Source organism: Pseudocercospora fijiensis (genome assembly GCF_000340215.1).
Source record: "Pseudocercospora fijiensis CIRAD86 unplaced genomic scaffold MYCFIscaffold_4, whole genome shotgun sequence".
Lineage (NCBI taxonomy): Eukaryota > Fungi > Ascomycota > Dothideomycetes > Mycosphaerellales > Mycosphaerellaceae > Pseudocercospora > Pseudocercospora fijiensis.
The window spans coordinates 6,057,557-6,122,011 of NW_006921535.1; the positions used below are offsets into that span (position 1 = coordinate 6,057,557).

A 64,455-nucleotide genomic window follows, 5' to 3' on the forward strand; every position below is an offset into this window, starting at 1 on the left:
GCGGCAGTAGATCGTCGAGGTCTATATCCTCTAGTATATCGTCGGATATAATAGCGGGCAGCGATGTTTGTTTAGTTAGTAATTAGTATACTTCTCGCAGCCTTGTCGGCGGATAATTAATATATAGAGGTAGTTAATATATAAATAGCAACTTTGTAAATAAGTGTTGCAAGATAGAAGAGAGTAGGTTAGACCTAGACGCGACTAGTCGCATAGTATATATAAAAGCATAGACCGAGAATCTACGGGAATACGCGCTAGCGTATGTAACTATCCGTACTGCTTCTTTATAGGTCGACGCGTTTCTACTACGCGTCTACGAACCTTAACCTTCGAATATTAACCTATAACCTTTAATAATAACGTCGACCGCTCTAAAGCTTATACGTAGAAGCTAATACCTCTTCTACGACAAACAAGAGCTATAGTATAGTATAGCTCTACTTAACGACTATCTCGAGCTATAGACCGCTATCGAAAATATATCCGATCTCTACCGGTACGTCGCCTATATTAAGCTACTCGATCCTACTAAAGACGCTAACCTTAAGGCGCTTATAGACAAGGACATTTAAGAGCTAGTTATCGAAGTTAAGGCCTTATTAGTCTCGTACTACGGTATACTAGTTAATTATCGAAGGACCCGAGAAGGACCTAGTTAATACTTTTAAGGAAGTCTTAGATTAATACTAATCGAGGTATGTATTTACCGTATATTACTTAGAGTTATACTAATAATATACAGATTATATAGGCGGACTAAAAGCTCCGCTAAGCGACCTCCGCTTATCGATTAGAATATAATACTATAACGTTATATCGATATAAATAGTATATAAAATGTCTTAGAATTACAGGCGTAACAAGCGCTAAGTGTTTATAGGTAAAATAAAGACGGTCGAATTTAGCTAACTTCTGCTACTTACTCGTAAAAGCATTAATATAATATTATATAGTATTATGCCTAGTAAAGAATCTACTTAGAATTGTACGCTCTATAACCTCTAAGTGTTTTCTTCTTAAAATATTAGTGTCGTAATATAGGTATGTGCTACTATCTACTAACCTATAGCTAAAGCCGGCTAGCTATAGTAAACCCGCCTTAGGAGATTAATAATATCTTAACGCCGCAACGTCGCATTTACTTCATTTTTATAGCGTTAAACTCGCAATTGTACGCGCTATAATATACAGTTCTAACAATTCTGTATTTCGCGTTATACGCTAAGTTGGTTATTTTAGCTATCTAAATCTAACAGTTTGTGTTTAGACCCTTGCTGCGCAAGGCGTTTATAAATAAACGGATAATGTCACTTAGCCTGCTCGCAAGGGTCTAATGGGAGATAGGGGAATTGGTGTATAGCTTCCCCGCCCATCACTCCGACATCTATTCTTACTAGCTGGTAACGGTGTAAACTTCAACGCCATAGGCAGGTATAGAGTCCAGAAGCAGAGGCCGTTTGATGCCACGTTGGGAGGATTGGGGTGACTGACCTTGTGCTCACTCGCCCATCACTCCTCCATCTCTTCCCGCCAGCCAGAGCCAGTACAAACCCTAGAACCATAGAATCACTCCCAGCGGAGAAGCAGTCGTAATATAATGCCCTGCGACAGGTAGGATCCGAATATTCTCACGCGCATACCACTCCTACAACTTTTCTTACCAGCCAAAGCCAGTACAAACCCTAGAACCATAGAATCACTCCCAGCGGAGAAGCAGTCGTAATATAATGCCCTGCGACAGGTAGGATCCGAATATTCTCACGCGCATACCACTCCTACAACTTTTCTTACCAGCCAGACCCCAAGACCATAGAAGCACTCACAGCCGAGAAGGACAAGCTTGTTTCTTTCGCGATTCGGGTATCGCTCCTGCCATTTCCGCACGCCAAGGCAGTCACATGTGCTGAACATGCAGCTGTCGCTCCAAAGTTTCGCCTCGTGGATCTGGTGCTGGTTCAAACGTCAAGACCTTCGAAGCGCTCACAGACGAGAAGGAAAAGCGTTTTCACGTACGCTCCTGTCGCGATGTGTGCATCGCCTCCTGCCGATTCCGAACGCCAAGCCAGTCACATGTGCTGAACATCCAGCTGTCGCTCCAAAACTTCGACCCGTGTATGTGGTGCGGGTTCAAACCTCAAGAGCATAGAAACGACTGCAGCGGAGAGGGGAGGTGGAGTTTCATGCCAATAATTACTGAATTCTGTCGCTATCTGGGTATCTCTGCCAAACGCCAAGCCAATCACATGTCCATGTCGGACATTTTGCCCGGGAAGGCGTCGCTCTGCGGCACCTGCCATGCGACTTCCATGTCATGCATTATCTCCCTCGTCATTCGCTGCACCCTAGCGTGCTCCATGATCTCGGCAGGCGCGCGGACCTTGCGCGCGGCAGGAATGGGGCTGCCAGCCTTCTTCTCGTCGCCGTTCTATGGCGCCTGATTGGCGGCTGCAACAGCCCCAAGACCTGTGCCGCCGTATGGCGAGTCGATGGATAGCTCTTGCCCATTATCGTCGTCGTCCTGGATCTCTATTGGCTCTTGCTTGCGCTCGGTGCCGTTCGAAGCAGAAGGACCAGCGTCGTTTCCGTCATTCTGCGAGCGACCAAGCGTCTGGCTGAGGTTTGACGACTCTTGCGGGACGTCTGCGTCGTCGAGATCGTTCTCCTGGCCCATGCCGTCGACCTCTGGCCATACACGCTCCCACAGGTAGATGACCTGCTGATACTGCTGCTCGCAGCGCAGCAGCTGGTCGCGGCCGCTGCCCGTTGTCTCTGCGTTGGCGAGCTCGTCCACGATGGCGCGGCAGGCCTCAACGAACTTGCTAAACTCGCGGGAGGTCCAGTTCGGGATGAGGGCTTCTTGGAGGGCAGCGAGGTGTTGCTCGGAAAGGCTGTTGGCAGGGCGAATGGAGCCAGGGTCGCCGTACGGGTTGCCATTGGTTTGCGTCAGGTAGGAAGGGACGGAATAGCTGGAGGTCGGCATTTTCGATGCGAAGTTCGATGCGTATTGCCAAGAGGCGTAGTAGCACTAGACAGGTATTAGCATGAGGCGCGCAAGGAAGAAAGCAGAGGAGCCTCTCTTACGTGCTCGGTCGCCCAAAGAGCCACCATGCCCTCGAGCAGCGTGGACCTAGTATCCGCTGCAGAAGCGAGAAGGTCGACATAGGCCTTGGTCATCGGAGACGGTGGCTCGCCGTCGGACTGGATTGAATGCTTGCGCTTGGTAGCCTCGATGAAGTCAAGCTCCTTCCTAATGTTGCTAACAGTCGAGACGAGAAGATCGAGCGCGCGGTAGTGCGTGTTGGTCTTGCTGTTGCTAGTCTCGGGCAGGGAGACCTTTCCAATCAGCTTGCCGATGAAGGAAATCATGGCACGACTGATGTGAGAATTCTGACCGAGCCAGTGTGCTAGTGCAGTAGCGGACAGCGTGCCACATCCAGCATGCGAGAGGAATTGCTGCTGGGTCGCCTTGGCAAGCTTGTCGGGCCACTTGTTGAGCAGATGACTAACGAGGCTAGGCTGCGGTCGTGGTGGAGGCTGCATCTTATTGCCGCCGCCGATGCTCAGGCGGCTGGCAGGAGTGTTGCCGACTTGGAGGATCGGGTTCGGGGCACTACCGCGCCAAATGTCGCCGCGCATGTTGTTGTTGAAGCTTGGAGGAGGGCCTGCTGGCGTCATCTCCAACTCGCCGTTCTGGACTGCTTGCTGTCCCTCGGGGGATGTCAAAAAGTCCTGGCAGGTGGCGAGATGCTCAACTTGACGGGTCGTATTCTTGGCCCGAACAAAGCCGCATGACAGACAGCGAACACGCATGCACTGCAGAAGAGTCAGGCGATGTAATGTAGAGGAAGCGAGGGGTGGTGTTGGTAGAGAGTAGGTGTGAGGTGGGTGGAGGTTGACGAATGCAAAGCAGTTGAGAACAGTGCTGCGGGCTAGGCAGGCAGCAAGAACGATCAATGACTGCACTTACCTTCTGTGCTGTTGAATCGTCCCAGAACTCGTCGAAGTACTACAGAACTGAGCATGAGCCAGGATCCATGAATGTCTTTGTCAATGGTTACCTTGCTGAGATCTACAAGCAAAATTGTCAGTACGCATTACACCACAAGAGCATGCATATCGATCGACTCACCCAGGTTCTTGCCGCGGGCCATCGTAGGCGTTGCTTGATAGCCGTAGGGAGAGCCGTTGCCCATGTACGGGTTGCTGCCATGGTTGTCAGCGTTGTGGATCAGTAACGTTATGTCGGTATTGACAGCTGGTGTGGCATATCGACAATGTGGAGGATATGATGATATCGGGGCGGAACTTACTCGGCATCTACGTCCCAAGCCGACAGGGTTGTGCTGTCACGCTTCTGGTATTTGTTAGGGGGCGCCAAGTCCTGGCCATTTCCTGACGCCCGCCACTGCGCGTACTGCGGACAGTTCATCAGGTGCGCTTTCTTGCGGTTGAGCGTCTTGATGCTGCCGGTCCAGTTGCGACAGTGGATGCATTGCACCGTCTCGCCCTGATGCTCCGACTCGACGGGCTCAAACTGCGAGTGCGTGTAGTTGTCTGGTGGACGCGGCATCTCGATGGTGCTGGCGTCAAACGCGCGGTCGCGAGCGTGGTCAGGGGCACGACAAGTATGGAGGAAGCAGGCTGAGCACGGGAGCGACCACAGCCTGATTGGAAACTCCGTCAGGCGCGTCCACCGGGGCGAATGCGATAATGCAGAGGCGATGCGTGAGAGTCGCGATTATGGTGATATGGAAGAGTTACAGCTGGCGGGCAGCTGAAAAACTCGGTAGGATTTGGTCCTGCCAAGGCGTCAACGCCCGCTTTTCCGCATAGAATACATGCGGGCCCCGGTACGAATCATTCACGTCTCGTTCCGTATTATGCGCAGCTTCAGCAGTCACCGTCTTCTGGGCCTAAATCACTGCCTTACCCGTGGTATTTGGCATCGAAGTGCAGATCAATATACGACATGGAGGGTTCAGGATATTTCCCCGATGATATCGTTGCAATCGTCTCCCTGGCATACGTTGCAGACCGGATTCGAACAGCAAACGCCTCCTTTACACATCTGCGGGCGAGCGCAGAACATTAGCAACAACGATGAACATGCACGCAACGTTAGTTCCAGAACTCGATACGACACCTGTTGACTTTTATCAACCTTGAGTGAAGTTCACAGACCTGGACAGATTCAAAAACACAAATGACAAAGGCATCGTCATGAGTTGCGTTGGATTTCAAAAGACCGCTCGCTGCGAAGGATGCCTGGTGCTACCGTACAATTCCAGACCTCCCTTACTGCTGATATCGGCGCATAGAACCACAGGTGCATCGCTGGAAAACCGATCGATCATAGACTGTCAGCAATCGAATCACAATGCAAAGCAGGCAGCTGAATGGGACCCTCGTAGCTTGGTAAGACGGCCGTGGAATAGATTGGAATTGTCAGACTCTGATTGATGATTGATCTCAGCATAGTCCTTTCGCAACTGCGAAACCGAAAAGCGTCGAAGCTGCGACGAGCTCGAGTCATGACTACCCGCAATCGTCACTTCATTCGATCCTTCGACCATGCTCCTGCACTGTCGCAAAGTACAGTCACATTTTGCGCAGCAGGCGTTCGACCTATCTGAGACCAGGAGCAGCGCTCAAGATTTAACAGCCTGGCAATGCGGTAGATTCGAAAGCCATGTTTTTGAGTCTTCGCTCAGGACAATCTCCTTCCCAAAAAGATAGTGCATTGGTCAGCCATTGATCGTGTATGGTCCTCGAAAAATACACATATTCAGAGCCTGTTACAGCGACACCTCCAGTATGGCCGAGCACACCAACCCCTCAAGACACGCTCACCTCCCGAAAACGCGAAGCTCCACCGAACGAAGCGGCGGATACACGATCGCAGCCCACGCGAAGCCGACATAGTTACCCATCTGCAGATGTCAGCTCAGATGGGCAGTAAGAAGGAAGGAGTCGGAGGCAATACTCACATCACCACCATGCACCGAGATTAGCCTAGCCAGAGGCCCGACATACCACACCTGAGCCATGCACAAGATGGAGCCACCCCATCCCACCAGAAATGCTACAAGCGCGGCGATGCCCAGAGGAAGCCCCGTCCGATCATTCCACGCCTCCCAATTCCAGCCAAGTCGCTTCCATTTTCTGAAGATGATATGTTCCTCGAGAACGATCGCGATCCAGACACTGACCCAGTAACCCATGACAGCAAGGAAATCTGTGAAGATCTCAGCCAGACGACCTCTTCCTGCAATACCGCACACTATCGCGATCAAAAGTGCGACCGTATTCCACACGATCCGAGGTACCTTCTCCCAATACCTCCCGAGTGCCTGAAAATCGATGCCAGAAGCATAGGTCGGAGGGACCATGTTGCCGATCAGAGAAAGAGCTAGCATGACACTGCAGAAAGAGCCGAAAGAGCCAAGTGGTTTGAAAGCTTCGACAAGCAGTGCACCTTGACCTCTCTGATACGCTGCAGCCCAGTCTGGGTTGGTGGCCACGCCTGACCCGAGGCCAACTCCGACGACCAGAGCATAGGTCGACGAAAACACCAGACCGGCCAGCGTAGAAACAAAGACCTTCCACCTCACCGTCTCAACCGGATAATAGACAAAGAAGTCCGCAGCGCCTTGAGCGTAAGTAATAATCGCCGCCAGACACAAGCTAAAAAAGCTCAACCTATTCCCTCCCACAACATTCCCCTCCACTCCCTCCGGCTTTCCATAAATATCAAATTTCGGCCCAGCCACACCCGCCAAAATCGAAATCACAACCACCTGCGGAACCCAAGCATACCTCTCATATGCTGAACCAGAGGAGGAAGATTTGTTGGATTCCGAGGTAGTGGCGTGAGGAGGGGGGGATTCTTTGGATTCCGCGGGTTTCGATTTGGAGGGAGCGGAGGTAGGATGAGATGGGGGTTGGGCTTGGGAGGTGGTGGAGTTGGTGGGGTGGAGGGGAAGGGTTGAGGGGTTTTTTCTATGTCTCGGGTTGTGAAGTCGTCGCCGGAGGAATGCTGGGTATATGCATATACACCTGTGAAGAGTTAGGAGTTGCACTGGCAGGATTTATGGGAGGGGTTTGTTTTGGGAAGCATGATTCTTCTTCGCTAGTATTGTCTGGATCAAGTTCAAGCCGTATGGATCTCAGCGAGGATTTTCTTTTGAGAGAGAAAAGAACCAAGCACCGGCTCATGCCTGTTTACAGCCTGACGACTTTTCAAAATTTCTTGACCTTTTGGCTATATCTTGCGGTATTGAATCCTCGTGGTAGAGGGCTCGTACTGTGTAATGGTTGTTGTTGTTCAGCAGCAAAAGAGGATTCTGCTGGGAGGTTTGTCGAGGATGACACCGGCAGACCCAGGAAGCTGTCCATGATGTCCTGTGATGTGGTAGGCGGTGAATGCTCAAGTGTTGGCGCGTTTGTTGTCTTCCAAAGCCAGCGTTGGGGCCATTGCCGCCGCCTATTGTAGAGACACGAGAACCTCCTTCGATGATCACAGCACTATGTAGGAAGTTCAGTTTTACCCTTCCGCCTCGAAGTACAATGCTCTTTCGTGCGCCTTTTGGCCGAAGCTGCAAAGTTCCATCTCGTCTCGACTACGTGAAGGATCACGAATGGAAATCGTATGCTGTAGGAGAAGAATGGCTCGCTTGCAATACTCTCGCGCAACAGTTGTTTAGATAAAATGTTCGTAGATGGCGCTATTGTAGGAGAAGACCGCCTGCGAACTCCGTAGAGGTAGTTTGGCCAGGTCTGCGGCTCTCGGCTGAGCATCCGCAAGAAGACGGAGCTCTATATATACTAGAGGCTCAATGGCTTCACTTCTGCCTATTGTCGCTTCCTATTCTTCCTGCACCTTCCTTACTAACCTTACTATACCTATTGTCGCGACAAACCTTACTTAGACTCGCTACACTTCCGCGCCTTACCTCGTAATATTCTTCTTCTATCGATACCGATACCGATACCGATAGCGATAGTAGTAGCCGCTATAACTAGTATTCCGCGCGACCTTATTCTTAGCGTAGCTTTAGCAGCATTAGCTTTAGTATTAGCATTAGCTTTAGCTTTAGCTTTAGCTTTAGCTTTAGCTTTAGTAGCGTACTTACTAGTAGGAGGAGGAGAATATTTATCGTAAGTCGCGAGGCGTATCGCTATAGACTCGCTACTAACTCGCTCTAGACTTCGACGCCCTACGACTATAAATACCTACGATTTCTAGTACTATAACGCGTAGATATAGCAAGAGCTACTCGATTAGATAGTAATACCGGATAAGAAGAAGGTAGTATTAAATAGACTACGGAAATATAAGGCTACTAGAATTATTATAGAAACGGACTCTAGTAAGCTTGCACTAGCGCTATACTACTACTACACACGCTTTAATAACTTTGAGTGTCGTATACTTAATGCTAAGGGCGAGCGTATCTACGCTTATTACAAGTATAAGAGCAAGTCTAGCTATACGGCTAGTATAGAAGAGGTTAAAGAAGACGATAGAAATAGCGAGCTAGCCGCGATATAGGCGCGAGTCGAGGCCGTAGAGGCAAAGAATACTAAACTAGAGGCAAAGATTAAGGTATTAGAAGCTAGGTTCGATAAGTTAGAAGGATATTGCTTCTCGTAGTTTAAATAGCTTAAGAATAAGGCTATTATTAAGTCTAAGGATGTATATACGATATAGAAGGAGCTATAGCTGAATAGCGATCGCGAGCTATTAGTAGATAATGTTTAAGGAGCGAGTCTATAGCGAGTCTACTACGAGTCTACTATTCTATCTCTTCTTCTTTAGTCGTTAACTGCGCTTTGTGTTCTTAGCCTGTCTATTAGCCTATCTATTAGCCTATCCGCCGCTATTAGCTTGTCCGCCGCTATTAGCCTGTCCGCCGCTATTAGCTTGTTCGCCGCTATTAGCCTATCTATTAGTAGGTTGCTAATCCTTTAATTTGCTCGACCCTTTCGGAATAGGCGTGCCTCGCGGTATACTCGCGGTAGTATCGCCGCTTAAGTTAATTATCTTAGGCGGCTAATTCGTATCGATAACCTTCTTAGTCTATAGCTTTTCTTTCTTAATCTTAATACTATTAACTACCTTTTGCTAACTCGCTATATTACTCGCACTAGTACTCGTAGTAATAGTACTTAACCGATGTTTCCGCTTTTGTTATTACTACTTCTCCTGCTTAGTCTAGATATAGAGCTTAATCTCGTAGACTAATAATAACTTTATTGCTAGTTTGTAGACCGTTAAAGCCTATCTAAGTAATCGAAGCGCCTTACTTGCTAGCTTCTCTAGTTAATTAGTTATAGGATTAAAGTCTATATAGAGGAAGTAGTTAAAATAGTCCTAGGTCCGATTAATACTACTATCTAGTAGCTCGTAGGCGTCAATCCGGTCTATAATCTAGTCTATAAATGTTATCTCGGCTTCGAGGAATTCTTAGTTAGACTAGGCATCCGTAATAGTAGTATATAGGGCGGGTTTACTATAGAACTATATCTTAGTTGTACTCGTAAGCTTAACTTCTATATACTAAGTATAGATCAAATAGCGGCAATAGTATTCCTATACTTTTAGGTCTAATAAAGCTAAAGCTAAAGTAGGTATTAGTAGACGTTGCGAGAGGCTCCGAGATCTAGCATTTAGTATTCGAGTTGCTAGCTTGTAATACTAACTAGCAGCATTGCGTATAGTATTAGCCGCCTTAGGTATAGAGGGGAACGTATTAAAGCCTCGTACCGTACTCGCGGAGCTACTCGTAGCGGCGGCTACTAATTACTCGCGAACAAATTGCTCGCTTAGTAGATCGGGATTAAGAAGGCTACATTATAAATAGTATCGGTATTTACTATATATCTTTGTATAGTCGACGCCTAATTTAGTGCAATAGGTGCCCTAATTAGTAGGCATTGTTAGTTATTAGATAAATAGAGGTAGAAATAGTAGAGGTTTAAGACGGTTATAGATAAAATCGAACTAGAAAAAGAGACTCGCTATATACTCGCGGCCGGCTCGTAGATCGGAGATTAGTATACATTATTTGCAAACTCAATTAACCTAGCTTCCTAATTCCGAGCCGCCGCTAACTAACTACGTGCTACTAATAGCTTATCTAACTCTATTAGTTCCGGCTCTAACCCTATAGCTATATACTCCCTAGCTAACCCTCGAAGAAGCAAGTAGGCAGAGCGGTAAAGGCGCTCTACATTATCGCTATTCTCGCTACTACTTACTAGATACGAGAAGCTATAAATCTATAATGCTGTCTTATACTAAGAAAGCGTAGCCTCGGGTAGGTAGGCTTTAAGATCTAGGAATTAGCGAGTCTATTAGCGAGTCTGTAGCGAGTCTATACTATAGAATCTAATATATACCGAATCCTTAAAGGTCTTACTCTATATTATTAAGTGCACCGTTAGGTATAGGAATACCTTAATAAGAATGCCCGCTAAGCTCTAGATAATAGTATAGAATATACGGAATACCTAGTATAACGTATAGTCGATTAGCCTACTTCCGGATACGATAGCTATTCTAGAGGTAAACAAATTCGAGGACTTTATAACGTATAATTAGTATATAGATTGCAAGGAAGGCAATCCGATCCGCTAGCAGTTTAGTATCGTATAGTAACTCGCGTAGTAACTCGTAGAAATAGCCCCTCTAGCTATTTAGTACAAGTGCTTACTAACGCTACTATGCCTTAATCCGCTAGTTTATCTTACTCGTACCGTATTTAAAGTAGTCCTCGAAGGCGAGCGGTTGTTCTTATTCTAGGTTACTACGAGTCGTAAGGCGAGTCTTATAGTAAGCGTCCGCGGCTAGAATCGTTTCTACCCTACGGTCTAATCGAATAATCTATAGCATTATACTACTATTCCGGATCGTTATAAGGTATTAAGCTAGTATAGAGATAGCTATCCGGCTAGTAATACCTATATAGATCTAGATAATATAACGCGAGTAAATATCAATCGCTACGTAGATCTATATCCCCTAATACTCGAATTTATAGTAAGCATCTATTAATATTACGTAACTAGGGCCGGGTATAATAATCGCTCTATAGTACTCTCGCGCCCGCTCGCGGCGGACTCGCAACCCTTTAGGATTTAGTAAGGAAGCTATACGATATAGCCGATCTCTACTAATAATATTGTATTTAGACCTAATATAGGTATATAGGTGCTATCGGCTAAAGGACTCTACTATAGACTTCTCGAGCTCTTTCTATAAGACCTCTACTATCTATTCTTCCGCTTCTATCTATCTATCTACTAATAATGCCTTCTTTAATCTAAGCTCTTAACGTATCCGTTAATACCTCCGCTAGCTAATCTTAAACCTATCCGCTTATAGTACTCGAACCGCCTCTTTATTAGTTAACCGTAGAACGTAGAAGGTATATACGACCTAGATTTTTAGTATCTTAATATCGTTAACTCGGTAATAGTAAGTAGAGTAGCTATAATTAATATTCTACTCTTTAAGCCTTCGTTTAAGTATATTAAGGGATATCTAATAACCGGTCTCCTATATAAGGTACTATACGATTGCTTCCCGTATAGTACCGCTATAGACTTAAGATATTATCTAAGCCTTCTATAGCGATAAATCGATACGTAGAGGCATTCTACGAGTCAATAGCGAGTATATTGCGAGTCGTAGAAGGTCAAACACGAAGAATTAGGTAGTAATAGCGGTAAGAGGTATAAGAAACCCCGCATTGAGCCTCTAGTATGTATAGGCCTCCCTACAAGAACCGCCTGCACCCCAAGCAAGCCCTTCTCACCCTCTGCTCAAACAAGCATCACAATATCATGGAGAACACCACACTCAAGAGACGCGGCGTAGGGCCGCAGACTGCTCCAAATCTCAGAGCAACTGAGAGCTTTGAACCGGGACGCCTCGGAGACATGCTCTGACCAGACGCATCACCCTGACCGAGACCTGCCCTCCTGCTTTCTCTCGTACCAGCGACGTCGCCAATGGTCTGCAGGTACAGCCCAAGACCGCTACATCAAGATGGCTTAGCGAGTGCTCAAAGGGTGGGTGTCTGGGAGTAGGTCACGTAGCAAGATCACACATTGACAGATTGGGCTGGTCTGACGAGCCCGAGTGAGCATATATGCTGCGCAGCTGCCGGCATACAATCTGTGATTGCTTAGACACACAGAAATCCACTCGCCGCTGTCCCCGAAGACACCCCCGAGAAGAATCGCAGCAACCTCTTCGCACCCGCAACCATGGTATTCCATCAAGACCTTGGCCCGATTCCCGAAGATCGCTTCATCGTCAGAGTCAAAAGGCAAAGTCGATTGGTGGTCGAGCACTTGAAAACCACGCTGCCCAAGCTCGTCAGCACGACAGGAGAAGGCCCCATTCAAGCCTGGATCAACGACGTTCACATCCAACAAGCCCAGGACGAGCTCCCACAGCAGACAAGCGTCAAGCAGACCAAGGAAGAGCCGGAAAGTGCAGAGCGAGCGCAATCGAAGGACAGGCAGAGTCAAGAGTCAGAATGGATATATGGCAACCCCAGCCTCAATGTGATCGAGACCTGTCGCGTCTATTGGGGTGTCGTCTGCAACACAAACTCGGTGAGACGGCTGCGGAAGGGTTTGGGGCATCAGAGGCAGGCTTCGAGTAATGCCGCCTAGGCGGGAGCAGAGAGTAGTCAGCACGACGAGGTTATGGGGAGCAGATACCAGAAGCACGAAGAAAATAAGAGCCGGGCTTGTATTTCACTGATTGGCCTTCTGCGACACCTATAATATCCCCAGACTCACACATGCAGCGCAATTGCTTTGAAATGCTGTAGTCCCCGAAGGTAGCAAGTCTTCGTGTAGAGGACTCATGAGCATAGACGACTCTAGCACTGTTTCTCAACCGGGCAGAACAAACCAATCAAATGTTCATGGGCCCTACCTCGGCTGCGATTCTTCTCCATGCCGACGTTTACCGATTGCATCTTCTGAGAGCAGCATAACTCGACTCGGACGCAACTCATACATCAGACCAGGAGGTTCGTACCGGGATATTCTAGGCGAAAGCCAAACAGCTTCCTGTCTAATGGACAACTTCGACGTGATCGAACACAAGGTGCCCGCTGCCCACCTACGCGAGTTCCCACGAGCCACAGCAAACTCGGAAGAAGATGTTCTTTACCTTGCAGTCAAGCAGTACATCCCAAAAAACAATCGCAGCCCGGAACCTGGGGATGTCACATTGATAGCAGCACATGCAGTCGGCTTCAACAAGGAACTTTACGAACCTCTCTGGGAAGACTTAGCATCTCGATCAGAAGCACAGGGATGGCGAATCCGAAGCATATGGGTGGCAGACACTGCCTGGCACGCCGCAAGCTACGCACTCAACGAGACGGTCATCGGCAACGACCCAGGCTGGTACGACCACCCTCGCGACCTCATGAACCTGATCAACCTGAAGCGCTCCGAAATGCCACGCCCCATCATCGGCATTGGCCATAGCATGGGAGGCTGTCAAATCGCCAAACTAGCCCTAGACCATCCCTCCCTCTTCACAACAATCATCCTCATCGACCCCGTCATCCAAACCAAAAGCGCAGAAATCACCCCCGGCGAAAAATCCAACGCAGCAAAACAATCCACTTTCCGCCGCGACCTCTGGCCTTCTCGAGACCAAGCTAAAACCTCGTTCCTCAGATCCCCCTTCTACAAAATCTGGGATCCGAGAGTTCTCGATCGTTGGGTGAGATTTGGTCTGCGAGATTGTCCGAATCCTCAACATCCTGATGCGAATCCCCCACAGGTCAGTTTATCCACACCTCCGGCACAGGAAGTCTGGTCTTTTTTACGACCGAATTACGAAGGTTATGGTGAAGATGGCAAACCCATAAATCGAGCAACACATCCAGATATCGACCCTCGAGTCCCGAATCAGTTTCCTTTCTATCGTTCCGAACCCATCGCCGTACACGCACGACTTCCCGAATTGCGGCCTAGTTGTTTGTATGTTTTTGGCGAGTTGTCGTTTATTGCTGATGCGGCGAGGAATTTGCAGAAGACGGTGATGACGGGGATTGGAGTTGGGGGTTCTGGGGGTAAGGCTGAGGGACAGGTGAAGGATGTTACGTTTGAAGGTGTTGGGCATTTGATTCCTATGGAAGTTCCTGGCAAGACGGCGGAGGCGATTGCGGAGTGGGTTGGTGAGCGGTTGGTGGTGTATGGAGAGCAGAGAAGGAGGTTGGAGGAGTGGTGGGCTAGGCCTTTGGGTGAGAAGCAGAGGGTTGATGAGATGTGGATCAAACATATGGGTGGAGGGCCGAAGAAGGTAGGGAGCTCCTCAAAGATCTAATGAAGCCTTGGGCGGATGGATTTCAGCTCGTACGGCACTGCAACTCCGACTGTGCAGCAGCATTTCTCATTCGGGATTTGACCCTAGCACCTCAGCCATGCTATCGAAACCGAAGGCCACAGCGGTCGAGATCTTCTGTCGTCGGCCGAATCCCAGTCCCAGCCATCTCATCCCGCACCCCAACAGCACGCCTCAAATCCAACTTTTCACCAGTCAGCCTCATCGCTCTCCACTCCACTGCTGCCGCCAGACGCTGCCATGCCCGGCCGTGCCCACTGACCCCGAAATCTCTCAGAAACTCATAATCACCCTCACAATCACACTGCGCCTCCCCACACCGTCCATCGCACATATAAATCCCAAGGAACGCGTGCACCATCTCATGCAGCGAACAACTCAAAATATGCCCAACAGCGCTCTCACCCCCCGTCCCAGAAAATCGAATTTCACTCCACATTTTGATTCGAATCGGCCGTCGTTCCCCTTTCCACCGTTGCGATGTCTCGCACAACTCCAGACGAAGACAACACGCGCTCGAAGTGAAATTCGGGGGGGGGGGGGGGGGGGGGGAAAAAAAAAAGTCCCTCGAGAATCCCCCCAAACATTTTCTTTCCCGGGAAGGGGCGGAAATTTACCACTTTCAGCATTTCTTTCGTACATACAAGCGAATCTACATGGACATACCAGGCGTGCCCGCCCGTGTGATCGATCCAATGCGGAGCCTGCTCGATCCATGCGCGCACAGTCTCTCCGTTCGCTCGACCAGGATCCGTTAGGCTCGCGAATGAACTCGACGGTGTTCTCTGCGAGTTGCATGAGTTTGTGGACACCAGGGCGGAGCTTGTGAGAGCTTGGGAGGTGGTGGTGGCGAAGAAGGCGTTGGATTTTGGCCAGGAGTGCTGCTGGGATGCTGGGGGTGGTGCTGCTGGCTGAACAGGAGAGTATTCTCACAGGAGATAGGGGAGGCTATTTCCGAGGGGATGAAAAGTGAGGTGAGAGTGAGAGTGAGAGTGAGCCATTGTGCTAGCTAGCTGCTGAAACGGGTGAAGAGAGGTTAAGTCAGCTTTGCCTCATTGATCAACAGTCTGCGTGAGCTTCACGTCGCCGCTTGAATTGTTGACAGGTGCAGACGGGCGACAAAAGATCAATTTGAAGAAGTACAGCCAGTGGGTTGACCTTGGATTACATTACATTCGCAAGAGCTGACCTCCATCCCAAGTGCTTGGAGCTGGCAAGCACTGTTGGGGGATTTCTTTGATGCTCAAAAGTCTTCCCAGCCTGCGAAGCGAAGCACGACGTTCCATGTGTTGCAAGAGCTTCAAGATAGCATTTCGCAGCCCGTCCTGACACTCAGAGCTGGCGCATGCGTAGAGAGAATGTTTCATCCTCTCAAGTAGGCCGCCTGGGTCACTTGAAGAAGTCCATGAGGGAGCTTCCATCTGAAATCTCAGCTGTGCTATCCCGGGCACCTCTGGCATCGCAAGCTGTGTTGAGTGGCGGCAGATCCAGGCGAGGTATTGAATTGATGCGTTCAGGGAGAAGGTGATTACGAGAAGCGAGGCATTGCGAGATTCATCACCAGACTGCACGGAAGATGGCTGGGTGTGAAAAAAATTCGAGATGGATGCATGCATGCTTGACGTTCTTCACTCCTCCATACTTATCCATCTTGAGTATGTTAACCGTATAACTACGCTTTCCAAATCTCAGCCATGACAACGAGGAGCCCGAGTAATCACGACCTGATGGCGGGCAGACGAAGACCTGAATATACAAGTTGTTGAATTGTGCCACTGTTCCCGTCAACTGGTCATCCCTCCATTGTTTCTCTTCTCTCCTGACTCCTCATACTTGTATCCTCTTCAACTCCCAAACGTTCGTTGTATCATCGGCAATCGCAGAGGTTCGAGATCGAGAATTCTAGCAGGCAAAAGTGAACCGAGGAGGCACTCGTATTTGTTCCTATATTCCACCAAAAACTCCAGCCTTCGCCTTGCCTAAACGCCACTCGTGACATGCGTCTTCAATTCGGTAAGCATAGAATTTTCTGATCTATCTAATAATTCCTTCTCCAAATCAACCCCCCCCCCCCCCCCTCCTCCTCCCCCGCCTCAAGTTCCACCATCATAAGCAATCCTCCCACACGGCAAAAAGAAAAACGCCACACCCCTTCCCCCTCTCGCCCTAGGATAATGCTGCGTCCCAGCCCCAGGACTCGTCCAACCCGCCCCCTGCCAAAACCCCTCAGGCAAACCTTCGAGCTCAAACCCCTCATCAATAGGAACAACACAATTAATCTCTCCATACGGGTGTCGGTGGTATTGCCCGGAATATGAAGGTTGGGAATCGAAGTAGACGGCTGTGAGGGACATCCAGAGGGTGGAGGGGGAGGGGAGGGAGATCTGGGAAAATAAGGTAGCTGTATGGTGGATGGAGAGGGGAGGGGAGGGGGTCTTTTGCGTACTTTTCCCCGACGGTATTTTGGGCCGTCGATTTCGTGGGTTGCGACCCAGCCTTCTGCGAGGCCTTGTTTGATGTATTTGCAGAAGTCTTCGTAGTAGGGGGTTCCTGGGCCGTAGTCGCGATTGAGGCGGCTTTCGAGGTCTTTTCCGGGCGTGCTTGGAAAGATGTTAGTCTGCTAGGTACAGTAGGGGTTCTTCACGGAAGTCTCTGGTCGGTCGTACAGGTTTTGAATCTCGGTCATGAATTCTTGGGCTCTTGTTGCGAGTTTCTGGGCGGTGGGATGGGTGTCGAGATCGATGCCATTGGGTGAGCCGTCGTGAGCTGCTGTTGCTTTAGACGTTGCGTCGAAGCCTTTGCATATGCGTCCCCAACGACACAACCTTCTACGTCAAGGAGAGCCTTACCTTTCTCGCACTCCCCGCAATGCCTCAGCCCGTCCACGTATTCTGGATGTGCACCCATGAAGACAACCAGTTTCGCTGGACTTCGAATGAATGAAGTGACTTGCAGGAGGGGTCGTCGGCCTAGCTGACAGATCAAGCCGTGGGCGGCAAGTTCAGCTGCGTGAGCTCTAGTATTACATAAGCTTCCGACCACCGACTGGAATAGCAGTAATTATTCTAGACCCGGAATGCTTTGCTTAGAAGTGCTCAATTGAGCTGTTGGCGGCTGGAATCTCGCAGGAGATGTTGCCGACTGGCATACAAATGTTCCGGTTCCACGTTTCGAGGTATCTTGAGATCGCATCCCGCCGTTCCAATGGATGTTGCGAAGAATCTGGCGAAGGGTGTAGGTGATTCGTCAGTTAATAACATACGCTCGAGAATTGGGTGAAAAAAATGCTAGCAATGGCATGCTTTCTTTCGCTGATGGGTATCATTTCATATCCAGTGCTCTATCTTTGCGCACTGCCTGTACTAAACCACTATCCGAGGGACGCAGATCATCGCGCCCAGCAACAAATCGCCTCCCCCTTCAATTTCTTGTAGTGTGCCCACGCCGCCCAACCTGATGCTGATCGCTCATATATTACTCTTTCTCTATCGTGTTTTTGGAGCTTGGCAGCTGTCTGTCTGCCTCGCACCACCCAACTATTGCGCCTTGAGGGCCTCGTCCTGCGCACTCAGTAACGTATGAACTGGAGCATTGAGTTTTTCTCTGCCCTTCAAAAAGTCCAGTTCCATAATGAAGACGTAGCCGAGGAGGTGTCCGCCGAGTTTCTGGACGAGATTGCCGGCAGCAGCTGCAGTGCCGCCTGGACCATGGATTAGCCTGGACTTTTGCTGATACTCGCCCAAAGCTCATGTATACCACTCACCCGTCGCAATGATATCGTCCACAATCACCACCTTCTGTCCGGGCTTGATCGCATCAGCCTGCATCTGGAAGGCATCCGCTCCATACTCTTTCCGATAACTCTCCTCCACCGTCTCACCAGGCAACTTGCCCGGTTTTCGCACAGGCACAAAACCCGCACCGACTCTCAACGCCAACGTCGGGCCGAACAGGAAGCCCCGACTCTCCAAGCCCACAATCACATCGATCTCGCTCTTCTCGCCAATGGTCGTGTGGAAGCTCGCCGCAAGTTGGTACTCAAGAGCCGTAATGAGATCGCTGTGGAGATCATGTGAGCTGAATAGTGGCATGATGTCCTCGAATAGAATGCCTGGCGACGGGAAATCTGGGAACTGCCGCAGTCCGCCCTTGAGCCTTACTTTAAGACGGGAGAGTTCGGCGGGACTGGCGGCAGAGGCGGAGGCGAGTCCTCCCTTGTCGGCATTTTGCGGTTTGGGGGAGGCAGAGGCAGAAAATGAGGACGAAGTTGGGTCGGGCGCGTTCGGTGGAGGATGTGCCGAGGTGGAAGCCGTGTTGGCGGCGGCGGCGGCGGCGGCAGCGTTGTTGTCAGTGGGCGTCAGGGAGGAGGTCGCTGTGAGTGAGGGTTGGGGTGGAGCGGACATGGCGAAAGGAGAAAGAGGGAGAGGGAGGGTAGAAAAAGGGCGGCACTGCTGATGTGGCACGAATAGTTACTGTGAAATTCGGTTTGCAGATGCAGGCAGGCGAGGCGTGCAGGGGCCACTGGATGGGCCGCGAGGTGTGCACAATGCACATCAGCGCCGTCTCACTCCATGTGGCATAACTTAGGCTGAGCCTGGGATGTGATTCTGCCGCCGACGGGAACAACAACGGGACAGTTTGTTGTGCTTCCAAACGACGCTGGATGGACGACGACGACGACGACGACGACGACGACGGCAAGGTGCAGGCGGGCGCACACGAGTCAGACAGCGATCAGCAGCTGCAGCCACATGCACGACACCGGGCTCAGATCAATCAAAGACTCGCAAAGTGAATAGGCGGTCGGGCCAGCTACACGTGTGCGCGTCTGCGTCGTGGGACAGGGACGGGATGGGATGGGATGGCGTGCGAATGGGTTGAGAAATTCTGGTCTGCTGTGCGGTTGCATTGGATTGCATGTGAATGGAATCCCAAACGGAGATCAACCAGGTCCACGCCCACGCCCACGCCCACGCCCACGTTCCTCCTGCTTGCAATCAGAACGCACATGCTGATACACTTTCACAACGCCATGTCTTGCCCATCTACCCACTGTACCACAATCAACGATAGCTCACATCTGCACCCACCCAACCCTCCACAAACTCCCTGTCCACATCCTTGCCGACCCATCACTGTACCGCAAACCCTTCCAAAATCCTTCCATGCATAAGGCCGTGTTCCACTCTGATATCCACTTCTCGTATGCCGGTTGGGAACATCTGCACCACTCATTTCTACCGTTGAGACTCCTCCCCGTGCATGCGCGAAATTCTTCGACGATGCATATACAGTACAAAGAAATGTTTAAGACATGTTAACCCTGTACCACGGTCGTACCATGTGTGGAGCCGATGCAGACTGACGGATGACAGGGCTGTATACGTGAGTGACAATGACCACCACCATCGTACTGATCACCAGATATCTCCCTTTCCTCGCTCTCTGCACCCAATACGCTCATACGAATCTTGGGATGGATCTGGCGGCTTGACTACACGTACCTTATCATCGGAAAGGCAAGGCAGCGCGACGATCGTGTCCCTATGCCTCGAGCGTCTGCATCATCCTAGCACATGCTTCTTCATCATCTTAACACTCGAAAGCATCATGCCATGCCGTCGAGAGCGCCAAGGTGGCTTCAAAAGGTCGAAATATGCTGTACATTCGGATTTGATACACCCAGCCACGCAATCTGTACAGCGCGCCTCCCGTCGCATACACGCCTTCATGTATCCCTGCCATCGCTAAATGCAGCAGAACAGAACACATGGTCTACAATAACAAGAGCGAAGATGGCCCATCAACATCCGTATCCTACTCCTTCTTGGGTTCGCCGCCACCAGTGAGCCAAGACATGGCACCTTGCTTCATGTCTTTCGCGTGGGCTTCCATCAATTTCTTTTGCTCTTCCGCTTCCTCCTTCAGCCATTGCTCTCCATGCTCTCGGATCTGCTTCTCAAGAGCTTCGTACTGCTTCTGACCTTGTTCGCGAATCTGGTCCGACAGCATCTTCCCTTGCGCCAAGCCTTCCGCTACGGATTGGCCATCTGCGAGCTGCATGCCGCCACCCATGCCGCTTCCGCCCTTGACACCCAAGGCACCTGCAAAGCTACCAAGAGAGAACTTCGACTTTCGCTTGCGTTCTTCGCTGAGTTGAGCCTGGAACTTCTCGCGAGCGAGGGCCTCTCTTCGAGCAAACTCCTCCGGGATGGATTGGCCTTCGAATGACTTGAGCACTGTGCGTACATCGTCGGTGCCCATAGTTGCAACATATTCCAGGAAGGGAATTAGAGATACCAGGTCCTTGGTATGCGGGTCCTTGGGGTCTCCACTCCACTTGGGAATGATGATGGCATTGTCCGGCTGGTTCTTGACATGAGGCGCATGGGTGTCGATGATGAGAGTCTTCTTGAGATCACGGTTGAGGTAGGAGAGATCCTTCACGTACTCGCCCTTCTCGTACTTGGTCGCCTCGCGTCCCAATGGCCACATGATGAAGTGGTATGGGTCGAGCTTGGCAATAACTGGATCTGCCATGGTGCGTGGCACAGATGTGAACAGGACCAGCTCGTAGTATTGGGAGAGGTAGCGGATGAAGTAGTCAATGCCAGGGCGCTTGGCAGTGCGGTAGCCGTGCTTGGTGTCCCAGGTGGTGTGAATCATGAGGTCTTCGAGGGAGAGTACCAAAGTGTATGGAGGTCGCTGGGATTCAGGCACATCTGGGAGAAGCTTAGGGAAAGCCGGCTCGGTATAGTAGCCGGCCTGGTTGCCGAAGCGCGCTCTGGCACGAGCCCACATCTTCGCAGGCGACCAGCCATCAGCGTTCTCAGGCTCAAATCCAGAAGGCAGCTCGTCAGATGCGCTGTAGGGACGGGAAAGGTAGAAGCCGGTAAGCAAGATTCCAAATGTCATGGAGGCATACACGTATTTCACGAGCCGGGCACGTCTCCTGTCCAGCGAGGTCTCGTATGCTGAGCGGTCATAGTCGCGCTCCTCGCCTTCCTTCCTTCGCGTTCCCTCTGGCGAAGAAGTCAAATCCAGCTTGTCTTCTTGCGATTCTGCCGCATCCTGCTCCTGAGCCCTGGCCTTGGCTTGGCCAAACTCTATATCAAAAGTTGATGGAATACCATGTCGGAGGTCAGGTAATGGTCCTGTTGCTGATGGTGTCTCTGGAGGCTGCGACTGGTTCTCCACCACGGCTTCTTTTCGCTGCGTCTCTTCTCTGATACCACCTGGCGCTGGCTCATCTGCGTCGAACTTCTGCGCCATTGGCTCCATCGGCTGTTCTTGCTGCTTCGCCTGGCCCATCTCCACCTTGAATGCCTCGGCGATCTCCGCCAGACTCTTGCCCTCTGCGTGCATTTGGCCGAGCTTCTGCGACATGCGCTGCTGCTCTGGAGTCAAGCTCTTTTGCAGCTCCAGCGCGATCTCGTCCCACTTCATGCCCTTGGCGCGTAGCTCTTGCACCTTCTCCACCTGCGCTTTGTCAAGCAAGCTGCCTACCGCATCGCCCTCGAGCGGAGATGTGGTAGTCGATGCTGGGTCTACGGTTCTCTTGCCTTGCACTGGCGATTCAGCGCCCACTGTAGCTCCTGCCGCCGCCGCCGCCGCCGCCGCACCTGGGCTGCTTGGCGTGGAGGATGCGCCCTCGAATTGGATGCCATCATTCGGCTTCCATGTCTGATCCTTGGGCAGTGCTGTACGAGGCGATGTCTGGTGAGTCTGCGCTGGTGCCGGCTTGAAAGCTTTGGGTGGCGGCGGCGGCGGCGGTCGCGGAGGTTTCGAAGAGGCGTATGTTCTCAGCTGTATAGAGGGAGAGGCAGATGCGCTTATGGTGGCATGGCGAAGATGTGGTAGATGGGTAGCTCTAGAGGCTCGCAGAGCTGCTGCTCGGGGCAGCATATTCGGAGAGGAACAGCGCAGAGGGAATTTCTACACTTCGCGCAGTGAGAAGGCCACGACCACGTAAAGCGCTCTTTTGCATGTGATAGCAGGCTAGAGCAGATGCACATGAAAGTTGACAGTGAATGTTCAAATCTGCAGCGGGTGGAAAGATCTCGAGACGCACGGGCTGCACACCTCCGAAGCCGAGTGCGAAGCCGAATCCGAAGCGGTGGATTGCGAACAGTGCACGCGGGAAGCGGGAAGGGAAGGGATGGTCATCGAAATGCCAGCGCCAACGCCAACGCCAACGCCAACGCCAACGCCAGCTGTACTGTCCACCACAATTGCATGTCAAAATGCGCACGCACATACGCACACATTCCTCCGCCGTGCTTTCAAGGTCATGGCAATGAGTGGAAATGCAAATGCGGCTCGCCATCCAGCTCCTGATCACCGGAGCGACTACCGTTCTCTGCGCGACCGATAACTCCCTAATCTCGCAACTCCGACAAGACACCCGAGACCTTTTCTACCATGGCTTCGACAACTACATGTCCCATGCCTTCCCCGACGACGAGCTGAAGCCAATCACGTGTGGCCCTCAGACCAGGAATCGCGACAATCCAGCAGATATCGGAGTCAACGACCCTCTCGGAAACTACAGCGTCACGTTAATCGACTCCCTGTCGACTCTCGCCATATTGGCCTCTGGCCCCCACGACAACAAGGACAAGCGCCACCCCTTCCGCGACTTCCAGAATGCCGTCAAGAGCTTGGTCGAGCTGTATGGCGACGGCACAAAGAAGAAGCCGTGTGGCATGCGAGCGTGTGGCTTCGACTTGGACAGCAAAGTCCAGGTGTTCGAGACCAACATTCGCGGGGTGGGTGGACTTCTCTCGGCGCATTTGTTCGCGAGAGGCGACCTGCCCATCAAGGGATACACACCTGTGTGGAAGACAGGGAGGACCCCGGGCATCAAATGGAAGAACGGCTTCGTCTACAATGACCAACTTCTGCGTCTGGCCTACGATCTGGCTTCACGCCTCCTCCCAGCATTTACCACGCCGACCGACATCCCGTATCCGAGAGTCAATCTTCGGACGGGTATCCCTTTTTACCGCCATGCCGACAATGGAATGTGCAGGCTGGACGGAACTTCTACCGGTTCAAGAGACACGACTGAGAATTGCGCGGCCGGCGCTGGCAGTCTCGTCCTGGAATTCACAACCCTCAGCAGGCTGACTGGCGATCCTCGCTTTGAGAATGTGGCAAAGAAAGCATTCTGGGCCATTTGGAACAGGCGTTCAGGTGAGTGACTCCGCAAACAAGCAGCTTTCTATCCGGGAAACGCTGCATCGACCGGCGCTGCAACACTTACTGATTTGTGAACAGGCAGCGGACTTTTAGGAAATGGCGTCGACGCCGAAAGCGGCCTTTGGACACACCCTCCTCTATCTGGCATCGGCGCTGGCATCGACTCGTTCTTCGAATATTCTATCAAGTCGCACATTCTGCTTTCGAACCTGCCTTACAACATCAGCGATCACCTTGCCAATTCTCCAGAGAGTTTCTTGACTGCCTGGGAGCAGGCCCATTCTGCAGTCAAGCACCATGTCTATCACAACAGTAATCAAGAGAAGCATCCGTATTACGGCCAAGTCGATTGGGCGAGTGGTGCGCCACGCTACGCTTGGATTGATAACTTGTCCGCATACTACCCTGGCTTACTGGTCTTGGCCGGACAGTTGGAGGAGGCAATTGAGTCGCATCTTCTGTACAGTGCACTCTGGACTCGATTCGGAGCCCTGCCAGAACGCTACAATGTCGCTAGCAATTTCATCGACCGGAACTTCAAGCACTGGGTAGGCCGACCAGAGTTCATCGAAAGCACTTTCTACTTGTATCAAGCGACCAAAGATCCATACTATCTTCACGTCGGCGAGATGACCTTGCGCGACATTCGGAAACGATGCTGGACCAAGTGTGGCTGGGCTGACCTGGCAGATGTTACAACTGGCGAGCAGCGAGATCGCATGGAGAGCTTCTTCCTCGGCGAGACCGCCAAGTACCTTTATCTGCTCTTCACCGAGGACCATCCACTCAACAAGCTCGACAAGCCTTTCGTCTTCACAACTGAAGGCCATCCGATGATCATTCCAGACCGCATCAGACGTGCACCTCAGGACACTGATGTTCTGCGCCAAACACGCTTGTGGGAACGACAACAGGTCTTGCCTGCCGCAACCTGCCCTGCACCACTTCCTGCCTTGCCACTTACTGCGAGCAACATTGCAAATCGGGATGATCTCTTTCATGCTTCCGCCATGGCTCTTCTGCACTTGACCCGACAAGATCCAGCTCGCTCTTCGCCATTGGCGGAGATGTCGGAAGAGAGTCCAGGGATATCTTTCGCTGATGTGAGAAGCCCGACAAATTACACTTTCTATCCGTGGACTCTACCAAGAACCCTGATACCTGCCAAAGGCCTTTCGTCACCCATACTCAGCCCAATTATCAGCACCCTTACCTTCCCAAATCTGGTCAGTACTATAAATGAAGGTGCCGAGAATGGGCTCGTCTCACTTGGTGCCCTGCAGAAGATTGTAGATGGTGTCTTGGTCAATTCGCTCTCGAATCTGCGCATCAACATGGTGCAGGAGTCGAAAAGCCTGTTGCTCCCAGACTACCGTGGTGTCCTAGTCGAGCAGCCTGCTAGCGACGAGTTCCGGATTCATGGGATCGCCAACTGGGCGCTCGGACGAGATGAGAAAGTGCTTCTCAGCGGCGAAGCTCTCAAAGGCGTCAGCCCGACCGATCCGCACTTCACTCGCGTCAAGGACCTTGAAATGATTGATCTTGTTGTGGACGTGCCCATATCAGCTGAGGGAAGCGACAGTGGGGGCTTTGGCGATTTCGAGCTGGAAGTGTCCGAAAATGTAACCATGGACTCGCTGGTGGAAGAGCTTCAAGGCATGATCTCCAGCCTGTTCTCGGCGGCCTCCACGACTACGCCGCAGCCTGCGCGTCCTCCAGCAGTCGATGCCAATGGTAATCCGACGCTGCTTAGACAGTACTTGCCCGCAATTCTGGCGACTGGTCCTGGAGCCGCACCACCGCCAGCCAGCATGGATATCGACCCACTTGCGGTGCCCACTGGACAACTCCTGCATGACAAAATCTTCTTTCTTGACGACCAACTTTGTGACCATCGTCTCCCCGCAGCCATTGCAAAAGGCTATCAGGTGCTGATCATTAGGCGTGGAAGCTGTAGTTTCAACGACAAGCTGGCTAATATTCCAGCTTTTGCACCTCACCCAAGCTCGCTTCAGCTAGTCATCGTCATCAGCGGTCCTGAAGATGCAGGTTCACAAGAAGGCACTTTGATACGGCCTCTACTCGATCAGACTCAGCTTACCCCGACAGGCATCGAGCGAAGGCATCCGATTGCAATGTGTATGGTTAATGGCGCTGCGAAGCCCGCTGGAAATACTGCCGACAGCATGTCCCACGATGCTGAAGACCTTCTCAAACGAGTTGCCTCCGCCTCTGGTCGCTTCGTGGATGGCAGGCTGGCCGAGGCTAGAAGGACAGGCGTTGGTGATGGCAAGAACAAAATTCACCTCGGCACTGGCTTAGGAGTAAAGCGAAGGTACTGGTTCGAGAGTATGGGTGTGGTAATCAACAACCTATTGATGGTCTAAACCAAAGATTACCTCGTTGCTGAATGGTGTTAGCTCCGCAACCATGAGGCAGAAATGGAGCAGGCGTTTTCACGGAGTACTGGAATTCAACATGGCACACAGCACGAGATACCCAAATTCTAGACATTCTAGACATCTTCTGCAATATCACTGAAACTGGTCTTGACTCATTCAACCCTTTCACGCCGCTCTCTCCCTTCTCGACACATATCAAGGCACGAATATTAACTGAATGCAGGCGCTTGATGTCAACGATGGCTTGGAGTGTGTCTACTGTAAGTGTTTTGATGCACTCTTCACATTCTGCATTATCTGATGTCTTCCTGATACTTCTTCGCTCACCGCAGGTCCTCAAAGAAAATGTCTTTGCCCACGTTTGGAAACGCAGACGCTCGAAAGGGGTGAGGTGAAGAGCTGCCGCAGGTTGAAAACTGCGTTCTATTCATTTCACTTACCTTAGCTTATAGGACCTCAATCACACAGCAGACATCGGATCCGAGGTGGAATACTCGGGCTTAGCATTATCGTGGAGCTGCGAACGGAAGAGGCAGACACATTCTAGGGCTTCTCAAGTGCATATCGGTGATCACTCAATATCTCGAACTATTACAGCTTCAACTGACTTTGAGCCGGATTTCTTGGAATCTACAATGCTCTAGAGCGCATAAGGAGAATATCGTTAAGGTTGCTTTCATGTGAGTATTAGGAAAGATGTCGATACATGTTACTCACTCAAGGTCGCGAGTCACTGTAGCTTCGAACAGCTTCGAGCCGGAAAGCATGCGGAGCGGGAGAGGCGAACATCGTTTCACTTTTATGTGAGTATCAGCAAAGGTCTCGAACCAGGTCTCGAGACAGGTTACTCAACATGTCGAACTACTGTAGCTTCGACAAGAATACGGAGCGGGAGAGGCAAACATCGGTTCACGTTGATATGCCTAGACAAGTGTAATTACGGAGTGCCCTCACGCCGTTTCCTCCAGTCCATTCACCTATTGCGGCCGATTCTGCTGCAGAGCCACATCGAGTCGCATCACAGCCCCTTCCTCCTCGACATCCCTCTCTCGGCCTCGGACGCGGTTCGCGACTTCCATCGCCGCATCCCACACACGCCTGAAAGGAGCCACAGCAGCGTCGAGAGCCGCTTGGTTGGCGGTGGTGCTGCGGTTGGAGGCGCCGCGTAGGAGGCTGTTCTCGCGTGCCAGGCGAGTGTTGCCGGCGGCGAGGCTAGCGTTCTCGGCTTCGAGGCGCTGGATGTAGGCTGCTGCCTCGGCCTCGTGGGCGGTGCGTTCGTGCTGGAGATGCTGCAGCTCGGCGTTTCTGCGTTCGAGCTCTTGGTGCAGTGTGATGGCTGTGCTCTGCCAGTCTTGGGTTGGTGCTACGAGATCGAGTTAGGAATGTGAAGTAACGAGTCGATGAATGTCTCTTCACTTACGTGGTGCCTGCTGCTGCTGCTGCTGCTGTGGTGGTGGTGGTGGTGCCATGCTCCCCCTGAAGGGCAGGCGGATCTGCTCGCCGCGCTCCATTGCTGGTGATGGTGATGGTGATGGTGATGGTGCTGGTGCTGGTGGTGCTGTGTCGTTATCGAATGGCTTGGTGGTCGAAAGCGGCGAGAGTGAGAGTGTGACTGATGTGCGTGAGGAAAGCAAGCAATTCGATGTTGAAGTTTTTTTTTTTGTTTCTTGTGTGTGAGCTGCTGCACAGGCCATCTTCAATGTAACGGCTTTGCAGCATCTCTTCTCCCCAAGATCTTTCCAAATCTTGCACTTACAGCTGCATAGAAACTCGATCTGGATCTTCTGTATCGAGACGAATGCTGAGTGTCACAAGGCGATTCATGGCTCCCCGTGCACTCAATACCTACTGAGATCTTACCTGTACATGCCTTCACCAGCTTTACTGCTTATAAGGATTCCACTACCGACTTTATCCAAGGACGCATGTGCGAGGATATCTGAGATGACGCATGTGAGGAGAGAAAACGCATCCATCTACACTGCTGACTTGCTGAAGCCACTCCAACCCATCACTTCCTTCGAAGGCCTCACAGTCGATGTTGATGTCTGCTGCATACCCAAGTTGGAGGAGATAAGTGGCGGGCCCAGGCTGTGACAACTGAGGGAGACACCACCCTACGACCTGCATACGGGATTGAAGGAGAAGATGCAGAAGGAGGAGACAAAGACGCTGGACATGGTGGAAAATGACCTTGGGGCCTAGCAGAAGAGAGAAGAGGCTAAAGCGAAGGCACAGGAAGCGCAAAAGAACAAGTCGGCAACGCCGAAGAAGCGTCGAGATCCACCGACCGCGTCTTCGTCGACACCCAAGAAGGCCAAGTCTACCAAGAAAGCTGCCGACGCTGTTGACGACTCTCTGCCGCCAAATTCCTCTCCTTGCTACTCGATTTGCAGACGAGTCGTATTCTACCTTATGCATTTACTCAGCTCCCTCGCCGCTCTGGGTCTCCAGTCACAAGCAACGCGATTTCAATATTTGTGAGCGATGTTTGGGAAGAACAGGGTTCCCTAATTGTCCTCGACCAAGACTGCAATCTACATCAATGCGGCGAGTGTTACATTCCATCCCAACATTCGGGCTTTCTTTGGTATTCGGAAGGCAACTCGCGTCATCCTGCGACGTATTTCGGTCTTGGATCTCTCAGGTCTTATGCCATTATATCGGCTCTGGCTCGAACTGGTCCCGGGTAGCAGCAGGAGCTTAGAGTAAGTTGGAGGATTCGAGCTTTCGCTGTCGTTCTTCGAAGCTCTGGATTCCGCTCGATGTACCGAATGAGAATAGATATCCTACGATTCTGGGAGCATGCCTTCGAGATGGGAATTTTGGCCATCCGATCACCGACCACGGATGACGCTTTACTAGCTCTTAAGTTGCACAGAAGATACTTCGGGCTTGGTTTGCGAGTGGGCATGTACCTCATTTGACTGTTAATTTTGGGAAAATGGTCGGGGAAGATCTGGTTGCATTCCTCTATAGAAGAGCCTGAAAGGATCGATTTGAAAACGACAGCTCACCGCTCACGAGGACAATTGGTACAACGTTATCCACCATACAACCATTAACTCCTGATACCGGGCTCTCGTGAAGTTCCGCGGACTCTAATCAAAATGTGTTTTTTTCGCGTTTTCCAGTCCCTCCTCGCTCTGATCCGAATTCGAAGCAGCTCTGACCTGCCCACAAAACTCCACCAACCGCTTCTTCAAAACCATACAACTTTCATCCGGTAGCTTCTCCTCACAGACCCTAGTCAAAAATTTCTCATCATCAGCCAGACCTTACAACATCCCCACCAACGTCGAAACACTCACTGAACCAGAAGTCCCAACATCACCCTATCCACAGCATCCACCTTGAGCGTGTTATGATTATCGAACTCTTTCAACAGCCAATGGCACGTATCTTCCACTTCCGTCTTGTTGAGATCTTTGCATCGCTTTGCAGTGTCTTCGAGGACGATGTTTAGGCGTTCGTAGCCGGTGGTCTCGGTGTTGAGGGTGGGTTCGGTTTTGGTTTTGTCGATGGTGGTTTGCATTTGGACGATGAGGTCGCTGGCTTGGGCTTCTGTTGTTATGAGGGGTGACATGATGGGCCTGAAGGTGTTTCGGATTGATGATGGAGTCGGAAGGTGACATTTTGGGTTGGGGGGTTTGATGTAGCACAAACGCGATGCTGATTGCTGGGGACTTTGACGGGACCATGCGAGGGCTTCGTAGTAGAGTCGAGAGATGGTGGGTAAAGAAGACACACTTTTGATGCCTTGGAGCTGGATGGAGGTTGTCCGCGCTTTCCAGTGGCATATCCTCAGCTGACTGGATTTCCAAGATAGAGCAGACTCAAGAGCGGGTGCTATACTCTGTGAGCGCTGCCTTGACATAAACTACACAGGTGTTGTTGGAAGCTGGTCGAGAGCAGCTCGAGTTGACAGTGAAGAGGCTCAAGCCGTGAATGAGCGAGTAGCTTCGAAACTTTGCTGCTCCCTGGTGAATTGAAATCTCACCTCGACTCCATCCAAGTCGTACGAGTGCAGAGTCCTTTGTTCCAAGTGGCGATGGCGTAAACGATCTTCGGCTTGTTTTGGTTCTGTTGGTTCCATGGGTTCGTCCTTTGCTCTCGTTTCGGACTTGATGACAGCGTCACGCATTGAATGCGAACAACTAGCAGCGGGCATTGGGCGTATGAATGTCGTGAGCTTCTCGTTATTTTCCATGTGTCATATTTCGTTCCTGCTCTGGATCTGTCGACGGTATCTCGCACTGGTCGCGAGTGAAGCCACTGTGCGAGCGTATCAAGGAGAGCAGAGACCGTGGTGTAGTTTCGTTTGTGCCTGGCTCTGATGCTGTCGCCATCGAGTGCTGCAGATCTCAGGCCTGGTGTCAATCATCTCGCCAAGGTGGCTCATAAGCACATGAGCCTCTTCGCTCAGATTTCGCCCCTCCCAATGTCGATGGTCCCGACCGCGGCATGAGTTCGCCGCCCATGACCTCGAGGATCGTGAAAGATGGAGATGCTCATGGAGAACATAACGCAAGGTGGAGAGGATGGAGGAGACGTCTCCCGGCACTTCAGCCTTTTTTTCTTTCCCAGCTGTGCAAGGATTCGACACATCGGCGGAAAGGCACTCCAGATATATTTGCTTGAGAAGGGGATGCCGTTCTTGCCTCTGTGGTCTGTTTTGTTGATGTTGAGCCGTGAGATCGTGCGTATGGCGTGGTATATATCATAGTGCCTCACTCTGTCGGTGATGTCGTGAGGATCGCAGAAAGGCTTTGGGTGCCACGGGTCAGGAAGTCGGACGCGCTGGTGTTGGCCCATACCCCGTCACCGTCACCGGCTGTGGGGTTTCGAGATGGTGCCTGAGCTTGGGAGTCTTCGCCTGGAATCATCAAGAAAGAGCGGGACCTTGATCTCATGAGCTTCTCCTTACTTCCAGAAGTTGTGTTTCCAACGGTACGCTGGGTCTGATGTCCAATGCCTTGTCTGTCATCAGATCTTGAGCCGCGGATTGAGTGCCCTCTTTGAAGTCGCGTAGAGCGCGAGAGAGTTGCGCTCTGCCTTTTTGGCCCTTGGTGGGCGTGCGTCGGACACGTCAGGCCGTTAGGGAGGTCGGTGCCTTTGCGGCTTGGGAGATGGGATCCTTTCGGCCAAGATCGCTTCCGCCGCCGAAGAAGAGGACGCCAGGCTGCGATTGAGGATGCACTGATTCTACGCCTGCATTGGCCTTTGGGTCTTATGACGCCCTTGGATGCTGCTGGGCTGTGTCTCTGCAGCATTTGGCCCCTTGAAGGCCTTCAGGTCTGCTTGGGCGTTTGGCTGCTTGGGCCTCTGTATGGTTGCCATGGGAAGGGGTGGGAGAGCGTCGTAAACTCCTGTGCGCTCGTTTGGCTGACACTTCATGCTAGATTTGACTTCGGTTACACTGTCTGTCGTCAAATCTCGAGCTGCTAGTGGAATTGGCTTGTTTGGAGTCTGCAAAAGGCTGAGATTGTTGCGCTCCGCCTCTTGCCGCATCACGTTCTGCATCTTGGGACGTAATGCTGCATTTGACTTGGTGGGGTTCTATGGTATGTGATGGTTGAGTCGTTGGTCGAGGGTCTGTTTGAAGTCGCTAATGGACGTGAGAATGTTGTGACCTGCTGTTGGGCGCTGCACGCTCTGCGCACTGCCATCGAAAACTGATTGTGACTTCGGTTGCGTCCTACGATGGTTGAAGACTAGTTCGGTGGTCGAGCGTCTTGTTTCCCCGGGGTAGATCTTGTTTCTGAGTTCGCCCGGGAGACTGATTGGCAATCAGTTCTTTTGCACAGCATGACTGATCACTGCATGCCGATTGACCTAGAAGTCGAATTGGGTGTGATTCGGAACCGTCATGACCATCTTCTCGGAGGCCCTCGTGCTTCCAACTCCGACAGAGAGTTGTGAGCCGCGTAGAATATCGATACTGCGATGATGTTCGTTTGACGTTGAAGGCATCGATGCCGCTGAGTTTGATCTCAGTGGCGTCGCATAACGCTAAATGACGGAGACGTTGGTCGATTGTGTTGATGGTGTGAAGGTGCCGGAATGTTCATCTTCTTTCCTTTCGCAGCCTGCTTCCAAGAACTGCTCGCGCTGGTTGTAACATCTGTGGCATGGTAGAGTGTTGGGTAGTGGGGATGTTGATTAACGCATTTGACATCGGCAAATGGATGGACACGCAGGTTTTGCAGGGTGTCGATCAACTCGTTTGGTATATCGATGTACGTCCGATGCTGGGGGTCTAGACTACCAAGAAAGGCCTTTAGATCCATGGTGTTCTGACTTGTGTCTGGTATACACGTGGCTTTGTGTTTCTTCATAGCCTTTGTAGACCCTTGGAAACCGCACTTTTCACATTTTTGGTGATGTGTTGCATTATGTCTCTGGTTAGTGTGGTTGCGGACGACGGGATTCTCGCATCCTGGTATAGTACAATGCTTGTGTTGTGTCTTGACAGTGCAGTCGCCTCCCTTCCAAGAACTGCTTGCGCTGGTTGCAACACCTATGGCATGGTAGAGTGTTGGGTGATGGAGTGTTGATCAACGCATTTGACGTGGTGAAGGGTATGTGATTTCCACATTCGCTCTTATCGCAGTCCACTTCCAAAGACTGCTTGCCGCTGTAGTGTTCTACTCGGAACTCTGATGGCACTGTACGTTGGTCGACGATCGAGTTGATGATCAATGTCTTGATGTTGTGAAGGCTGTACGATGTTGTCCTTCGCTCTGAGCGCAGCTCGCTTCCATAACCTGCTAGTCGCTGTATGCCGCTGCTTGATACTCAGTTGGCTTTGTATGTTGGTCGAAACTGAGTCTGTGGTCGATTTCTTGGTGTTGTGAAGGCTGTGCGATGTTTACCTTCGCGTTGATCGCAGTTCGCTTCCATGAACTGCTGGCCACTGTATTCTGATGCTTTGAACTCAGTTGCCATGGTATGTTGGTCGGAGATGGAGATGATGGTCGATTTCTTGATGATAAGAAAGTGCTGTGATGTCCACCTTCGCTTCCTTGCAGTTCGCTTCCATGAACTGCTGGCCACCGGATTCCGCTGCTTAATACCTAGTTGCCATTGTAGGTTGGTCGAAAGTTGGGTCGATGGTGAATTTCTTGATATTGCGAAAGTGCTGTGATGTCCACCTTCGCGTCTTTGTAGTCCGCTCCCAAAACTGCCTGCCTCTTTACTTAGCTGCTCGCAACGTCGCCAGCATTGCCCGGGATCAACCACGGGGAGGTGTAAAGTAGGACTTGTGATCCCATTCGGGGTCCAGGAGTGACCAGCTCCCTTCACCCACGACATATAGCCGCACCCGTAGGATTTGTCAAAAGCGTATCGGCAAGGGATCACTGGCGCGAGTCACGCGGCCAGATCTCGTCCTCAAGCCAATCGCCATGTTCAGCCAGGAGTTCATCCTCGTCTGCGCTGGACGCTCTTGCTCCGAGAGATATATGGACCTCGAAGTGCTCTCTCACTCTGTCACCGACGATCCCAGCCAGCACATTCCATGTGAGGCCGTGTCCCTTCACGCCATAATCCATGTCGAGGTCGCTCATGCACTCGGCGTCTCCGCAAGCCTTGCTGGCGCAGCTATACACGTCGAGGAATGCGTGGCACATCTCGTGCAGCAGCGTGCCGGTAATATGGGCTGCAAGCGAAGTGCAGCCATTATTAACCACCGGATATGGATCAATCTCGATCATCACTTGATGTCCCCACCCGCTCGTTCTTCCACATACAGGTAGGCCCGGTGCCATCACCAATGGCACAGTGTCCAAAAGCCCGTGGAAGTAGACGCGGCTCAGGAGAAGTTGCCCTGTCCACAACAGGCTCCTCACATCGATCGTGTTCGAGTGATCTTTGACGTCGATCAACTCGCACAGCTCTTTCAGCCACGAGTTCAGCTCCCGCGACCTGTCAGGCCCTCGGAGATCCCTGATGAACTCAACCAGATCCTGGCCCAAGTGGGCTCTCGGCCTCATCGCCTGTGCTGTCGTCACCGGACGATGGGCTGGCGGAGTCTGCATTGTCGCTCAGTCGCAGAAGATGTGTCGAATGGAAGCGGTATCGATCGTGGAAGCGTGGAAGCGTATCTGTCTGCGAGCTGAGCGTGAGGAAGAAGTGATGCTGTGCGGCAAATGCCACTCTATACCCAAGCTCACCACGACCGTTGAGCCTGCATATTCGGCCTCTACCGTGGCAAGAGCAGCAGCTCAGGCTCCATCGTCTGGCCCAGAACTCCTCACGATATCGAAGCTCATTGGAACATGTACGGCACGGTGAAAATGCAGTATCGTCACATTGAACAGACTCAGCCTTACGTGCTTCAGCAGCCGCTACCAGAGGGTTGCTCCGTCATGTTGCAACATCTTGCTGACGAGAAGCTTCACGGCCCCTGAGATGAGTGATGCGATCGAAGACAACACCTGCAAGCAATGATATTACCTTCGAATCCACATCTATGGCCGAAAGGGCATGCATCTATTGTGAGTCCCCCCTGCTGCGAAACCATTGCGATTCGGTGTGCTGGGCAAACACATCAAGACTGATACACTCAGCACTGTATACCTCTGTAGCAACTTTCGAACATCATTTCCATCACTTTGCCATTTTCCAAAGAAAGAGCGACCACAGCAAACCAGAACGAGCAAGAGAGCTCTACAGCATCACCCGCAACCCGCTCAGCCTGATGTCCATCCATCTCTGACACCAAAGGTCTAAACATCCGCTTTATACACACGCAGCAGCTCCAGTCTGCGCAACACCGTCCATTCGCAGTGGCTTGAGGGATAAACCTGACAGACTGCTCTCAAATTCGTACACTTCTGCGCCTGATGAGAAAAGCCCATAACATACCTGCGCAACTGTGGAAGAGAGGGAAACCCCAGAATGAAGGCGAAGCGGACAGCAGCATCACTCTCAATACGCTCAGTATCACTACCTTCAGCAGCCTCCCAAAGTCAATCCAAGGCTTTACAGTCACCCACTGACCCAAGGACCCCTGAGACGGTCGAATCAGGTAGACTCAGAAGCAGCATTATCTCCGAGGCACATAATCACCCCTAGCTTGGCAGCTACAGACGAACATCCACAGCGTCCACTGGCGTAATCTCCCACCGCTAGGATAGTCCAGCTCTTCCTCAGTCAAGCTTGAGATGTACCACGTCCGCTATCCACCCCTGCCAGCACAAAGCGCCCTGGAGTGGAGCTCGTTTAGACTACTCTATAGCGACACACAGATGCCACTTCTTCTCGAGGTTCTTGAGCATGGTTGACTCTCCCATTAGGCCAAAGGCTGCGTAGGTCATGCGCTCGAGGCGCTGATCATCGTCCCCGTTTCCAGTCGGCGCATTTGGCTGCTTTGGGCGTGATGTGTGTTCTGGCGACACGAACAGAGGTCCGTATTCGAACGGATCCTGCAGTGGCGGTGCTGGCGAACGGTTCTCTTGGCGCTCAGACAGTAGGTCTTGTGGCGCCTCGTCAGGTGCCAGCGAGCTGCTCTCTTCGGATTAGCACTATCAGGCTGTTCTTGTGCTGCCTATTGCTTGGCATTGGTGGCCCGCGAGTCCACATCCGGCTGGTGGATGGCACTTCTAAAGGCACTGAGGTGGTCTCCTCTACACCCCCAGCTGCAGGTCTGTCTCTACGAGTTGCCTTGATTGACGTTGGACCTTGGAGTATTATATCACCTAGTTTGAAAAAAAACGAGACATCATCACTATCAATCCAAACAACTCCCTCTCATATCATGACTGCGCCGTGGCCCAAACCTCCACCTTTCGGCCTGAGTTTCGACCGAAGGTATGCTGAAAGCTTTCAACATGACTATGGAATCATACCATCCCTTCCTTTCCCAAACATGCTCCAGAGGCTCCCATGTTTACTCTGAAATTTCTCAAAGAAACCGACCGCTACCGATCCCGTTCATCTCTTCTCCCGCAACGCCGGTCAGTAAAAAAAAAAAACTACACTACCCATGAAAGATAACCGAAGCTCCCAAAGAAAGCGAATCAGGCTTTCACCTTCATTCTTCCCTCCTCCTCCGATGTCTATTCTCATAGACACTGCCACCTCTTGCCTAGCGGAGAAGATCCCATACTCCCGTCTCCAATGCCGCGTATTCGCAGAAGCGAATGTTGAGGAGCTCGGTATGCGCGTCGTAACCGTCTTTATACAGACCAGTGCGGAAGATGATGGAGTAATCTCGCGCCGAGGCTGTCTTCGACGATCCTAAACGATCAAGGCTAATTAATCGAAGTGTGGGTTCTCATCAAAGTCCATAGTGGCCTTGCCAGGACAGTAGGATATTTCGCGCAGGATCTGGAATCACCGGTGGCCGGCATGTCAGGTGGAGATGGTGAGGGTAGTCGCGGAGGCTCAGGAAGTAATGTTCTCTCCGACGACGATCGTTGGGACGTAGGTAGAAGAAAGAGGTTTGGCAAGTTGCCGTCCTTGTCTCTGGTGTGCGCGTTACGGCGGATCTTCGCTGCCGTTAAAAACTGCGGGTCCTGATTGTCGTGTCGATCCGTAGGGTTGGAGGCGATGAAGGCGTCCACCTTCTCTTGGCCGTCGTATTGTAGTTTCGCGCAGAAGAACGTCCAAGTTCGAGTAGAGGTTTGCAAGGTCGGGGATGTCTTTGAGCTCGTCAGTCTTTCCCATCCTTGTGCCTCCGATCAGCACATTATCATCTTACTCAGTTCTAATAAACTAAACACATGCCTCGTCTTAGATCACAAAACCCCTGCGCCTACACCATCCCCCATCTCCTACACGTCTGACTCAAAGTCCTTTGTCTACATATAAAGCGAAGATTGCAAAGAAATCTTTGAACTTCGCAGATTTCGACCTGGATCGACACCGAAATACATCTTCACGCCCGACGAGCAGGAGGAGAGGGAACGTGGGTTCGCATGAGTTTCAAGAATGGCAAGGGAGAAAGAATGGAAAGCTCAGTAGCACATACCAACGCAAGATGGCTTCAGACTTTGCTTCGCTGGCCTTGATGCTGAGGAGATAGGGGGACATGATTGAGGATCGAGACATAGGCAGAAGGACAATTGAGTTTGAGCAAAGAAGCTTTTGGAATTGAAGGCGATGACCTTGACAAGGTCTGTGAGAAACTGTGGAGCCTTTTGGTACTCTCTTCAAGAATTTTTGGCTATTCAGGTTCTCAATTGCGACCTGATGCTTGATGATGCTGGTACGGTTGATTGCCAAGAAACATGTGAATCTTGGCAGCGGAGCTAGCTGAGCAGGCCTTCCATGAGACCAGCTTCAAGACAGCATGTGATTCATGCTGCGCATAGTTGCAACGCCATGATGCGAATTTATCGCCAGGAATAATCCTCTTGCGCTTACCGCAACTCACCTCGTCCTCCGGCATTACGCTCAAGCTGCTTCCTGTTCCGGCGCTCCTCGTCGACCCTGGCCATGATCTCGTCCATCTTGGTTCCGGTAGGCAGCTGGTCACACTTGACCCAAGGACTGTTCCGCACATACTTCAGCTCCTCTCGAAGCTTTGCAATCATAGTGTCAATGCCTTCGGGTCCGCCGTCCTTGCATTCGTTCTTGTGCAAGCGTTCAAAGCTGGGATACATTTTGCCATCGCCGTGAGGGCGGCCATGGAAGGCTTCTGGTCGTGGGACAATGTGCATCGGGATCTTATCCGGAAGCTCGTTGTCGGTGCAGATTGCAGTCTCATGTGTCCATGCTCGAGCAACATTGCGTGCTGTGTAGCCTCCGCCTCCAAGCAGTAATAGCGGCAGACCAGTCCTCTTCACAAAAGATACGCATTCGCCATGCTGCTTAATGTTGATGTTGAACTGGCCGAGACGATCTCCTCCCAGAGAGTCGGCGCCGCACTGCAAGACGATGGCGCTGGGCTTGAAAGCTTCGATTGTGGCGCCAGTCACGCACTCAAAGAGCTTCTTGTACTGTCTGTCGTCAATGCCGCTTGCAATTGGGACGTTCAGGGCAAAATGCTCTCCTTTCGTGCCTCGTAGACCAATGTCTGAGATGTCTCCGGTGCCTGGAAAGAACTTGTGTCCTGTCTCATCATACGGACCATACCGATGAAAGGACAGCGTCATGACTCGAGACTGCCGCTGGAATGCCTCTTCCACACCATCACCATGATGAACATCGATGTCAATGTACAGGACTCGTGGAAAGACTCGAAGCATGTCCAGGATGGAGAGAACGATGTCATTGATGTAGCAGAAACCGCTGGCTTCTGACTTGTGGGCGTGATGAAGACCTCCGCTCCAGTTGATGGCGATGTCGCTTTCGCCGGAGGTGATCTTCTGCGTGGCGCCGAGCGTAGCCCCAGTATACAGGAACAAGTACGTCGACATGCCGTCGAAGACAGGACAGTCAGCGCCCGGACTCATACTAAGATTGAACGGGCCTAACTCGACACTGTCTCCATCATGCTTCGGCGGCGTGGCGCGTCGGAAGCGCGGCTCCTCGGATAGCTTCTTAAACGTACCGGGCGACACTTGCGACAGGAAGTCGACGTAATCTGGATCGTGGAACTGGCATACCTCGTCCTTGCCAGCGCTAATGGCTTCGTAGGTGTCCATGGCATGGTGTAGACCAAACCCCAAGACGAGATGTTTCGTCAGAGTAAGACGCCAAGGCTTCATGGGATGGGTCCTGCCAAAATGCATATCCTCGACACGACTGCTGTAGTGAAAGGACACCTTGTGACCTTTCGGGCGCTGTATGTTGTTGTTCTCGACCTGCTCCCAGATGTTCCGCCGGAGGGTCATATCCTCGAGCAACCGCTCATCTTCTTCTGTAGTTGGCGGAGTGGCCGGAGTGTCGATCTCCATGCCACAAGTACGGTCGTGATTGCCATTCTCGTATGCAGGCGTCCGCGAGCCTGAGCGCGGAGAGAGGTCGTTGGCATTCCATTGCTGGACTATGTCGTTGCGGACCGAGGCGCGTGGGTTGAAGCCGGCCATGGGACCAGGACCATCGTCGTCGCCGCCGAAGTAAGTGACCTCGCTGCTGAAGTGGACAGAGGGCGCCTTGGAGTCTGTCCGGCCTCGTGCTGGGCCTTTCTTCTTGCCCGGCGGACGACCGCGCTTGCGAGGATGTCCTTCTCTGGCAGGTGACGAGACTATCGTTCACCGTGCGCGAGGAGGTCCACAGAAGATGCCTGATATGGAAGGAGCCGGTATACGTATATTTGGGTGGTGATGGTGGTCGATGTCTCAGGCTGGAACTGAGTGGGCTGCGGAAGCGAGCTGGGGGATGGAGTGAGGCTCTGCGGGAGTGCGGGAGTGCGGGAGTGCGGGAGTGCGGGAGTGCGGGAGTGCGGGGTTGCGGGAGCCCCTGCTTCGTCTGATCTGAGGCAAGTCAGCCGACAAAACTTCAACGTCGCCTCCTCGCGCTGCCAGCAACACCACCACCACCACCACACCACTACGCACGCCATTTTTTGGCATCGCAAAATTTATTCCGTATACATCTGCACGCCCCAGGGCCTCCACGAGCAGAAACACCAGCGTCGCGGCGCTGTATCGGGAAGCGCTCGCCACCTGCGCGACCGTTGAAGACTGCGAAGCCCGCGCCCTGCGCCGGCGGAACTTCGGAATGGCAGGCGCACTTAGTCAGCCAGAAGATGCGGCGTCGGTGCTGGAGCAATTCGTTCACGATGGTAAGTTTAGCCAAGATTTCACATGCACTCCAACATGGACGAGCTATCAAAGCTCCTCACTGCGGAGCTGATGGAAACGTACCGTCTGCTCTCCTCGGAGATGACCGCCAGTGAAGTGATTGAGTACAATGCCATGAGCATTGTTGATCAAGTCGACTTCATATGCGACAGCATGCCTTCGCGGTGCCCCGACCTCGAAGACTTTCTTACTGATTACCTCGAATCAGTGGCGAACGTGCCGGCCGAAATCACTCATCTAATGGAAGAGCTCCAAGCCAAAGATCTTCAAATCACTGCCTTCAAAGACGAGATCGCGAAGCGAGACAGCCAGATCCAGAAGTGGGTGAGAATCAACGGCGGCCACGTCCCCAACCCAAAAGAAGAAGCCTTCTCCAAGACCATCAGCGAGTGCTACGACAAGATGGAAATCTTACAAGCAGAGAAGTGTGGTCTCGCCGAGAAGGCTCAAATCATCCTCGACCGTCAAATCAAGCGTCTTGACATTGGCTTGAAGGGACTTGCGCAAACCGAACAATTTCCGTCAGATTGGAATGGTCCAAGTCTTTTGACTGGCAGCGGCGCCGCCACCGGAGTCAATACACCAGTCGCAGGCACAGCTCCCAGCATGCCCCTTCAAGCTGTCAGTGGTAACATCGGCTCGATCATCCCAATGCAAAACGCCGCACAACACCAAATGGCTGCCAATGCGCGCTCTACTGCTCGCGGAACGCCAACCGGCGGCCAGACACCCACCACCTTACCAAGAAGCCAGCGCGAAGGTAGCAGCGATGTTAAGAAGAGAAAGCTGAACGTCTCGCTGGGATCTCTACCAAACAGCAGCTTGCGTCAATCGTCTCTTGGACCAGGCACACCAAAGGCCGGCACACCTGTACCAACCGGTGTCGCAGCATCTCGCGCTGGTTCTGCACAACCCACCGCAGCCCAGAAGAAAGGCGCACATCCCCCACCAGGCAACCGTAAAGCCGCGCCACCACCATCCAAGAAGTCCAACCGCTCTCGTCCTTCCGGACAGAAGAAAGATCGTCGCCGCCAACTCGCCAGAGATCGCGCCACTCCTAGCACGAATGCCTCGCTTTCTGATGACTCCGATGACGACTCCGCATCTCCAACGCCATCCTCGATTCAACGCAGCCAGGCTGATGGCACTGCCGAAGGTGGCGATGATAACGAGGACGACGAGACGCTGTACTGTTTCTGCAAGAAGGTCAGCTACGGCGACATGGTGGGCTGCGACAACGACAACTGTCCTTACCAGTGGTTCCACTATAAGTGCGTGGGCGTCACTGAGGAGCCGACGGGAGAGTGGCTGTGTCCGGAGTGCCGCAAGAAGCCGAAGAAGGAGTTGCGCATCAACAGGAGCTAGAAGCTGAGACTGAGACGGCATTGAGAGCTTGTGCATGCATGAGATTCGGAGGACTGGACGAATCGTGTGTCTCTTGTGGGAAGAGCGTGCTAAATCATTCTGATCGTTTTTAGTGAGCTTCAGCGGTATTGAAAGCATGGAGTTCGCTAGGGCAACAGAGATACTCGCATCATGAACGAATGAAATGATTTGAAGTGCACGCCCTCTGTTTTCTCCATCACACTTCTGGCATGCTGGCCGGGCTGCCAACATTAGCCAGAGCAGAGATAAAGATGTCGGAAGAAGATGTCGAATCTCTGCCCTTCCCTTACTACCCTCCCATTCTTCCACAAAGAAGTCGCTCTGCGGTGCTCGAATTTGCTCCCGCAATTTCGAGCATGTCTTCAATTCGGAATATAGCCATCCGAATACGGCCTTCGATGTAGGTTCTAACACTTACTCTCCAATTCCACTTTCCAGCGAGAATGTTCCCTAAAGCCATGATTGGAGTCTCGATGGCAGACAATCATTGAGAATCGCGCCCCTACGCTGCAGCTATCTACAGTATGTTCAAACGCAAGGCACAGGTAGGGGTCGAAGGACAACTTCAAATACTCACTGGACAGTAGCATATCACGCTGGTCGGCATTTCCCCTTCTCGGGATGTTTGCTCGTAGTCGGACACATAGAGTCAGAAGTGATGCACGATGCATAGTACTACGTGCTTCTCTCCTTGCTCGACCGAAACTCCAAACCTGACGACAAGCTCTTAGTGTTTATTTGGGTGCAAGTTACGACGCGTATCATTCGTCTCAGCAGCTTGCCTTCAATATCTAGGGACTGCAGTTGTTACATGAGCAGATCAAGCTGAGACGCTTCGAGCGGTTTCGAGACTTTGGTAATCGAAGTATGTTGGATAGCAACTACATTGTTGAAGAAGATGCCCTGAACGCTCTCGTTTGATCCATTCCCACATCTTCGTAGTGCCAACGAGACTCTTACGGAAAGATCTCTCGCCGTCTGGACAACGTCGTACGATGATCTTCACATAACGTAAAATAGAGAAAAGAATGCGGGACATCAACCTCAGCCTCAATAGGGCAGCGGTGAAAAGGTCTAAGCGTCGAAAGCTTTCCAGTTTTGTGGCAGGGATCAATTGGCGCTAGCTCGTGCTGTTGCTGTTGCCTCTGCAGACTTTTCTCGCAAGCTCTTTCTTCTGACTCTTTGCTCTGCCTCACTTTTCCACCATCACTACATCATCAATTCATCCACATCCGCTTCTGACAGCAAGCCTGCGAGGTCAGTATCAGAGTGCTTACCAACGTATTCAATGTTGTGGACATTGACGGTGATCACCATCGACGCTGCGTCTCCAACAATGCTGACAGCGTTGCAGGCCTACCTCTGCCTTTGAGTGCTTTGCCAACGATCCTCCTTCAAAGCGAGAAGAACCACCCGGCTCGCAAGAGGTGATCTGCTGGCGCCGAAGATTTCCAGCGCATTCTCGCCGTCATCCAGGTCTGCAAACTTCTCTCACCGGCGAAGGAAGACCATGACTCACACGCTAACAGATCTCCATCGCCCAGAGCGTCGGCCTTTCCCAGCGCACCGTGAGCTCGACATCATCTGCATGGTGAGTCGGTTCTCATCGAAGCAACAGGAGTGAACGTGCTGACTCATGCTACAGACTCGACCCCTTCCTCAACACCCACCGAGCATGAGCTTCGCACCATCACCAGTATCATCAATCGAGAGCCAACACTCCAGCTTCCCCAACAAAGGCAGAAGATGGCGCAGCAGCCCAAAAATGTTACACCGACAACATTAGCCCGAACGCCGCCGCGGTCGATCTTCATTCAAAAAGACGAAATCATTCTAGATATATCCCACAGACAGACCGCGGCGGCAAAAGTTTGCCAACCGCTACCGGCTCGATGGTTTACGCCCCAACACAACGAGTTCCCCGGTACTTATGTACTGAGGGAATCGTTTTGTCGGGCCGCTTGCGGCCATGGTAAGTTCAACTTTGCCTGACTGACAGCATGATACGAATGCTCGCATGCCTTACCACTTCGCCATCGTGCCGATAACGGTTGTCGAGAGCAGCATAGTTCATTTCACCCATATACCACAGCCCCATCGGCGAGCATGTGATGGCCTTGACCGCAATCGCACGCAAAGTTCCGACCACCACTCCACCATCGCATTTGTCTTCCTCTTTCACAAAAGCATTAGCTAATACGAGTCTTCACAGATGCTCGCATGTGGTACGTGCACCATTCGCCCGGCCGGCGCTCTTGCCAACGAACTCTTCTGAGAGGAGCCGAATGTGGTATGAGCGTCGGCCGGCCGACATCATCCACACTGGCTGAGAGGAGTCGCATGTGATATGGTCCGGTCGGCTGGCTGGTGAGAGGAGTCGCATGTGGTACGCACATCAGCTGGCCGGCCGGTTCCTTGAGTCCCCGTCCATCAAGTAAGTCAGATCCCCCGTCACAAACCTCTTCAAACATCGCGATGATGATCCACCATCGTCCTTCTTAAGACTCATTCCAATCCTACATCTCATGACGAAAATTCGACTCTGAACGCCAGCAATATCCTGTCCACATCCACCTGAACTCGCACTCGAAGAAGATCTTGACTAACAACTTTATTCTTGCAGGCCGCCGCCGGCAATCCTTTCGCTTCCTCTGCTCATCTCGGAATCGAGGGTACGACTGGAGGTACTGCCTCAGATCATGACCGCTTACACTTCCATACTGTAGCACTGGGCACTTAGGATTCTGGATATCAGTCCGGCTATCCCCCACGCCCCGGGCTACAATGTGGCACTGTACGCGGTCATGATCTGAGGCAGTACCCCCAAGTCGTACTCTCGCTTCCGAGATCAGCAGAGGAAGTCCGGCTATCACCCAGCGCCCCAGCACTCTGTCGTCAATGGGCTGCTCAATACCAACAACTCAACACCATCTCAACACCAGCTCAACACCAACTCAACACCAATTCAAAACCAACAACGAGCGAGTGCGCGAGACCGAAGATCAAGAGGATCTATACAAGACTTTGGCTGTGGGTGGTGTTTGTGGAAGTCAAGGATGGCGCGGAAGGAAAGGGGAGTCAGGAGAATACTACAGAGTCGAGATGGATGTCGCAGGAGGCAGAAGTGGTTCAAACGTCCCACAAAATTGACGCAGAGCAATTTGGATTTTTGAGAGAAACTTGACCTGCAGAGCTGGCCGTTCGTGCTGTACAGAAATGCTTTTATCCACATACAGCATGTCAGTGACCTTCTTCAGCAAGCATTGTTCATCATACCATGGAATCTCCTTCTGTATTCTGACTGGCACTCAGATAGAGCAGGATAGGCTGAAAGACTTGGCAGATCCATAGCTTTGCCATCCAGAGCAGGTGATCATGGAACTGCTTTTGAAGACGAGCAGCGAGGTCTGCCAGTATGTTTGCACCAAGCCGTGAGACATTGACCGTCTGGCTGAACATGCGAAGGCAAGCAAGGGTTTGGAATACGAACGGTATAGGAGGAGCATGTACAAGATGATTGGCTTTCCATCGAAACATACATGTTAAATTCTCAGCAAGTCTTCTCTTCTCAACCTCCTCATACCAGAACTTTTCCACACCTTACTAATCATCGCGACGAGAGAGACTCCATCCACCACCTTCCACTTCTAGCCCAACTTGCAAAACATGGAAATTCCAGAACCCCGAAAAAAAAACACCACCGACATGCTGAATGGCTTCATAATCTTATTACCATTACGCGCCGAGGATGCGTGACCTGGCTCGCAAAGACTTGCAAATGGATGAGAATGCGCTGTGAGGATGTTGGCGTTTGTGGAGGGAGAAAGGGTGTTGGATCTATGAAATGTGGGCAGGAAAGTTTTTGGGGACGGAAAGTGATGTGGACGCAATGTGATTTCTGCCCTGCATGGTCGTTGTCATTACGCGCTGAGGCGATGCTGTGGATGGCAGCGTGATCGTCGACGGTCCGGAAACGGGGTGGATGCGGCGCTGTGATCTCAAGAGGAAGCGAAGAAGAAAGAGCTTTGGCTCATGATCGGGGTTGGGAGAGGGTTCGTGATGTGTGGTATAGAACAGCGAAAGGGAAAGCAGCGGATACTGAGGTCCGTCAGTGCTTGCCTTGCCTTGCCTTGCCTTGCATGCTGGCTCCTGTCGCCTGGCGTAATGGAGAAGAGAAGGAGAAGCTTGGAATGGGGGGGGGGGGCATGTGTCCACTGCAATTGACTATTGCTTGCTTCCATGCTGGCTCCTTCTCTGAACTCGGCCACTTGACGCATCATGGGCTCCTCTGTGTGGCGGCCAAGGGATCAGGAGAGGACAATGACCTCGGAGTGTTCAGCGGATCTTGGAGCTCGCCCAGTGCTTGCCGTACATGCTTGCTCTTCCTCTGAACTCTCTCACTTGCTGCAATCCGAGGTCCACTCTACGCAGAGCAGAGAGAAGGAGAAGGCCAGCTAGGAGCCATGAGTGAGTCTTCGAAGTTTCCTGAAGCCAGCGTGAGATGCTAGTTCTTGCTCCGACTTCCATCACTTGGCGCAGCCTGGGAGGAGGAGAGGACTGCGTGTTCATCTGCTAGACCTCGAGCACGATTTCCTTCCCGCGCTGCGTCTCTGCTCTCCTGCAAAACATCCCTGTCCCTCGAAGATCAGTAGAAGGAAGGAGAAGGGCTCAATGTATACAAAAGGCTGAGGAGTGTGTTCAGACGGTGTTGCTCCTGCTCTCCTCTCCGCCCGAAGCAGGGGCCCTGCAAGGCATAACAGCCCAGTGACCAGTTTCCTGACCTCCGAAGAGTAGTATTGCTTGTTCTTGCTCTTCATTGCGAATCACAGTACGATGCTCCTTCTTGCTCAGAATCATGCAGAATGTAGATGCCCTTCGCACCTAGTGTTCGCGCAGGCTCGTGGCTCGCTCAGAATCCCAGCCCATATTACAGTAGCAGAAGAAGACCTTTTGAGGCAGTGGATAGCAATTTCCGTAGACTCTGATCCATTGTACCTCCTGCACTGCTGTTCTCCCGGAAAGACGCCTCTCACGCTTATGAAATCCACTCTTCGCTCTCCTTGAATCAATCCAGAGTCCAAACCACGCTGTAGAACAAGTCCATGTCTCATCTCATTCATCAAGTCCGTAGAGGTAGAGCCTGGGTGTCATCCTCAATGCAAATGTCGTTGCTCCAGCCGCTCATCCACCAAAGACGCGTCTCCTCTCGCTGATCTGGGTGAAATGGCTCTCAAGGGACGTCTTCTCGGAAGCAGATGGCTCGTGTCGTGGAGTGGAAGGGCGGTGGATGGCATCTCTCGTTCTGTGGTCGTTCCAATGTCATAAATGCTGCTCAGGAGGGTCTCGCGGGCTGTGTAGAGTAGGTTGATGGCATGGCATAGCGCAAAACCTCCTCCTCCAGCTCGCCGAAAGTCCAAAGCTGGGGCACACGAGGTCGCAGAAACATTCGGTGAGCACGCAGCACATCTGTCACGAATCAACAGCACATCGTCCGCGGCGCTCCGAGAACTACTTTTCCTCTCAAAGAGAATAATCAGCTGAGATCTTACGAGTCACGGCCAGCTCAATCCACTCACTCATCCGCGGCTGGAGGATTCTCAACTATACCACAACCACCAATTTCAGCTACTCGTACAGCAGCAGCATCTTCGAAATGGCGAGGAAGCGCACAATGCCTCCCCGTGTGCTCGTGCTCGTGCTCGTGCTGTTTGCTACGATACAAACCCACTTCCAGCAATCGAAAATCCTGCTGCAGCAACAGCAGCATCTTCGAAATTCCGAGAAAGCACTCCCATCCACCATCCCAGAAGGCACCTAGATAGATCTGGAGGGGAGAGGAGAGGAGATGTTAGAAGAGCAGGAATACTCCAAATTCGAGGCCATGACCAAGTACCTCGCAGGCGGCGACACGTAGGCTAGAAGGGAGAAGCCAGAAGAGATTTTTGGAAACTGCACCTCCGACACAGCAGGCTTGACGCGGCGAGAAGGAGCTGAAGGACATTGGTCCGGAGGATCTATCAGCTGATGGGAAAGGCGGAGCTTTCCTTCTGCGAGCGTCCGGTTGAAAATTCTGCATCAATGGAATGATCAAATACGGTGGCCGTGAGAGCTTCGAAGCAATGAGGGCCAAGCAAGAGCAGCGGGATGCTGGCAATACTGGACGAAGAGGTGTTGCGGACCTGGAAGCGTAGTTGTCTACTGAAAGAGCAAGGATACTCGCTGCAGTAGCAGGTGGTGAAGGGACTCTATGATTGTCCAGCGGGATGCAGTCGAAGCATGCCTGGGATGGGAGAGTCAGCCAGGTCAGCAGGGTTCTACAGCAAGAGATGGAGAAGAGAAGCGCATGCAGGACCAGAAGCGACAACCATTCCATGAGAGAGAGAGATACAGGACCAACCTGACGAGCAGCCTTTCCAGCAAGATATACAGCCATGATTCGCGAGCCCAGAATCGTCCTTTGCACCAGCAACGTATCTCCATTCCAGGTCCACTCCGCGGGACTTCAGTACAAGATCCTCGAGCCCAGCTTTCCAGTCTCTCTCGTCAACTGCAGCGACTTCCACCATGAAGAGAATACACATCGTCTTGCACCTTGACCGCACACCAGCTTGCCGCCCACTTGAGATCCAGCACCATGTTGCTCCTCGCCTCCTCAAAAGCCACCGTGAGCATACACATCGTCTCGCATGCTGGCGAGGGAACCACAACGCGCGGCCACCTGTACTCCCATCCTCCATCTCCGGATTCTGATCATCTACCACAACGCTCGCTGCTTTGGTATTCATCTGCTCTGCCTTCTCGACTCTGCGTGCTGTCCAGGCCGGCCATACGGCACACGGCCTCCTTGGCTGCTCGTAACATGGTCGAGTTGTTTCAGCATGCTTGAACAAAACCTCCGCATCCTCCACCTCCGCCACGAATCCCATCAAGATGTCGAAGTCGCTCGATCCTGAAAGAGTCTACCAGGAGTAGTCTGCAATCAAGTCTGCGACCAAGTGGCTCGCCAGGAGAGCCTGGGCCGTTCGACAGGATGTGAAATACGAAAAGGGCTCGCTGTCGCAGAAGAACAGGCCCAGCTGACAAAGGTTGACAATACGAGAGAGTTGGACACCAACCTTCTGCAACTCTCCCAACTCTCCCTTTGAGAAGGAAAAGAAGCAGGATCCAGACGTCAAGCGTGCTCAAAAAAAATGTGGTGAGCCCCAACCACGCTCACCACGGTCGGCCCCAAACCTGTCGACAATATGGGCCGTCCCAGAGACGGACTACAGAAAGGTCAACAAGCAGGGAGGCTGGCTGTTGAAGCCAGCCTGACATCAATGAAGAGTGGTGAGAGCGACGATGGGGATGGGGATGGCTCTGGGTGAGTCTACCAAGGTAGTCTGCACCACCACCAGGACATCCGAAGAGCCCGGGCCGCGGAAGAAGAAGGGAATGTGTGAAGTACGCATATTGCTCACCGATCACCCATATCCGCAAGCGAACATGTCACGGGCTCAGCGCGGGAAGAAGGGAATGTGTGAAGTGCGCATGTGGCTCACCAATCACCCATGTCCGCAAGCAAACATGTCAAGGGCCCAGCGCAAGAGGAATGAGGAGTGCAGATGATGATAGTTACCTTGGCCGCGCCCCAACCATCGCACGGCAATGCGTCGGTCCCTCCAAAAGCTGAAGCTGGACCGTCCGCTGTCGTGTCCTGGAGAGGGTTTTCTGAGCGGTCTTGAGTTGTGTGTTCTCGATATGTTGAGTATCGAAAAGTCTTGAAGATTTCGCCAAAGTTGATGGGCGAATTCGGGCGAACAAAATGAAATGTCGTCGACTTGCCGTTGCGAGCGGTCGAAAGAGCTAAAGATTAGTCCTCGAGCGCGAAATTGACGCACGCTGCAAGCAGGGTTTGGTATTGCAAGAGACAGCCAAGAGCTGTACAGCAAGCAATGCCTCGCCAAGCAAGCAGCGAAAGCCCAAGAGCAGAGCAAGAGACAGCCAAGGCAGTCATCCAAGGTCAAAGGCCCTTTTCCACTGTCGACCAGATAGCTTCCAGAGAAGCACAGCAGGCGCAGCTTCCAGAGACCAGCGACAATGCCCAAAGACCGAAAAGCCCACGTTCCCACTTTCGTTCGAGCAAGCGACTCCCAGGAGAAGTCAAACAAGCTCAGATTCAAGAAGATCTTGAATTTCCCCCAGATTCCCAACTTGTGCGTACTAGTCCAAGGAAGCTCGGCTTTCAGGCTGTCAGACTTTCAGACACGATTTCGCAAACCACAGCCGGCAAGGGCATAGCCATACTCAAGGTAACCTAGAGGCCCCATAGCGTGAAGTGGATGCTGGTGCAAAGGTTTCTGCGGAGTCCAGTGCAGGCCGTAGAGCAGTTCAGAAGCGTTCACTGAGTGATATCTTCCGGGGCGCAAGAGGTACCTGGGTTCGGCTCCCATCTGCGGAGAGATGCGTCGCTGATGCAGGCGGTGCTGTGCAGCGGTGGTGGACTGGGCTTACCCGGGCAGGACGCTCGTCGGTGCCGAAGTGGTTGAGGAAATGAACGCAGCAAATGACAAAGGAGAGCAACCAGCCAAGCGTCTACCTGAAGTAGTCGACGAAGCCAGAGGTGGACTTATCCGGGCACAAAGCTCATCGGTGCCAAAAGCAAATGCAGAACGCAGCAAGGACACACGAAAGCGACCAGCAAAGCGTCTACCGGAGTAGTCGACAAGGCCAGAAGTGGACTTGCCCGGGCAAAAGCTCGCCGGCGCCAAAAGCAAATGCAGAACGCAGCAAGGACATACGAAAGCGACCAGCCAAGCGTCTACCAAAGTAGTCGACGAAGCCAGAAGTGGACTTACCCGGGCAAAAGCTCACCGGTGCCAAAAGCAAATGCAGAACGCAGCAAGGACATACGAAAGCGACCAGCCGGGCGTCTGCCAGAGCAGTCGACAAGGCCAGAAGTGGACTTACTCCGGCTGCAAGCAGCACACAGATGCCAGGAGGGGTGGGAAGGTGCAAGGATGGGGGTGGTTCAATGGCATCTGACCAAGTGCTGACAGTGAAGCACACGAGGGTCGATTGAGACGACGAACAGATGCCAGACCAAGACATACGAAAAGGACAACCGTAGCGTCTACCAGAGTAGCCAACAAGAACGGAGGGCGACTTACACCGGCTGGCCAAGCAGCTCACGGATGCGCACGATGTCGTGTATTGCAGAGGTTACTGCCACCTCCACCTCCAGCCACCTGGGCAAGAGGTGATGACAGCAGACCGAAGGTGTATGTTGACCAAGCAATGGTGGTGTCTCGTCCAGTGGCGTGTAGCAGCCAAGTCGTGCTGTCCTGCAAAGATGTGGCCAGCTTGGCGGAGGTGTGAAAGCTTGAGCTTGATCCGCCGAGATCACGTGGTGGAAGCATAATTCTCTCTCGCAATGGCCGCCAGTGTACAAGCGCCCTGCCATGCCCAGCTCTTTAAGGCAAAAGATGCATGCTTCTCATGATCTGCCAGGTGGTATTGGAGTGTGCGAGTGATATGGTCTTCTGTCCTCGGGCGTTGAAGTCTGCCTCGAGCTGGCGGCTGCAGCAAAGGTCGAGTCTGTCGATGACTTCTTCGTTGGCGTAGACGCTCGGGCTACTGAATGGATATTGTGCGTATCTTGCTGGCGCCAGCGATTGTTGCGCTGTGAGCGTGCCGGCGATGAGAAGCGACAGTGGTATAGTTGTCGGTCGGCGGTGGTGAGGCGATGAAAACGACGAGGCGCCGACGTGGGCAGTGGCTCTGGTGGTGCTTCTCTGGCATATCGTGGCCTGCTGGCTGCAGCTTGCCGAAGCCGCCGTCTGTCGAGGAATGGGTGGAAGTACGTCAGACATGCGGCGATGGAGTGGCATTGAGGGCGGCAAGCTTACCAGATCTTGCAGCCTCGCATGCAGAGAGGACTTCTCAGTGGCGTGCAGTGCGCGTTGACATGGTGTAAGGTCAGCACACCTCGCTGCCGCTAGCCGACTGGTGAAGGTGTGACTAGTGAAGGTATGGTCGAGCGCTCGAATCACCGAAGCCAAGGGCTTGTGAATCGGCGGCGCCAGTGACTGTGAACACCAAATTTGCAGCGCTGGGTCGGAAGATGTCTGAGAAGCGTCTGCATTGCTTGTCAGTAGTTGCAAAGACCGCCAGACCTCGCTGTCGCTGGATATGGCGGCGGTGGAGCGGCTGGCAAGCGGAAGTGTCATGGCACACCACCGACCAAAACCGGCCACGCCTGCGAGCTATACACATGATATTAATGTGAGAGGAGGTCATGATGGTACTTACCGATGTCTCGTTGCCGCGAAGAATGTCAGTGGTCTGTGTCGCTGGCAATGTGAGGCGATATGCCATTGTTGCGGCTGGCCTCGTCGTGGAGCCTTTGCTTGGCCGCCAACCGCCCAAATCTGGCAGAGAGCACATCAGAACACACTGACAGGCATATAAATGCACTGTCGTGAGATTCTGCATGTTTTGGACCGTGCAATGGGTGTTGTTGTGACGTGTGTAGCGAAGAGGTGTTGGTTGTTGGGTGAGGAAAGCTGGAGTGTGTTTGGGAAGCTCAAGCCTGCCGCCAAGCCGCGCCTTCTGAGTTTCCCTCCTGGTGCTATTGTGGGCTCTACTGCGCCAACACAGACATATTACATGCTCGCTGAGGGTCGCAATATGATCAGTAAGCACCACAGAGTCGATAGCAACTTGTCCGGTGTTCAGCACGTGTGTATGTGGCCGGCGAGGGACGGCGAAGAAATCTTCGCGGCTTCACCAGCAGAACGCCGCAGCTGGAAGGACCCTGCCGCAGCTCGCAATGTAGCACTACGAGCCATCACGGCGGTATTGATGCCTATACGGCCTTCTTACATACATGCGGATGGTCGCGATAAGCTACAGATGGACCGCAAAGTCGATAGCAACTTGTCCGGAGTCCAACACATGAGTATTTGGCCGTCGAGGGATGAGCGAGGATATGCCACACGACAAGTACTGTTCCCCGAAGCTCACTACACAGCACTGCGAAGCCACCAAGGCGGTATTCTGCATACATTCCGAGAGTCGCGATAGGCACCGAATACACCTCCGATTCAATAGCAACTTCTGCGATACCTAGAACATGAGCAAGTCGCTGGCGAAGGACGAGCAGAGACATATGCGTGGCCGCCGAGCATTACAAAGCGCCAATTCGCAAGGCCGGTATCCTTGGGCTTGCTCATACCGTGGCCCTCTGGCACGATTGAACACCGAGCGCCACTCACACAAACTTCCGAGGCACGAGCTGAGGGTCGCTATAGCCTACACATGACCCGCAAAGACGAAGACAACTTCTCTGAAGTTTGTAGGGCATGTAGCAGCTCTACAAAGGCAAGGCGAGGTAATGCCGCGACTTGAAGCTCCCTCCTACTCAGCTTGGCAGTTATATCAAGGGAGCTGCTGATGGCCAGCAGCACTTTCATGTCTCACGAACCACAGGCGCGAACTCATCCAACATCCATTACACGCTGCGATGGAGCCCCCGGCGAGCCGAAGAAAACGAGACTCGCGTTCATATCTCGAAGCCTTCACCATTTCTTGCCACCAAAGCCTTTGAATTCAACCATCAAGATGCTCGAATTCAGCCGGCATGACAAGCCAACATCTCACAGCGAAATTGGCGGGCAATTCTCCACGAAACCAACAGGCAACTTCTATCCACTATCGGGACTCGAGTCCCCCAGCAACGCCAGCACGAAAGCGGCATCGCCAGCCAAAAGGACGAAGGCAGAGACTCTACTTCTTCTCTTTCCGCAAACAGAGACTCAGCTGCCCCATACCCAGCTTTTCCACGTCAAGTTCAGCCAGCGGAGGCAGTTGTGGTGGCAGAAGAGGAAAGGATGCGTCGAGGCGCGAGAGGGCTGCATTGCGGAAAAGAAAGATGACGGCTTAATGTGCTCTGAAAATGGTCGTAACTGCGCAGATGAGAGTAGACTTGATGCTTCGTTCGAGAATGAGGATTATGAAGACGAGCTCACGCATTCCTTGCAAATACATCCCTTGCGTCTGAAGCACAGTGACCGGCACGCCACGCCTTTCTTTCTCCATGCCCAATCTTCCTCCCCAACTTCCGATACACGAATGACCGATAAAATTTGACTCAAGGCTGAGAACAGCAAGAGAAAGCAGTAGGGCGGACACCGTGATCACCATTTCACTGGCCTTCGCTATCTCTAGCCACGACGGACGTTTGAGATGATCAGAACTGCATTCTCCCCTCCCACTCCCGACGCGAGAACCACCTATGCAATTTGGCCTATGGTCGAGAAAAGCAAGAGCAAGCACTAGAGCGGATAAGGTACCGTGGATGACCAATACCTTCACCATTTCCCCACCTCGAGCCACGATGGACAACACTTCTCCTCTCCGCACGCGAGAACAGATCCATTCCAAAAAAAACTTCAAGAGGAAGCGGAGGAGGACCAGCTCGAACCTCAAAAGCCCTAACATTTGTCTCCCGAGCGTTGGTTGCTTTTGTCTCCCGAGCGTTGATTGCTTTTGTATCTTGTTGCCACGAAAACCGCAACAAGACAAAATGAAAATCAAACTCGAAGCAGAGCGTACGGGGTCCTACTTCCCTGCAACCAAAATCAAAGGAGATACAGTAGACTAGAGTAGAAGTCCTTCATCGAAAGAATCCCCAAGAAAACAAACTCCTCCTGCCCCCTATGACCACTCCAAAAACAACCGGCATCAGACACGAAGTGATCGTCAAACATCTCATACCCGGCTATTCGCGGCGCCTATTACCATCTCACGAAAAACAAAAACATCCATGAACTGCCAAAAACGTGAAATCTCGGCACGTGCCGTCGCGAAATAAGCTTCGGTGTTCGTGTCCGAGATGAGCTCGCTCGGGAGCGCTTGTGAAAGCCGCATAAAGCCGAGCCGAGCCGAGCAGAAGAGCCTATTGTCTGCGATCGGAAGTTAACGACTGGTGCTTATTAGCTGGACATGAGATAATATGAGTGTGCGAATTGGAATAGAAATTCGTGAAAGATGCGATCCATGGCCGCGAGACTTGATGTCATACGTATCCACCATCATGATAAAAATAACTCCTCCTCCTAATGCCAATAAATACAAACAGATTCACGCTCATCACACGCGCGCCGGAGTAACTCATATCATCCATAGCCACGACTCAATACCATCCACATCATACCTTCCCAAAAGAAAACGCCATACATACCCCACCCAATTGCGCCTCCATCACATGATCCCCCTAACCCTCCTCGCAATCTCCCTCCCCATAGCCCGCCTCGTCTCCCCCGTCCTACCCGCCGCATCCCGATTCTCCGCCGCGCGCCTCAAAAGATAATTCAAACACTCCTGCATACTACCCCACGGCGTACACTTAAAGACCTTCTCCTGCACGGCATTGGGATCGTCTTTAGTCGCACGAGCAGCCGCGAGGAGAGTACAGCTGACTTCATCCGCCATGCCTTGCAGTTGGGCGAAAGCGAGGGGGACGAGGTCTTCGCCGCGAAGCTTTTGCGCTCGGCGGAGGGATTGGGCTTTGGTGACGGTGACCGCGTTGTGGGAGGCGAGCATGATGTTGATGGGGGGTTGGATTTTTTCCGTGCTGCCGGGGGTGCTGGGGCGGAGGAAGGGGTTGTAGCGTTTCTGGAGGAGGGCTGATGCGGCGGAGTCGTAGGCGTTGTGGGTGTCTTGGATGGTGTCGTGGATGAGGCTTCGCCTTTCCGATTGCAGATATGCGCCACGAACTAGCTTTGCGCCGAGGGTGAAACCTTCTGCTTTTGCGATCTCCAAGTGTTTTGCGATCCTGCCGGGCATTTCTTTGAGGTACATCTGGTAGGTGTTGTAGACCACACTCTTGCCACTGGTGTTGTACGCTCTTTGCATGCGCAAAGTCCAGTCCTGGTAGCCATTCAAGTTCCAGGTCTCCTCGGCGCTCGGGAGAAGGGAGATGTTCTTTGCGGCCGCGGCAGAGGTGATGGCGTGCATGGCTTCGTCCATTTCCTTGCTGGGGGCCTTCTCCTCCGCCATTCTGCGCATTGCCGCTGGTCCCATACCACTCCACTTCAAAGCGCAGAAGTCACCTTCAGCAGCGATCGAGATTGTATCCAGCATTCCTTTCCGCCATGTAGCCACGTCTTGGAGCTCGTCTGTCTTGCCCTCCTTCAGCACTTCCTTGGCGTACTCAAGGATGACTCCGCTGTAGCCCAATCGTCGAATCTCCTCGCATCGCTGTGAGACTTGCGCTTGATTCTCGCCTGCACAGAATTGCTTGTAAAATGTTTCCCACAGGACTGCTCGCATGAGAGGATTTTTGAGGTTGAGGAGTGGGTTTGAAGACTCGAGCATCTGTCGCAGGAGACCCGTGGAGGCGGAGAAGAGAGTCGGGTGACTGGACATGGTTGTGATCAGGTATGAACGGAGGATCTGCGATATTGGTAGCGCCGAGAGAGGTGCCATGGTCGGCGCCCTTTCGGCATATGAGAATGTCGACTCGGCGGCGGTGGGTATCGAGAGAGGTACGGCGTGCTCATTTTGAGATGTGGAATGGAGTTGTCGCTTTGTTGAATGGTGCCGTGGGTGTGCTGTAGAAGCTGTCGCTCTGCAGATTTTCGGAGTATGTCTGGGAGCTGCGCGCTCGACCGAACGAGCTTCCGCTCGCAGCGCTCTGGTTGATCTCATTACTGTAGCCATAGCCTGTCTCACGAAGAGTGTGTAGGTCGATATGTGAGGAGTTGCAGAAGACTGAGGACAAAGAGAGACTTGTGGTACTTATCACTGCCATCCGCGTCATCACGGTTCCTTCAAATACATACCATTCGGAGTCTGTGCCCGCCATTCCTTATCACAAGCTCATCAGCGGGTACAGGATGGTGGCACTGGTGAATGCTAATGGCGGCTACAGTCGGCGTTGGAGAGCGAGGAAGACGACCGTGATGACACGGTGGAGAAGCTAATCAGCTGACTCTAGCCTGAGGCCAAAACGCCAAGACCGCGCTGGAACCTTGAAGTGAAATCCGACTTCAGCTCATCCTTTGCCTTTTAGGAAGTACGCATGTGAAAGGAGACAGCGATGCAAGAATGTTGACTGATTGCCATCAAAGCATCTCACTCACCATCTCTGGTGATGCTCTCACCAATGCGCCAGTGCTGGGGACACTTGCATCGTTGCTGGAATCGCCGATCGCGAAGAAGCAGGAATTGCTGTGGTCTTGGCAACGGCAACCAGCATGAACATTTCGAGCTCCCCAACTCAACACCACGCTTGCGGCCTGAACAAGCCCTTCTGAGAGTTTCACGCAGTACACCGAGCGCATAGCGTATCTTGAATAGCCATCTCCCATCCCACCACCGTCTTGGCATCCCAATCCTCAAAGTCCCTTTATCCCATTGTCAGCACAATCCGGTCACGCCCCATCCGCATACAACCCTCAATAGATCTTGGCAGCAACTCAAAGTCCCCATCTCTTCCCCGTCTCCTCCGTCCTCTCCAAAATCTCAACCTTTGCCGTTCAATCCCCAGCAGCACGCAAAACCACCGGCACCATGAGAACCTTCTCCATCCCCCTTCTCCTTCTCGCACTCTTTGCCCTCGCCATCCCCCAAATGGCTTCCGCCGCCGGCGCCCAAATCTCCCCCGGCTCCTTCTGCAACTTCAAAAACCGTTTCGTCTACGAAGCAATCAACAAGTTCTGTTCCAAAACCAATCTGGTGGTCGGTTCGGCTTATTCCCGCAATGGAGTCAAGTCGAATAATCGTCTTGCGACGGTGAGGATTAATGGGGACTGTAAGCCCGCTCAGTGGGTTCCGCAGAGTAAGTCGAGGAGTATGTGTGTGTTGCATGCGTGGCTGATCTGTGGCAGAGTATTGCAAGTCTCAGTTTTATGAGCTTTGTGGTCGAGGAAACGAGTTCGGGGCTAATTCTGGGAGGTATGGGAGGAATGCTTGTCAGGTGAGTCAAGTCCGCTACGTTTTCTGTGCCTGGAGGCTGTTGCTGACCCGGACCTCGCGTAGTGGTGGAGAATTGATTCCCACAACAATGGCAAGTAGGTCTGCGTGGCAGACGGTACCGTGACCATTCGAGACTGTGGTGGTGCATGGGAAGTGTAAAGAACTAGAATGTAGACAGTAACGATTGCAATAATAACGTTAAACCTTGAAATTTCCCGTCTACTTACAATTGATGCTGTGTTCTATGAAAAAAACAAAATGTCCGCGAACCAGATTCTCCCAGTGCAACAAGTTCAATGCATCCAAGAGTCAAAGGTCATTCGCCAGCGTCAGAAGCTTTTTACTGCCGGCGGCGACAAGTCACCAGCCGTTCAGATACGCAGTTAGGTCTCATCTGCTGTGGTTCGATTTCCCTTCACCTCGAGATCGACAAGCCATGGAGAAGGGACGAGCCGGCCAGTATAGGTGGAGGGGATTTGGCTATCGCTGGGACAACTCACTGTCAGCTTGGTCCATGATTGGTGAGGTAAGAAGGCGGAGACAGGTCGGCGAATAAGCATCCCAATAGAGACGAAGGTGATCTTTGCCTGTACACGAAGTCAGCCCATGTTCTGAAAGGAGGGGGAGTGTGAAGGGATATGTATGCGAATTTTTCTCCCCCAGCCGATTGACCTCGACGACTCGGGGTTCAGTTTCGCAAGCTTTGCTCTTCCTTTCGTCCTAGAACCAACATGTCATGAGAAGGACGAGTCGGCAGCGTGAGATGCTTGGTAGAGACGAAGGTGATCTGTTGCCTGTGTGTGCTGTTAGCCTGCTCTTGTTCTTGAAAATGTTGCCTGTGTCCGATATCAGCCTGTTATTCTTCTTGGAAATGTTGCCTGCGTCTGCTGTCAGCCTGTTCCCTGTTGTTCTTCTTGAAAATTCTGCCTGTGTCCGATGTCAGCCTATTCTTCCTGAACAATGAATCTGCGCGGAGTATATGGAATGGAAATGTATGCGACCTGTTCTTCTCCATGCAATGACCTCCTAGCATTGAGATTCATGTCGCGGCAGCTTGCGACACCCACTGAAGGGCTTCGTCAAGCTTCGCTCTGCCTTCCGTGCTGAAACCAACAAGTCATGGGAAAGACAGGTCGGCAGAGTGAGACTCTTGGTAGCAACGGAGGCGAAGATTGATGTGCCTAAATTTCCGCAAAGTTAGCCTTATCTGGAGTGAGACGCGATGTCGAGAATGTATGCGTGGAGACTTCTTCAAACCCATTGACCTCAAGGATCTGGAAAGACAACACTGTGCATTGCCCTCTCCCAGCTCGTCATGCTTCATTCTACCTCCGCCCCAGAGCCGAAGTGTCATAGAAGGACAAGTCGGGTGTGTAGTATCGTATCGCGGGACAGAGGATGATCTGAGCATTGTTTTCCTGTGAATCATTAGCCTTCTCCGCTCCGGGAAATTTGGTTTGCGGCTTGTATAGGCCAGGTGGTATGTATGCGACTCTGTTCTGCTCAGTGCGACGATTCACCTCAACACATCCAAGTATCAATATCGCGTCACAACGACTCTTGGAACCACGCGCAAATCGGGTTCGTAGAGTTATTGTCTGCTCTTCCTTCGTCCGATCACTGAGTCGTCATTGAAGGACGAGCCAGGTCAAGTTTGGATCGAAGGCGACGACGAGTCATCGAGACATCTTGGGTGAAGGTGCTGGAGCTGGCGCAGGGACAGCAGTACCTACCTATCGTAGCTTTGGAGCAAGTATGGGATCCGAATTGCAAGATATGCAGAATGGCCAGACTGGTGAGAGATTCGAGTAGATATGCTAGCATCTTGTGAATAGATGAACAGCGAAGTTTCCGAATCTGCCAAGGTAGTCAGCGCTCTGAATTTCTTGAGTGTTGGCAAATCTTCGCAACGTCAAAGCAAGGTATGTATGCAAGATGGCCGTCTCACGAGCCATTGAGCACTCTCAAGATATCGGCTGCCTTGCAAGATCGATCTCCCTCCGAAAGGCTTAAGTCAAGATGCTATGGAAGCAAGCAAATTGACGCGATAGAGGAGGGCAAGAAAGTACGATTGCTAAACCCTGTGAGACATGTCAGTGAGAGTTCTTTGTTCAGTGCAACATCGCTTTGCAGGGCGAGAAATGTCTGTGCTGGTATCAGATGCACGCCTCCCGTCGCGCAGAACAAGGTCAGGGTAAGTCAGGGTCCTGAGACCGCACAGTTGCTGCTCTCCAGCGCCACCTCCGCTCTCGACCATGAAAGGCTGAGTAGCTTTCTTGGCGCTGTCGAGACAGTCTTGTTTGATCTTCCCTCAAATGAGATCTGGAATGTCATGGAAATGGACAAGCCAGGCAACCGAGAGGGTCAAGTGTCGTGTCCGTGCTGTTTGTGTGCTTACCTTCGAGCGCCTCTACTGAACATCTTACAGGCTTTATGCGTGGTCGCTAGCAGCGATTCTGGAGGCGAGGTGCGCATGATCGCCGCCGATGCTGGTGGTGACGCCTCTTGGGTGGGTGATGGAACAGCAAGCTCCTGATTGTGTGGTGGCATACCTGGTGAAGCCGATGAAGTGCTGATGGCAGCACACTTGTCAATGGTTCCTGAGATGAGACATTGGTCAGCAGATTATCGTCAATGGGTGTTGTAGAGAGCTCAGAATCCTCGTGAGTGACGACTATTCTGGTAAGCACTCGCGATTCGGTCATGCTTCGACTGGAATCTCAGCTTGGGATGTGCGCGACTTGCCTGCCAACGCCCATCTTTGCTCGACCGAAGTGAAATGGTCAAGCCGGACGCCAGCTACGGACGGTAGCCCGTGAGTCGCGACACTGCCGCTCCACCGCGGCGATGGCATCGAACCATAAAGGCTTGAGCACCATTACACTGGCTTTGCGGACAGATGTTGATCTTCGCCATCAGTTTTACGCCTCGCCACATGGAGCAAAGTGGGACGTTTTTGAACTGGCGGGCGGGTCGCAGAAGCAGGTGGGTGAAGTAGAAGCAGGTGGGTGAAGGAGAAGCGGATGGGTGAAGCAGAAGCAGGTGGATTAAGAACTTACCAATATGGCGGTCAGGTCTCGACGGAAGGGCGATGGGACTGCGAAAGAACATGTCAGCCGCCATTCTTGACGTGATCGATTCGACGCGTAGCAAGTGGCGCCGCCGCGGACAACTTACCTGATCGAGGAAGACACACTGGGCTCAATCGACGCCTTGCAGGCTGAGATTGTGCTGGCGGTCCCTGTTTGGTTCATTGTCGTGGATGCGCGTGAGGGGAGTCACCTCAGACTCTGCTGGACAGCAGTGCGATGGCGCCACCACAACGCATCGGTGTAATGGCAAGATTGGCGTCGGTGATGATCTGTGTAGGAAGTGATGGAAGAAGACAAAAAAGAGTGTGAGAAGGACATGACTGATGTTGCAGTTGGAGGGTGTAAAGCTGGCGGAAGAGTCTGAAACGAAGAGATTGCAACAGCCACAGGGAAAAGCTCACCGCACCGCACCGCATCCAGTTCAATGGCTCGGAGTAGCGGGCGCTAGTGGGTGTCACTCGGGAGAGGCTCAGTACACAGCCTCAGGAGCCCTGTGCTCGTGGTTGTGCTGCGAGGACGCTGAAGCCACATGACGATACAGCTACATCTATGTCTGGACGATTCTGGTCAAGACGGATTGACTCGTGACATCTTCAACAGGAGGATACATCGTTGCAAGGCTTTCGAGAAATAACTGGAGATGTCCTACTTTGAAGGGTTCCAGCAGGCCTATTCGCATCACTTTAGCGCATCGATGCCTAGCAACGACCGTTGAACCTGCATGGTTGCCACAGCCATCTGACGTATCGCTCTGGCTCTGTACTTTCACGTTTGTGCCGCTAGAACTTCCTCACCTTGCCAACAACAACGAGTCAAAGTGTGACCCAACAGGTGGGCATACTAGACACATCACAAATTCGACCTTCGGGAAGAAGTTGTCGAAAGTCTGGCTCGAGATCGAACAGAATGGATCCTGTAATGCCTTCTGCTGGCGTCTCCTCATCACTCCCTTGCCCCCCTCCCCTCCCCTGAGATTGCAGTAGCAGAATGGTTTACCGGGTATCCTACAAGTTGGAATCAGGGGGCTTTGGCTGTCTATTGACACTGCCGTCTCGTATCGAGACCAATTGATTTTTTCATCACGCTCTACCAGTGCGGAAGAGCTGGGAGAAGAAGTCCAAGTGTTGAGAACATCCGTCTAGAGGCTTCTTTGATTTCGCAGGTTTGCAGCTGTTCGACAACTTCGACGAATTCACGACAAAGAGGACAACTTACTGCCACCATACCGACTCCGACACCATCAATCCCGTTTCCTCATCGCGTCAATCGTTCTGCATCTTCCTCTCGCAAACCACCAGAGACGAAATGGCTTCTACTCAAGCGCCACACCAACCACCACCGCCGCCGCCCCCAAACGCCTTCCCTCCAACAACGGTCATTGTGACCTTGGTGGCTCCCCCGTCCTCCTCATTGGCAAGATTGACCTTCTCGGACGGCTATGAGTACACCTTCGTGCGCCACCACCTCCTCCACACCGCCGTTGCATATCGCGACCTCGACATGCGCAGCCCAAATCAGCTGTTGGCCATCACCGGCGACGCTGAGATAAAGACGAAGCTGGCTGCCCAATGGATCGACGACGGAGCACAATACAATACTGGTGGGTCTCTTCAGTGAATGTCCGAGTATTGAGACAACTGCTCACATGAATTATAGCCGGTTGGAATTTCTGGTATAGCCGCATCCTCGCCACCCAGCGATTCCAGGCTTGGCGGGTCGACGAACTCAAACCTGTTCAACGCCACGAACGACTTGGTGCTGTTCGGAACACCACCGACAGCACGAGAAAAATCGACGACGCTGGAGGCGCTGGTGGGAGCTGTGACGGTGGGCTGCCAGTTCCACCACCCAACGGTCGAGAGGGTGATGTGCGCTCTGGGCATCTTCTGGCTCTATGAAGACGAGGAGAAAGCCGCGTTACGGCAGCTTTCCAATCTGTGAGCGCGGTAGACGGGTGAAGAGGAGGAGAGCGTGGAAACACCTCTCCTGTCTTGCTTGAATATCATAAGCATTTCCGCGGTGGAGGCATCGACCTCGCGCGACGACTTCCATTGGAATAATCCTCTTTCATGACCACGTTCAGAGTCGATCGAGCTACTCCATGTTGACGTGAGCCTTACAGATACCTAAATCAGCACCAGATCTGACCATCTCCAATATCGATCGGATTCAACGCTGCAAGCCTCAGAGTCGGGATGAGCGGTGTCAGACGAGACATTGTAATGTTATGTGCCCAGCGACGGAAAATACGTGAAGCGGCTAGGATGGGGAAAGACCTTCTTCCACGCATAAAAGATCGAATGGCCAACAAGAACCGACTGTAACGACATCCCAGGCCACGTACTCGCCACCATGTACGCGGACAACAAGATGCACCCGTCCGCTGCACTCACATAGGAACAAGGTAGCGGTGATTGGTGGTATGATATTGGTGCTGCTCATGTTTGATATCGAGCAACATTTAAAACAGGTCGCAAATCAACAGGCAGCAGATATAGCACGCCTCGACCATAGAGAACACCAAGTCCCTCAAGTAGGCTTCGGATTATATGCGAGCAACGTCTTGTGCCGCTTCGCCGAGTTCTATTCGTTTTTTCTCGGTCTAGGTGTTACTAGCGCACTCGTCGAAATGATAGGACTACTGGTATTTAAGTGTACGCCTGCGATAGCCTTCACGTTTGCGATGGCCTCGACGTCTGAAATAGTCTCGACGCCTATAGGCTAGGCAATCTACATTATCCTCAGTCTGGCACTCACACGCATAGCGACCGACCACTGCAACACCTTCTTAATCGATACAGTGCATGCTCAGCTCCAGCTCGGACGCGACGTGAACTTCAACGACAAGGAGAAGAGCAACGTCTACAGCAAGAAGAAGCGCGACGTCTACAACAAGCCACCTTCTAAGGAAACCAGGTTCCTCCTGTCTAAGTTCGAGTTCGACCACGTCACGGAGAACAATGAGGCCTGGAAGACGGCACCTGGCATGAGTCCAGCCGGAATACACGGCCCATATGCCAGTTTGGCACAAGTGCAGAAGGAAAATTACCTAATTACGCTGCGATGAACCGAGAAAAGGGCTTTTCCATAGACACGTTCTTTTCTCGCGAGCAACAGCCGTTGCGAGTTCTTCCCTTTCCCGACTTTTGCTATCCTTTACTGCATTCACTTCTGCAGCCTTAGACTCGTGCAGATCCAGCAGACTGACCTGAGATGATGAACGAGACGTTTCCGATCGTGTCGAAGCCAGGAGAACTTCAGTCCTCATTCACTGCAGGAGGATCGCCTCTGCATCAATTCCGAAGATTCGTAGAGGAGCACCTCCCAGATTTATCCATCTCTGGATCTCTCGGCAACTGGCAAGGCGAGAGGTTCTCTTTGATCTTCGATGCCAAAGCGAAGCAACCACTCTAGGCAATGCAGCAGGAATTGGGTCTGGCCTGGTGAACTCGGTATGTTGGACGCTGCGAAGCTGACTTACTCGCCAGTCGCGGATATGATTCAGCTGACGAGCTCTCGCTGCCGGGCTCCGACCCAAATACCATACCACGCGACTCAATTCAACGGCGCTTTCAAAAGTTCGATCAATCATCTGCGAGTTCTGACTGCAAGTCCCACATGGCTGCTTCTATCAGATCACCAAGAGCTTCCATGGTTCCGAATATCTGATCACACCTCTGCCATATATACGCCGAGACCTGAGGTCTAAGGGTTGTGCAAAGAGATGGAGCTGATGCTGAGCTCGACTTCATCCGAAAGCAGGTATGTGGCTTTGCTGTAGATCTTCGCACGGTATGCCGATCTGCCTGTAAGTTCTCCATCGCCTATAGAGCTCGTCGGCCCACTTCCTCTCCGTGGTGATACACCGTACCACGTGTGAGACGTCCTTTCGGTCGAAGAAATAGTGTGGATTTGCTGCTACGATGACGGCTGGGGCGCAGTGTTTGATGAAACTGAATTGGCGTTCATTCGATCGAGGCATTACGTTATTTGCGTACAGGGCTCTGTACAAAGTCCTCACGGCTATCCCAGCATGGGACGAAGCAAAGGTGGGCCTTGTCGCAGTCTGCGCGTTGATCGCTGAGATTGTGACTCGTAGCGCGGACGTCCCTAAAAATGGTACTCGCTAGCAGTTCAACACACGCCTCGACTGGACCGCAAACTGCTACGACTTGCCATGCTGGTTCAAAGACGAGTAGAGGCTTACCGCGTCAGCAATGCTTGAGTTGCAGACTTCTCGCAGACGCTCGGAGCTCAGCAGCTGCACAGTAGGATCACCTTCTCTATGATCGCCGTATATCAACTTCTTGAGCATGGGAGCTGTACGCGAAGAT

At 52.2% G+C, this 64,455-nt stretch overlaps 20 protein-coding genes across 20 annotated transcripts in view; 9 read left to right on the forward strand and 11 right to left on the reverse strand.

Moving 5' to 3' along the window:
- Positions 1-2,656: 2,656 nt before the first annotated feature.
- Positions 2,657-3,819, reverse strand: MYCFIDRAFT_98578 (uncharacterized protein; the record flags this gene model as incomplete). The annotated part of the gene is made up of 3 exons (XM_007928672.1): positions 2,657-2,881; positions 2,963-3,028; positions 3,085-3,819. Coding segments are annotated over 3 exons (1,026 nt in total), but the record flags the coding sequence as incomplete, so codon positions are not given.
- A 2,030-nt stretch (positions 3,820-5,849) lies between these two features.
- On the reverse strand, positions 5,850-6,827 carry MYCFIDRAFT_136539 (uncharacterized protein; the record flags this gene model as incomplete). Its single annotated transcript, XM_007928673.1, has 2 exons — positions 5,850-5,933; positions 5,991-6,827. Coding segments are annotated over 2 exons (921 nt in total), but the record flags the coding sequence as incomplete, so codon positions are not given.
- Positions 6,523-7,784, reverse strand: MYCFIDRAFT_211397 (uncharacterized protein; the record flags this gene model as incomplete). Its single annotated transcript, XM_007928674.1, has 1 exon — positions 6,523-7,784. A coding segment is annotated over one exon (257 nt), but the record flags the coding sequence as incomplete, so codon positions are not given.
- Positions 6,524-7,784, reverse strand: MYCFIDRAFT_182875 (uncharacterized protein). Its single transcript, XM_007928675.1, has one exon. It carries the CDS (start codon positions 7,396-7,398, stop codon positions 7,243-7,245), a length of 156 nt encoding a protein of 51 aa, XP_007926866.1. The 5' UTR covers positions 7,399-7,784; the 3' UTR covers positions 6,524-7,242.
- A 4,063-nt stretch (positions 7,785-11,847) lies between these two features.
- MYCFIDRAFT_211398 (uncharacterized protein) lies at positions 11,848-12,817 on the forward strand. Its single transcript, XM_007928676.1, has one exon. It carries the CDS (start codon positions 12,159-12,161, stop codon positions 12,678-12,680), a length of 522 nt encoding a protein of 173 aa, XP_007926867.1. The 5' UTR covers positions 11,848-12,158; the 3' UTR covers positions 12,681-12,817.
- Positions 12,818-13,102: 285 nt separating this feature from the next.
- Positions 13,103-14,368, forward strand: MYCFIDRAFT_154218 (uncharacterized protein; the record flags this gene model as incomplete). The annotated part of the gene is made up of 1 exon (XM_007928677.1): positions 13,103-14,368. The coding sequence occupies one exon, from the start codon at positions 13,103-13,105 to the stop codon at positions 14,366-14,368; it is 1,266 nt and encodes a 421-aa protein (XP_007926868.1).
- Positions 14,369-16,479: 2,111 nt separating this feature from the next.
- MYCFIDRAFT_135839 (uncharacterized protein) lies at positions 16,480-17,144 on the reverse strand (the record flags this gene model as incomplete). Its single annotated transcript, XM_007928678.1, has 3 exons — positions 16,480-16,770; positions 16,833-16,986; positions 17,053-17,144. Coding segments are annotated over 3 exons (537 nt in total), but the record flags the coding sequence as incomplete, so codon positions are not given.
- A 787-nt stretch (positions 17,145-17,931) lies between these two features.
- On the reverse strand, positions 17,932-18,693 carry MYCFIDRAFT_101330 (uncharacterized protein; the record flags this gene model as incomplete). Its single annotated transcript, XM_007928679.1, has 2 exons — positions 17,932-18,086; positions 18,150-18,693. Coding segments are annotated over 2 exons (699 nt in total), but the record flags the coding sequence as incomplete, so codon positions are not given.
- Positions 18,694-20,028: 1,335 nt separating this feature from the next.
- On the reverse strand, positions 20,029-21,676 carry MYCFIDRAFT_164811 (uncharacterized protein). The gene has a single exon (XM_007928680.1). It carries the CDS (start codon positions 21,665-21,667, stop codon positions 20,204-20,206), a length of 1,464 nt encoding a protein of 487 aa, XP_007926871.1. The 5' UTR covers positions 21,668-21,676; the 3' UTR covers positions 20,029-20,203.
- Positions 21,677-22,618: 942 nt separating this feature from the next.
- MYCFIDRAFT_215396 (glycoside hydrolase family 47 protein) lies at positions 22,619-26,139 on the forward strand. Its single transcript, XM_007928681.1, has 2 exons — positions 22,619-23,581; positions 23,666-26,139. The coding sequence occupies exons 1-2, from the start codon at positions 22,693-22,695 to the stop codon at positions 25,972-25,974; spliced, it is 3,198 nt and encodes a 1,065-aa protein (XP_007926872.1). The 5' UTR covers positions 22,619-22,692; the 3' UTR covers positions 25,975-26,139.
- A 1,387-nt stretch (positions 26,140-27,526) lies between these two features.
- MYCFIDRAFT_175133 (uncharacterized protein) lies at positions 27,527-29,061 on the forward strand (the record flags this gene model as incomplete). Its single annotated transcript, XM_007928682.1, has 12 exons — positions 27,527-27,549; positions 27,582-27,589; positions 27,616-27,633; positions 27,668-27,775; positions 27,805-27,916; positions 27,948-28,052; positions 28,095-28,170; positions 28,195-28,442; positions 28,475-28,678; positions 28,739-28,861; positions 28,897-28,951; positions 29,002-29,061. 12 exons carry the CDS (start codon positions 27,527-27,529, stop codon positions 29,059-29,061), a joined length of 1,140 nt encoding a protein of 379 aa, XP_007926873.1.
- Positions 29,062-29,090: 29 nt separating this feature from the next.
- MYCFIDRAFT_85091 (uncharacterized protein) lies at positions 29,091-29,575 on the reverse strand (the record flags this gene model as incomplete). The annotated part of the gene is made up of 2 exons (XM_007928683.1): positions 29,091-29,235; positions 29,301-29,575. The coding sequence occupies 2 exons, from the start codon at positions 29,573-29,575 to the stop codon at positions 29,091-29,093; spliced, it is 420 nt and encodes a 139-aa protein (XP_007926874.1).
- A 3,820-nt stretch (positions 29,576-33,395) lies between these two features.
- MYCFIDRAFT_85090 (uncharacterized protein) lies at positions 33,396-34,284 on the forward strand (the record flags this gene model as incomplete). The annotated part of the gene is made up of 2 exons (XM_007928684.1): positions 33,396-33,742; positions 33,954-34,284. 2 exons carry the CDS (start codon positions 33,396-33,398, stop codon positions 34,282-34,284), a joined length of 678 nt encoding a protein of 225 aa, XP_007926875.1.
- A 2,827-nt stretch (positions 34,285-37,111) lies between these two features.
- On the reverse strand, positions 37,112-39,213 carry MYCFIDRAFT_164817 (uncharacterized protein). The gene has a single exon (XM_007928685.1). It carries the CDS (start codon positions 38,964-38,966, stop codon positions 37,356-37,358), a length of 1,611 nt encoding a protein of 536 aa, XP_007926876.1. The 5' UTR covers positions 38,967-39,213; the 3' UTR covers positions 37,112-37,355.
- A 387-nt stretch (positions 39,214-39,600) lies between these two features.
- Positions 39,601-41,048, forward strand: MYCFIDRAFT_46236 (uncharacterized protein; the record flags this gene model as incomplete). The annotated part of the gene is made up of 2 exons (XM_007927623.1): positions 39,601-39,664; positions 39,892-41,048. 2 exons carry the CDS (start codon positions 39,601-39,603, stop codon positions 41,046-41,048), a joined length of 1,221 nt encoding a protein of 406 aa, XP_007925814.1.
- A 1,902-nt stretch (positions 41,049-42,950) lies between these two features.
- On the reverse strand, positions 42,951-46,189 carry MYCFIDRAFT_175136 (uncharacterized protein; the record flags this gene model as incomplete). The annotated part of the gene is made up of 20 exons (XM_007928686.1): positions 42,951-43,061; positions 43,099-43,242; positions 43,280-43,530; positions 43,557-43,629; positions 43,673-43,975; positions 44,009-44,022; positions 44,049-44,262; positions 44,300-44,320; positions 44,346-44,520; positions 44,560-44,668; positions 44,696-44,777; positions 44,809-44,967; positions 44,994-45,293; positions 45,330-45,357; positions 45,395-45,465; positions 45,492-45,573; positions 45,600-45,626; positions 45,657-45,868; positions 45,897-45,915; positions 45,951-46,189. 20 exons carry the CDS (start codon positions 46,187-46,189, stop codon positions 42,951-42,953), a joined length of 2,634 nt encoding a protein of 877 aa, XP_007926877.1.
- Positions 46,190-51,557: 5,368 nt separating this feature from the next.
- Positions 51,558-52,133, forward strand: MYCFIDRAFT_85087 (uncharacterized protein; the record flags this gene model as incomplete). Its single annotated transcript, XM_007928687.1, has 1 exon — positions 51,558-52,133. One exon carries the CDS (start codon positions 51,558-51,560, stop codon positions 52,131-52,133), a length of 576 nt encoding a protein of 191 aa, XP_007926878.1.
- A 2,178-nt stretch (positions 52,134-54,311) lies between these two features.
- MYCFIDRAFT_85086 (uncharacterized protein) lies at positions 54,312-55,538 on the reverse strand (the record flags this gene model as incomplete). Its single annotated transcript, XM_007928688.1, has 1 exon — positions 54,312-55,538. The coding sequence occupies one exon, from the start codon at positions 55,536-55,538 to the stop codon at positions 54,312-54,314; it is 1,227 nt and encodes a 408-aa protein (XP_007926879.1).
- Positions 55,539-55,564: 26 nt separating this feature from the next.
- Positions 55,565-57,196, forward strand: MYCFIDRAFT_175138 (uncharacterized protein; the record flags this gene model as incomplete). Its single annotated transcript, XM_007928689.1, has 12 exons — positions 55,565-55,660; positions 55,687-55,791; positions 55,820-55,951; positions 55,984-56,022; positions 56,056-56,088; positions 56,125-56,135; positions 56,183-56,245; positions 56,271-56,370; positions 56,398-56,484; positions 56,517-56,912; positions 56,944-57,149; positions 57,184-57,196. 12 exons carry the CDS (start codon positions 55,565-55,567, stop codon positions 57,194-57,196), a joined length of 1,281 nt encoding a protein of 426 aa, XP_007926880.1.
- Positions 57,197-57,261: 65 nt separating this feature from the next.
- The window catches only part of MYCFIDRAFT_175139 (uncharacterized protein), a gene marked incomplete at both ends in the record, with an annotated part of 10,652 nt that continues 3,458 nt past the window's right edge, over positions 57,262-64,455 (forward strand). The window contains 54 exons of the mRNA XM_007928690.1: positions 57,262-57,266; positions 57,303-57,311; positions 57,337-57,357; positions 57,390-57,555; positions 57,587-57,655; positions 57,693-57,787; positions 57,840-57,967; positions 58,006-58,129; positions 58,158-58,206; positions 58,247-58,376; positions 58,407-58,449; positions 58,502-58,535; positions 58,565-58,610; positions 58,655-58,824; positions 58,865-58,919; positions 58,952-59,408; positions 59,435-59,466; positions 59,492-59,524; positions 59,559-59,567; positions 59,591-59,625; positions 59,651-59,803; positions 59,829-60,018; positions 60,044-60,056; positions 60,082-60,159; positions 60,216-60,392; positions 60,415-60,424; positions 60,454-60,479; positions 60,511-60,555; positions 60,589-60,705; positions 60,741-61,100; positions 61,143-61,242; positions 61,292-61,721; positions 61,778-61,876; positions 61,902-62,058; positions 62,082-62,092; positions 62,131-62,205; positions 62,236-62,325; positions 62,359-62,371; positions 62,396-62,499; positions 62,526-62,563; positions 62,592-62,727; positions 62,758-62,815; positions 62,867-63,152; positions 63,200-63,240; positions 63,299-63,308; positions 63,335-63,492; positions 63,519-63,564; positions 63,594-63,824; positions 63,852-63,898; positions 63,935-63,995; positions 64,027-64,216; positions 64,255-64,331; positions 64,365-64,415; positions 64,442-64,455. The exon at positions 64,442-64,455 is cut by the window's right edge and continues 142 nt beyond it. Coding sequence (XP_007926881.1) covers positions 57,262-57,266; positions 57,303-57,311; positions 57,337-57,357; positions 57,390-57,555; positions 57,587-57,655; positions 57,693-57,787; positions 57,840-57,967; positions 58,006-58,129; positions 58,158-58,206; positions 58,247-58,376; positions 58,407-58,449; positions 58,502-58,535; positions 58,565-58,610; positions 58,655-58,824; positions 58,865-58,919; positions 58,952-59,408; positions 59,435-59,466; positions 59,492-59,524; positions 59,559-59,567; positions 59,591-59,625; positions 59,651-59,803; positions 59,829-60,018; positions 60,044-60,056; positions 60,082-60,159; positions 60,216-60,392; positions 60,415-60,424; positions 60,454-60,479; positions 60,511-60,555; positions 60,589-60,705; positions 60,741-61,100; positions 61,143-61,242; positions 61,292-61,721; positions 61,778-61,876; positions 61,902-62,058; positions 62,082-62,092; positions 62,131-62,205; positions 62,236-62,325; positions 62,359-62,371; positions 62,396-62,499; positions 62,526-62,563; positions 62,592-62,727; positions 62,758-62,815; positions 62,867-63,152; positions 63,200-63,240; positions 63,299-63,308; positions 63,335-63,492; positions 63,519-63,564; positions 63,594-63,824; positions 63,852-63,898; positions 63,935-63,995; positions 64,027-64,216; positions 64,255-64,331; positions 64,365-64,415; positions 64,442-64,455 — 5,402 coding nt within the window. The remainder of the gene's footprint in view (positions 57,267-57,302; positions 57,312-57,336; positions 57,358-57,389; positions 57,556-57,586; positions 57,656-57,692; positions 57,788-57,839; positions 57,968-58,005; positions 58,130-58,157; positions 58,207-58,246; positions 58,377-58,406; positions 58,450-58,501; positions 58,536-58,564; positions 58,611-58,654; positions 58,825-58,864; positions 58,920-58,951; positions 59,409-59,434; positions 59,467-59,491; positions 59,525-59,558; positions 59,568-59,590; positions 59,626-59,650; positions 59,804-59,828; positions 60,019-60,043; positions 60,057-60,081; positions 60,160-60,215; positions 60,393-60,414; positions 60,425-60,453; positions 60,480-60,510; positions 60,556-60,588; positions 60,706-60,740; positions 61,101-61,142; positions 61,243-61,291; positions 61,722-61,777; positions 61,877-61,901; positions 62,059-62,081; positions 62,093-62,130; positions 62,206-62,235; positions 62,326-62,358; positions 62,372-62,395; positions 62,500-62,525; positions 62,564-62,591; positions 62,728-62,757; positions 62,816-62,866; positions 63,153-63,199; positions 63,241-63,298; positions 63,309-63,334; positions 63,493-63,518; positions 63,565-63,593; positions 63,825-63,851; positions 63,899-63,934; positions 63,996-64,026; positions 64,217-64,254; positions 64,332-64,364; positions 64,416-64,441) is intronic.

Coding starts and splice junctions, on each gene's coding strand:
- MYCFIDRAFT_211398 (XM_007928676.1), top strand. CDS start 12,159: ATGCTGCGCAGCTGCCGGCATACAATCTGTGATTGCTTAGACACACAG.
- MYCFIDRAFT_215396 (XM_007928681.1), top strand. CDS start 22,693: ATGCAAATGCGGCTCGCCATCCAGCTCCTGATCACCGGAGCGACTACC. Junction 23,582..23,665: donor CATTTGGAACAGGCGTTCAG/GTGAGTGACTCC, acceptor ATTTGTGAACAG/GCAGCGGACTTTTAGGAAAT.
- MYCFIDRAFT_164817 (XM_007928685.1), bottom strand. CDS start 38,966: ATGGCCGGCTTCAACCCACGCGCCTCGGTCCGCAACGACATAGTCCAG.
- MYCFIDRAFT_182875 (XM_007928675.1), bottom strand. CDS start 7,398: ATGGACAGCTTCCTGGGTCTGCCGGTGTCATCCTCGACAAACCTCCCA.
- MYCFIDRAFT_164811 (XM_007928680.1), bottom strand. CDS start 21,667: ATGGAGCCAATGGCGCAGAAGTTCGACGCAGATGAGCCAGCGCCAGGT.